At 35.9% G+C, this 72,089-nt stretch overlaps 4 protein-coding genes and 1 pseudogene across 6 annotated transcripts; 3 read left to right on the top strand and 2 right to left on the bottom strand.

The window, feature by feature from the left end:
• Nucleotides 1-26,263: 26,263 nt before the first annotated feature.
• LOC131639149 (D-xylose-proton symporter-like 3, chloroplastic) lies at nucleotides 26,264-30,099 on the top strand. The gene is made up of 14 exons (XM_058909653.1): nucleotides 26,264-26,609; nucleotides 26,688-26,788; nucleotides 27,263-27,341; nucleotides 27,440-27,499; nucleotides 27,603-27,669; nucleotides 27,961-28,085; nucleotides 28,169-28,270; nucleotides 28,353-28,730; nucleotides 28,875-28,922; nucleotides 29,020-29,082; nucleotides 29,176-29,256; nucleotides 29,353-29,451; nucleotides 29,602-29,739; nucleotides 29,852-30,099. The coding sequence occupies exons 1-14, from the start codon at nucleotides 26,427-26,429 to the stop codon at nucleotides 29,984-29,986; spliced, it is 1,659 nt and encodes a 552-aa protein (XP_058765636.1). The 5' UTR covers nucleotides 26,264-26,426; the 3' UTR covers nucleotides 29,987-30,099.
• A 91-nt stretch (nucleotides 30,100-30,190) lies between these two features.
• LOC131639150 (uncharacterized) lies at nucleotides 30,191-32,151 on the bottom strand. Of its 3 annotated transcripts, XM_058909656.1 has the most exons (4): nucleotides 31,958-32,144; nucleotides 31,511-31,831; nucleotides 30,533-31,417; nucleotides 30,194-30,428 (listed from the first exon to the last, which is right to left on the bottom strand). In XM_058909656.1, exons 1-4 carry the CDS (start codon nucleotides 32,040-32,042, stop codon nucleotides 30,385-30,387), a joined length of 1,335 nt encoding a protein of 444 aa, XP_058765639.1. In that variant the 5' UTR covers nucleotides 32,043-32,144; the 3' UTR covers nucleotides 30,194-30,384. The 3 variants fall into 3 exon arrangements, with proteins under 3 accessions (XP_058765637.1, XP_058765638.1, XP_058765639.1); XM_058909654.1 differs by having other exon boundaries at nucleotides 30,191-31,417; nucleotides 31,958-32,151; XM_058909655.1 differs by having other exon boundaries at nucleotides 30,192-31,417; nucleotides 31,511-31,828; nucleotides 31,958-32,151.
• A 3,781-nt stretch (nucleotides 32,152-35,932) lies between these two features.
• LOC131639165 (protein TOC75, chloroplastic-like) lies at nucleotides 35,933-40,356 on the top strand. The gene is made up of 7 exons (XM_058909670.1): nucleotides 35,933-37,191; nucleotides 37,320-37,541; nucleotides 37,637-37,744; nucleotides 37,861-38,052; nucleotides 38,150-38,398; nucleotides 39,460-39,714; nucleotides 39,830-40,356. The coding sequence occupies exons 1-7, from the start codon at nucleotides 36,025-36,027 to the stop codon at nucleotides 40,067-40,069; spliced, it is 2,433 nt and encodes an 810-aa protein (XP_058765653.1). The 5' UTR covers nucleotides 35,933-36,024; the 3' UTR covers nucleotides 40,070-40,356.
• Nucleotides 40,357-41,219: 863 nt separating this feature from the next.
• Nucleotides 41,220-43,539, top strand: LOC131639157 (pentatricopeptide repeat-containing protein At5g59600-like). Its single transcript, XM_058909663.1, has one exon. It carries the CDS (start codon nucleotides 41,527-41,529, stop codon nucleotides 43,180-43,182), a length of 1,656 nt encoding a protein of 551 aa, XP_058765646.1. The 5' UTR covers nucleotides 41,220-41,526; the 3' UTR covers nucleotides 43,183-43,539.
• A 17,213-nt stretch (nucleotides 43,540-60,752) lies between these two features.
• On the bottom strand, nucleotides 60,753-67,448 carry LOC131639154 (uncharacterized; annotated as a pseudogene).
• Nucleotides 67,449-72,089: the final 4,641 nt, after the last annotated feature.

Here is a 72,089-nt window from a genome sequence, read left to right as displayed (position 1 = left end):
TGGCAAGACATCAGAAGATGGTCGAAGCAGAATCAGAACATGGGTCTATGGAAGCATCAGAAGAACATGAGATCAGAAGCACTGAAGATCAGAAGATGGTATCACGCTCAGAAGCACTTCAAGGTCAGAAGATCAGAAGATGCTGTGCACCAAGCTGTTTGACTCTGATGATATTCAAACGTCGTATTCACAAACATCAGATCAGAAGGAAGTACACGTGGCAGACTACGCTGACTGACAAAAGGAACGTTAAAGCTACTAAAGGCTACGTCAGTAGACACAGCGTGAACAAGGCTCGAGGTAGTTGACAAAAGCGTATAACATTAAATGCAAAGCTGTACGGAACACGCAAAGCATTAAATGCATTCAACGGTCATCTTCTCAACGCCTATAAATATGAAGTTCTGATGAGAAGCAAGGTTAACGATTTCGCACCAATTCAATTCAAATTAACTTGCTGAAACTCTGTTCAAATCAAAACTCAGAATCTTCATCTTCATCAAAGCTCACTACATTGCTGTTGTAATATCTTAGTGAGATTAAGCTTAAATTGTAAGAGAAATATCACAGTTGTGATTATCGCTTTTAAGAAGCATTTGTAAACTCTTGAATAGATTACATTAAGTTGTAAGGAACTAGAGTGATCAGTTGATCAGTATACTCTAGGAAGTCTTAGCAGTTAGCTGAGCAGGAAGTCTTGGCAGTTGGCTGAGCAGGAAGTCTTGGCAGTTGGCTGAGCAGAAAGTCTTAGGAGTGAACTAAGCCTAGAGTGATCGTGTTGATCAGTAGACTCTAGAAAAGTCTTAGGAGTGAACTAAGCAGTTGTTCCTGGAGTGATCAGGTTGTGATCAGAAGACTCTGGAAGACTTAGTTGCGGCTAAGTGGAAAACCATTGTAATCCGTGCGATTAGTGGATTAAATCCTCAGTTGAGGTAAATCATCTCTGCGGGGGTGGACTGGAGTAGCTTCGTTAACAGCGAACCAGGATAAAAAATAATTGTGCATTTTATTTTTATCGCTCAAGATTTTAAGTCACACTTATTCAATCCCCCCCCCTTTCTAAGTGTTTTTCTATCCTTCAATTGGCATCAGAGCGCCGGTTCTAAGGTGCAAGCACTTAACCGTGTTTAGAAAAGATTCAGGAAGAGAAAAACGCTTCATTTAAAAGATGGTTGATGAAAGTGAAAGGACTATACCTACACCTGCATCTACATCTGGCTCTGCTGAGCAATACAACGGTAACAATGGTTATACTAGACCGCCGATATTTGATGGTGAAAACTTTGAATACTGGAAAGATAAACTGGAGAGTTACTTTCTGGGTCTAGATGGTGATCTATGGGATCTTCTGATGGATGGTTACAAACATCCAGTAAATGCCAGAGGCGTGAAGCTGTCAAGGCAAGAAATGAATGATGACCAAAAGAAGCTTTTCAGGAATCATCATAAATGTAGAACTGTTTTGCTGAATGCTATCTCTCATGCTGAGTATGAGAAGATATCTAACAGGGAAACGGCCTATGACATATATGAGTCCTTGAAAATGACTCATGAAGGAAATGCTCAAGTCAAGGAGACAAAAGCTCTTGCCTTAATCCAGAAGTATGAAGCCTTCAAGATGGAGGATGATGAAGACATTGAAAAGATGTTTTCGAGATTTCAAACTCTGACTGCTGGATTGAGAGTTCTTGACAAAGGATACACCAAGGCTGATCATGTAAAGAAGATCATTAGAAGCTTACCCAGAAGATGGGGTCCGATGGTGACTGCATTCAAGATTGCGAAGAATCTGAATGAAGTTTCTCTGGAAGAGCTTATCAGTGCCTTGAGAAGCCATGAGATTGAGCTGGACGCAAATGAGCCTCAAAAGAAAGGTAAGTCTATTGCATTAAAATCTAATATCAAGAAATGCACTAACGCTTTTCAGGCTAGAGAAGAAGATCCTGAAGAATCAGAATCTGAAGAAGAAGATGAACTGTCCATGATTTCCAGAAGGCTAAATCAACTCTGGAAGACCAAGCAAAGGAAGTTCAGAGGCTTCAGAAGTTCAAGGAAATTTGAACGTGGAGAATCTTCTGATGAAAGAAGATTTGACAAGAAGAAGGTCATGTGCTATGAATGCAATGAGCCTGGACACTACAAGAATGAATGTCCAAATCTTCAGAAGGAAAGTCCCAAGAAAAAGTTTCATAAGAAGAAAGGTCTTATGGTAACCTGGGATGAGTCAGAAGATGATTCAGAAGATGAGCAGGCCAACTGTGCGCTGATGGCGACAGAAGATGACGGATCAGAATCTACATCAGAATCAGATTCTGAAGAGGTATTTTCTGAACTTACTAGAGATGAGTTAGTTTCCGGTCTAACTGAACTTCTGGAACTCAAGTCTCAGATCAGTCTCAAATACAAAAAGCTGAAAAAGCAATTTGAATTTGAAACAAAGAAGCTTGAGTTGGAGAATTCTGAATTAAAGGAAAAACTTTTAAAATTATCCAATAATGTTGGATCTCCTTCGGATTCAGAAAAATCCACTCCCAGTCTGAACCATATTCTGAAAGAATATGATTTAAGTTTCAGGAAGTTCCTATCTAGAAGTATTGGCAGAAGTCAGCTAGCTTCTATGATATATGCTGTGTCTGGAAACAAAAGAGTTGGCATTGGTTATGAGGGTGAAACCCCATACAAACTTGAACCTGTTGATGAAATGAAAATTACATACAAGCCATTGTATGATCAGTTCAAGTATGGCCACTCACATGATATTAGGCACACTTCACATGCACAAAGTTTTCACAGTACACACACTAAGAAGCATGTGACACAACCTAGGAAATATCATGAAACTCACATTAAGAATTATCATGCTGTTCCTCCTATTGCTTACAATGTTAAACCCAAGTTCAATCAGAACTTGAGAAAATCTAACAAGAAAGGACCCAAGAAGATGTGGGTACCAAAGAAAAAGATTATTTCTTTTGCAGATTCTCTTGATAACAAAGAAGACAACATTCAACATGACTTGACACCTGGATTCAAGCTGGTCTCAACACTTGAAAGGAAGAAAGATTGTCTTTCAAGTTCTGGTTCTTGAATCTGTTGAAGAAACTTTGTTTGTAGGAATTCAGAAAAGAAAGTTTATTAGTCTTGGAACCATTTGTTTTTGTCTGTCTCTGAAGCATTGATGTTTCATTCTTGATACTACAGAATATACAAAACATTGAAACATTAATTGTGGACAAATCAGTAAACATCTGTTTTGATGATAAACTTGTTTCTGATGAAACAAAGAGCTTAAGAATCTCTGCAGATACAGTTGTGTCCTATCAGAAGCTGCAGAACAAAGAAGTAAACCTCCAGAAGCTGTGTATATCAGAAGTAATGGATCAGAAGATCATTCAGTCTTATATCAGCACACTTCAGAAGGAGTATTTCCAGAAGAGAAACTTGATCAACTCAGAAGCAGTGATCAGAATCTGAAGGCGTAAAGTCTGTTCTTAATACAGTTGTCATCTATTATCTAATGATGAACACGTGTCTGTACGGTTTGTACAAAGCGTGCAGTTGAAAAGACGCCGACCTAGGTAACTGTATTAAATCATTTCATTTACTGTGTTCTCTCTCCTAATGTCATTTCTCATTAAATGCATAATGATTTTTTAAATCTTTTATTTAACCCGCTTCATCTTCATTCCCTATTTTTTTTTTCTTTTGTGCATTCATCTCGTTACATCTCTCTTCAAACCCTAGTTCTTGATTTGATCTCAAAGCATTATCACAATGAATTCATCTTCTCGTTCTTCAATCTCTAAAGATAGCATCACTTCCACACAAAACCGTTTAAACAAAAATGATGCTCCGTTGAAAACTTGCTTAATACCCACGAAAGAACTGGAAGTTTTATGTGAATCGGCTGTGGATATCAACAACCTTAAAGCAAATGGCTTTCAGTGTGATGCAAGAATCCTTGAGCAAGGATGGTCTAAATATCTTGATAGATTGGTTGGTCCAATTTATCCAGAACTTGTAAAGGATTTTTGGGTACATGCAACAGTGACCCCAACTGCCATCATTTCTTTCGTGCTAGGGCATGAAGTGACTATCACTGAGAAACTCATCAGAAAGCTGTACAATCTTAATGATGAAGAAGGTTGGTCTGAGTTTCAACCCCATACAGTTGACTGGACTTTAGTTGCAAAACAAATCTCTACGGTTGCTGGAACTGACTCTGCTTTTACGGGCAACTTAAAGCCTTTTTATAAAGTATGGGCTGAGATTATCCTGGGTTCTCTTCACCATAGAAAAAAGATGCGCTGCTCCTCCTACATCAGCCCGACTCACAAGTATACTCTTTTCTGCATTGGCAAAAAGATAGAGATCAACATCTCTCATATTCTATTTGAGAATCTGAAAACCTCTATCTTTGAGTCAAGAGAAGACGAAAGGGCGAAGTACCCTCATATTCCAAGAACAACCATTCCTTTCGGAAGGATGATTTCAGACATTCTGATTGAAAGCAAAGTGGTGAACTCCATCAGAGATCGTAATGCCTCGCATTTTCTTGGAGTAACTCAAGGTCCCATCTTCAATGGTGTTGATCTGTTCGGACTGGAAGTCATTAAGAATGTACCTGTTATGTGCACAAGCTTTCCTGACATTCTGTCCAGAAGAATTGCTGTTAAAGGGTTCATCTCTCTGTTTCATAAAGAACTTGATCAAGTTGTCAAGTTTTACTTGGAAGATTGCGTGAGGAAGCAATCAGATGTTGATCCTGCTTGGATCCGTGGCAGAGTACTTCCGTCTAAAGAGGATATTCTGAAGAAGGATAAGAAGGAACGACAGGCAAGGTTAAAAAGAAAGGCTGAAGAAGATGAGGCTGAAAGAGCCAAGAAGTTGAGGGTCACCTATGATCCTGACAAGGTGGAATCTAAAGAACGAAGAGATAAAAGGATCAGAGATTCCTTTCGCAGAACCAGATCTTCTTCCTCTTCTTCTGTACAAATCTTCAGAAATGTCCTTACTCCTCCTCCTTCTGTCCCTAAACCATCTTCCCAACCACCTCCATCTGAACCAAAAGTAAACTTCACTCTACCAAATCCTTCTCCATCATCCTCCTCCTCTCCCATTCTAAACCCTACACCGTTGAGCATTCTTCCACCAACTCCTTCTGATAATTTCCCCTCACCAATTTCCTTTACAAATACTCCACCCTCTCCTCAAGTCATTCCATCTGACACTCCAACCTCATCAATCATTCTCTCAGATATTCCCTCCTCCTCAACCACCGTACCTCCACCTTCTATATCTCATCCATTACCTACCAGAAAATCCCAACCCTACTGCCTTCTCTATCCAGACTACAAATTTACCTTCAATCCGCCTGAACCTGAACCTTCTACATACCTGGAACTCTTCAGACATGAGGTGATTAGCAGTCTAGACCTTCTGAAGGATGCATTCCTAAATGGTCTGGATGAGGTTTCTACAAGAAATCTCTGGAGAAGATTTCGCAAGGATTTTCAAGTAGAAGCAATGGGTGTTCAGAAAAGACTAGTGGCTGCTGCCCCTGGTTACCCTGGTTACCTTCTGGAGGAAGATAATGGTATCTACTACCATCCTCTCAGAAATTGTGTTGCTGCTGAGGAGAAGTCCTTTGTGGATGAATTGGAAGTATTGAGACTGGCTGCTGCAATGGAAGCAAACCCATGCAGGGACATGGTTATCTGGATTCCTGAGTATCCTGTTCTGCTTGGAGACTTCAAGACCTTATTTGACTTTCTAAGGGAAAACCCTTCTAAGAAAGACCCTAGCTTGGTCATTCCAGAAGTTGTTGACCCACCAGAAGTGGAAGGTCCCTCTGCTCCAAGGAATTTAGCTGCCATTCTTCAGGCTCTAGAGAATGGAGACTCTGAAATTCCTGCTGCAGAGTATGGAGATGCTTCTATGCAAGAAGCAGATGCTGAAGATCATGTTGCTAAATCAGACCCTGTTGAGGATATCCCAGCAAATGATACTTCTATGGAAGCTGCAGATCAACATGTCATTCCTGTGGTTGAAAGCGGTGAAACTTCTCTTGATGAACCTTCTCGTCTTGCAAGGACTCTAGAAGCGATTCAGAGGAGACAGGATGAGCAAAGTTCACTCAATGAGAAGTATGATGCTTTCATTGAGAGGCAAGAAGAACACAACAATGATGTCAAACAGATGCTGGCCAAGATCTTGTCAAGACTAGGGCCATCTTAGATTGAGTCTATGTTGTTTCTTTCTTTTCTTTGCATCTGTTTTGTTTCTGTGCATCTGATTTTTTTTCATCTCGTACTTCTGTACCCATTGGCTGAACCTTAATGAAATCATTTTCTTCCTCCATGTGTTCTGTTTTATGCATCTGAATCTTTTTATATATACTTTTTGATGTTATGACAAAAAGGGGGAGAAAGATAAATGATAAATGATTTGATTAAATCTATCAGTTGCTGGGTAAAGGCTCCCACACATTCACTAACAAGAACTGCAAGTTCTATATGGTTTAAGTGTTTTGCAGGTACAAAGAAGTGAAGTGAATCTTCAAAGCAAACACTAGAAGCAAAACCATTGAAACTGAAGCAAGCTGAGTGCTGTCAAGCTTCAGAGATCAGAAGCAAGAAAGAAGAATGAATCAGAAGCACTGATAATAGAATTTGAATATCATTGTCTATCCTGTTCTGACAAAATTCTATTTGCCCTGATACACATAATGTTATGGCTCTGATACATTATTTGCTTTGATACATGTTTTTAGCCTAAAATGCTCTGATACATTTGGCTCTGATACATATCATGTATTTGAATATACATTTTATGTTCTAACTCGTTCATGCTGACTTTTGTCGTTTAGTTTTTGTTCTGTAACATTTCAGGATGTAGAGATGCTCAGATGATGCTCTGGTACATTCAACAATGTTCTGATACAAATCTAGCATGAAGTGATGTTAGTAGAAATTCAAAGTTCTGAAGCTATCCGAGGGAAGCAGAAATCAGAAGATGTGAATGTTCTAAAAGATCCAGAAATTCAAGTTCTGAAGCTGTCCTGAATGGAAGCAGAAGTCAGAAGCTGTGAATGTTCTGAAGATCAAAGAAATTCAAGTTCTGAAGCTGTCCTGAATGGAAGCAGAAGTCAGAAGCTGTGAATGTTCTGAAGATCAAAGAAATTCAAGTTCTGAAGCTGTCCAATGGAAGCAGAAGTCAGAAGCTATGGATTCTCTGAAGGCAGAAGCTCATATGATCGTCTCTACCGAAATAATTAGGGAAGTCTTTTATTAAAGTTCTTCGAGTATTTATTTCAGGGGGAGATTATTTATCTCAGGGGGAGATTGTTAATCTCAGGGGGAGACATATTCATATGCTTATGTTATAGCTGTGTAATTTGTCTTTTGCCGTCTACTCTTTCTGATCGCAAATTCATATCATTTATATATGTTTTTGTCATCATCAAAAAGGGGGAGATTGTTAGAACAAGATTTGTTCTTATCAATTATCTTAGTTTTGATGATAACAATAATATGAATTTTGCTTAAGATAATATGGTACTCTAATCCAATGCAATTTCCCTTTCAGGAAATATATATATAAAGAGTACGCATAATTCAGCGCTCAGAAGATGTGTCTCAAATGGTTCAGCATGCAACATCAGAACATGGTCTGGCAAGACATCAGAAGATGGTCGAAGCAGAATCAGAACATGGGTCTATGGAAGCATCAGAAGAACATGAGATCAGAAGCACTGAAGATCAGAAGATGGTATCACGCTCAGAAGCACTTCAAGGTCAGAAGATCAGAAGATGCTGTGCACCAAGCTGTTTGACTCTGATGATATTCAAACGTCGTATTCACAAACATCAGATCAGAAGGAAGTACACGTGGCAGACTACGCTGACTGACAAAAGGAACGTTAAAGCTACTAAAGGCTACGTCAGTAGACACAGCGTGAACAAGGCTCGAGGTAGTTGACAAAAGCGTATAACATTAAATGCAAAGCTGTACGGAACACGCAAAGCATTAAATGCATTCAACGGTCATCTTCTCAACGCCTATAAATATGAAGTTCTGATGAGAAGCAAGGTTAACGATTTCGCACCAATTCAATTCAAATTAACTTGCTGAAACTCTGTTCAAATCAAAACTCAGAATCTTCATCTTCATCAAAGCTCACTACATTGCTGTTGTAATATCTTAGTGAGATTAAGCTTAAATTGTAAGAGAAATATCACAGTTGTGATTATCGCTTTTAAGAAGCATTTGTAAACTCTTGAATAGATTACATTAAGTTGTAAGGAACTAGAGTGATCAGTTGATCAGTATACTCTAGGAAGTCTTAGCAGTTAGCTGAGCAGGAAGTCTTGGCAGTTGGCTGAGCAGGAAGTCTTGGCAGTTGGCTGAGCAGAAAGTCTTAGGAGTGAACTAAGCCTAGAGTGATCGTGTTGATCAGTAGACTCTAGAAAAGTCTTAGGAGTGAACTAAGCAGTTGTTCCTGGAGTGATCAGGTTGTGATCAGAAGACTCTGGAAGACTTAGTTGCGGCTAAGTGGAAAACCATTGTAATCCGTGCGATTAGTGGATTAAATCCTCAGTTGAGGTAAATCATCTCTGCGGGGGTGGACTGGAGTAGCTTCGTTAACAGCGAACCAGGATAAAAAATAATTGTGCATTTTATTTTTATCGCTCAAGATTTTAAGTCACACTTATTCAATCCCCCCCCCCTTTCTAAGTGTTTTTCTATCCTTCAAGGGAGTCACGGTGTAATAAGTCCTATATGGCACTACGTTAAGTCCTCATGGAAGGCATGCGGAAAGGGTTAGCAATCAACCCCCGCCCAGTCTCATTGAGTTCGTTCGGTATGCGCACGCTACGCGTCGCTTGCTTCTGAACCTCCACAAGATCTTGTATCGAGTATGTCAGGAAAAGGGTTCATGTAGCCGGACCCCGCATTTCCTATAGCTTGCGTTGCTCGACGTTGATGCTCGGTGTATGCACGCGCCGTTTTCCTTTCAGATCCGTGACGGCTTGGTTGCTGAGAGGGATTCGCTCCTCTTGTCTATGGCCCGATCATTTTCGCGAGGTCTAATGCTTGGTTGACTTGGGTTGAGTTGCTCCCCTTGGCTATGGCGGGACCGCTTTTCTACCATTCGGCCAGTGCCGTTGGTTTGTTTGCTTTACGAGCGGAGCTTGTTTGTGTGATATTATTGTTTGCTTTCGCCTTTTTCTCCATAGGTTGTTAGTTTAGTTTAGACTTGTACCCTTTGTATGATAACATTAGGTAGCAAGCTTTCCCCCTTAGTTTAGGTTTTCCTCATGCATTCTTTAAAACACAAACCACACTCTTTGATTTTCTTTTCTTAAGAGCTTGTTATTTCTGCTCCATTCCCAAGCATAAGTCTCCAAAGGTCGAGCAGCGGAGTGCGAATGTAACTCGTTCACCTAAAAAACACAAAACAAACAGAAATTAGTTAGCCGAGCTACGGTAGCTCTGATTCTGCAAAACAGATACGTAGGCAGCGGGGTAGGGCCTGTGCGAGCACAATCCTTTATTTTCCCTACATTCTGCATTCATTTTAGTCCAGATTAGCGTAGATTTGTTCACACCCATAGATTTAGACACCAGCGTGGATACCATCGAGTACGATGGGCGCGAGGGGTGCTAATACCTTCCCCTCGCGTAACCGACTCCCTTACCCTTTTCTCTGGTCGTGAGACCGTTATTTTGTTTTGTGGTTTGCTGGCATTCCCTTCCTTTTCAGGATAAATATGTTGGTGGCGACTCTGTTAATTTTCGCGGTAGCGACGCATATGGCATTCGATTCTATCATTGTAAGAAGGAGGGTCACACAAGAAAGGTGTACCCTGAACGCCTAAAAGTTCATGGATGTAAGGATAATGGAATGCAACCATTATTCAAGATGATTTTGAATCATCTGATGTCCTTGTGGTTTAGAGCAGTGACTCTAGGAAGGAGTGGATTATGGATTCAGGTTCCACTTGGCACATGACCCGAAACAAAGACTTGTTCGAGGAATTATGTGATCAAGATGGTGGATCAGTACTGCTAGGAAACAACAAAGCTTGCAAGATTGTAGGTGTTGGATCCATGATATTCAAGCTCCATGATGAGTGATTAAGGTTGTTGACTGAAGTTAGGTATGTTCCTGATTTGAAGAGAAATATGCTTTCTCTTGGTGAATTGGACAAGAAAGGATATGTTTTCCAAGGAGAGAAAAGTATCCTAAGAGTCATGAACGGGTCGAAGGAAGTCTTGAGAGGCGTGAAGAAACTAGGCTTGTATACCCTTGAGGCTAAAGTTGTAAGTGGTTCGACAAATGTTGCATCCACGAAACCTTTGTCTAAGATAGAAATCTGGCACATGAGACTGGGCCATGTCAGTGAAGGGGGCCTGGTCGAATTAGGGAAACAAAATCTGCTTGGTGGAGACAAAGTCGAAAAGGTGAAGTTTTGTGAACCCTGTGTACTTGGAAAATCTTGCAGAGTGAAGTTCAACAAAGGCAAACAAAGAACACATGGATCTCTTGATTACATCCATGTTGATCTTTGGGGGCCTGTAAGGTGTCCATCACATTCACGAGCAAGGTATTTTCTATCCATAGTTGATGATTATTCCAGTAAGTTATGAGTATTCATCCAGAAGACTAAGGATGAAACTTTTGAGAATTTCAAAAGTTGGAAGACTCTGGTCAAAGATCAGACTAGCAGGAAGGTCAAGAGGTTGAGAACCGATAATGGCCTTGAATTTTGCAATGAAGCGTTCGACACCTTTTGTGCTGACTCTGGTATTGCAAGGCACAAAACTCTTGGAGGTACTCCACAACAAAATGGTTTGGCTGAAAGGTTTAACCGAACTATTTTGGAAAGAGTTAGATGCATGCTGACTAGTGCGGGGTTAAAAAAGGTGTTCTGGGTTGAGGTTGTTTCAATAGCAACATATCTGATAAACAAATGTCCTTCGACAATGTTAGATATAAAGACACCTGAAGAAGTTTGGTCGGGACATCCACCAGATCTCGACAAACTAAGAGTATTTGGCTGCGTAGCCTATGCTCACATTAGGCAAGACAAGGTCGAACCTAGAGCTCTGAAATGCATGTTCATGGGATACCCTGAAGGAGTCAAAGCTTATAGGCTATGGTGCCTAGAGCCAAGTCATAGGAGGTGTATCACCAGTCGAGATGTAGTTTTCAATGAAGCTGAAATGACTTTTACGAAAACTAATGATGTTGGTCGAAATGCAAGAACATCTGACAAAGAGCTGGAACAAGTAGAGATTCCTTTTGAGGTGGAGCGTGTGGATGTTGAATTGCATATCCCTGATGAAGTCAAAGAAGAAGCAGAAGATGCTGAGGAAATTGAGGAAACTATCGATGACTACCTATTGTCAAGAGATAGGTCGAGAAGAGCCATCAAGCCACCTCAGAGAATTGGGTATGCAGATTTTATAGCTTATGCCTTAATCTCTACAAGTGAGGTTCTAGAAGAAGAACCTAGCGATTACAAGGAAGTTATGAGGAGTCAAAATAAGACTGAATGGCTGAAGGTCATGGATGATGAGATGAAATCTTTTCATGATAATCACACCTGGGAACTGATTAAGAAACCTGCTGGGGCAAGGTTAGTCAGCTGTAAATGGATTTTCAAAGTTAAGGAAGGAATCAAAGGAGTGACGTTGAAAATATACAAGGCAATGTTGGTCGCAAGGGGTTTCACTCAGAATAAAGGTGTCAACTTCAATGATGTGTGTTTCTCCTGTTGTGAAGCATAGGTCCATTCGAGTGTTGCTTGCCATGGTGGCACAATTCGACCTTGAACTGGAACAGATGGATGTAAAGACTGAATTCTTGTATGGTGATCTAGATGAAACGATCCTGAAGAGGCAACCTGAAGGGTATGTCGAAAAGGGGAAGGAAAATTATGTGTGCAAGCTGAAGAGATCCTTATATGGACTAAAACAATCTCCTCGACAATGGAATAGGAGATTCGACAAGTTCATGGCACGCATAAGTTTCATTAGAAGCCAGTTCGACCACTGCGTTTACTTCAGATTTCGACTTAGTAATTCATTTGTTATATTGTTGCTTTATATGGATGATATTCTCATAGCAAGCAACAATGTCGAAGATGTGATGAGGGTGAAGGTTGAACTTAATAAGGAGTTTGATATGAAGGATTTGGGAGCTGCTTCCAGGATTCTTATAATTGACATTCGAAGAGATAGAAAGAAGTCAAAGTTATGCTTATCTCAAGAGGCATATCTACGAAAGATTCTCGAAAAGTTTGGTATGTCAAATTCGAAACCAGCTGTGACTCCAACAAACCCTCGATTCAAACTGAGTATAGATCAGTGTCCTAGTACCGATGTCGAAAAAGCCTATATGAATAGCATTCCATATACTAATATAGTTGGTTCTTTGATGTATGCTATGGTTTGTACTAGACCTGACATAACATATGCAGTAAGTCTTACAAGCAGGAACATGGAAAATCCTGGAAAGACTCACTGACAAGCATTGAAGTGGATTTTAAGGTACATAAATGGGTCTTTGAACATAGTCCTAATTTATGGTGGACCCTTGGGTGAAGATAGTAAAGCAGTAATCGAAGGATATGTCGACTCTGATTATGCAGGTTGTATGGATTCTAGAAAATCTATTTCTAGATATGTTTTCACCATGTTTGGCACTGTAATTAGTTGGAAAGAAACACTTCAGAAGGTTGTTGCTCTATCAACCACTGAAGCGGAGTATATTTCCCTAACTAAAGTTGTGAAAGAAGAATTGTGGCTTGAAGGATTTGCGAAGGAGCTGAAACTTCAAGGTCGAGGTATCATTGTTAAATGTGATAGTCAAAGTGCAATAAACTTGTCGAAGAACTCAGCATATCATGAGCGAACTAAGCACATCGATGTGAGGTTGCATTTCATCAGAGGAGTAATCGAGTGTGGAGAAGTCCAAGTGCTGAAGGTTTCGACAGATCACAATGTTGATGATATGATCACCAAGTCATTGCTGAGTTGCAAGTTTTTCCACTGTATACAGTTGATAAAGTTGCATGAAGAAAGCTAGTTGTTCCCTTGATGTTGTAGAGTTAGATCCAAGGTGGAGATTTGTGAGATATTGGATCGAACTCTAGTATGGTCGAAGGGTAGCTTCTTGGTTCGACAGGGTTAAACATGAAGTCGAAGGTTGGTCACATGTTGGTGTCAAAGTATGCATGTTGTAGTCGAAGATGGGTCTAGCATGCAGGTGTCAAAGATTCTAGGGTTGTTAGCATGTTAAATTAGTTTTAAGTGTTTAAACCCTAATTTGTTAAGTTAACTTGTTTGTTATGTTGGATTGTGTAATGGACCTTGTAGGAAAAGCCTATTAGTTAGTATGTTAGGTTTTATTATAAATAGCATACTAGTCTCCCATCATTGCTACGCTGCAAATCCTAAATTAGGGTGAGAGAGGTTATTTGTTATTCTTGTAAACTTGTAATCTTGTTTTCTAAGAGAAAGTAAAAGAATAGCAGTTATAACCAATTATTGTGTTCTTCTTCTTCCTTGTTCTTTATTCTTCCCTGTATTATACTTTGTTATTGGCATTAAATTCACAACAGACTAATTTATTATAAACAAAGGTATTCAATACATATGACATTTTCATTCACATTTGCAAACAAAATTCACAATAATTTAATGGCACTATTATTTTTTAAAGTATCAAAGTGAATGGTTTCAACATTTTATCACAATTGTTACTCTATAATATAACAAAAAAAATTCAAGTAATTATTCAATATTTAATAACATGTGACACTTATCAGACTAAATTACATATTCTAAAAATTTACTTGGTTCGAGCATTCTAACACATGTCATTTATAAGTTTTGAGAAAAAGGGAAATATGAAGATAAGTTTACATACCTCTGATATCAAGTTATATGAAATAAACATAACCTAATAACAATAAATGAAAGATGGATTTTTTCTTGTGTGTACTCTTTTCTTTAAATTTGAGTTTTGGGCGAGGGACCAAAAAGTGTGGCAATTATTTTGTGTGTGATATGAGCTGAACCGATTATTATAAAAATAGGCCCATGCTCAACTTCTTGACCGAGAAAAATTTCGTTGAGCGGATTGATGGTGTGGGAAAAGAGTTTATTATCATGCAAAAATTCTCTATACGAGTAGTTGTTTATTGAGAAAATGCAAAAACAAATGCCAATTCTTTGGTTCAAATTAACTCTAGTACATCAATGTTTTTAAGTTTAAATTTAAAGTGAAAATGGTTAACAATTGCAAATAAAATTGGGTTGTTTCTCAATAAGCATTTGTTTTACGTTGTTAGCCTGACATGTTTTAGATGAAAATTTATGGGGAATCATAGGACATACCTGGGTCAAGCAGGTCGCTTGACCTTTTTGGCATTTCTACCGTTTCTTTGGTCCATTGTACAAGCAATCCAATATGAAAACAAAATTTTCCTCCAGGGCTTCTATTAGCTTCATATGGAGGTGGCTTTCAAGTATCCTATTTTTTCTTCGTCAACCTTAAGCTTGACGTGTCCATTTGTTGCATTTGTTTGACAATAAGTTTTTACGTATTTTGGATTCTTGGATGCATAATAAAATAAAATATAACTCAGATAGTTGCATTATGACTCTCATTTTCCCACTGTCAATATCAATGATAACTTTTGGAATCTGCAGATAGCGTATTCCAAAGATCATAAGTACCTCATTGTCCTTTTCAATATCCATGACCACATATATATTGATAATAACAATATATACTTTAACTTTCATATTCTCAGCTAACTCAATTGGATGTTTGATTGAATTATTAACCAAGTAAGGCATCATCTTTGTCTATTCTATATACAAATAGCTAATTCTTTCAACCACTAGAAGTGGCGTGAGACTAATACTTGCTTCTAGATCCATTAGTGTTTTACTAGCATTTAAGATTCTACTTGCTTCTAGATTCATTAACATTATCACTTACCTTCCCACTTTTAGTTATGATTGTTAAGGTTTTTCTGGGTGTTGGCAGTGAAGGTGCCTCCTTGTTGGTCGACTAATTGCTTTGGAGTTTATCATATAAGGAATTCTAAGTTTCTCACTGAAGCCTTATTTTGTTTTTGACTTGCTATATATATTTGCATGAATTACTTTAGAGTATTCTCCAAATTTGCATTTTTTCCAGTCTGATGGTGACCCTGATTGTAATTATGGTATTATTGTTGTCTATTTGATCAAACGACATCTTTCCTCCATCCTTGGCCATAGTTAGAATTGTTTCCCATCTGATAATTGTTACTCCGTCCTTGGTATTGGTTTGATATATGGTGATTATTCAAATAATTCACCTTTTCAGTAGGATGATCATTTGTACATAACTCACGATATGCAATTATTTGTTTATAATTTCTAGAATATCTTGCATTTCTTTGATTTTTTATGGAAATTTAGACAATTGCTTTGAAAGTTCGTTCATATTCCGAGTTAGTATATTATTTTGAGCAAGCATTGCATCGTTGATTCCTAACTCTAGCATTTCAAGATTTATTTGAAGGAGAATTATGTTGTATTTTCCCTAATGGTCAATGAGTTAAATTTTCTCTATGATTACAATAACATCTTCTACACTCTTTAACAATAGAGAACCATTTACACTTGGATCAAGTAATGGTTTAGTTGTTGCAGAAGTCCATTTCTGACTATATAAATTTGTGTAAAGTCTTTGAATCGATAATCAAGACACCTTCTCATCATTGATTTATATCTCTCACATGCTTCCCTTAATGTTTTTGTAGTTCCTTGCAAAAAGACATAAATGGTTGTTTTAACTTATATGAACTTATTTTGAGAAAATAATATGTTGATGAAATACTCTTCTAGCATGTTCCAATCTTCCATGGTTTAGGTTGGTTAATCCAAATATCAATGATTTATTTTTCCAATTTGAGAATGAAGAGAGTCTTAAGAACATAACTTCCACTTCTTCTTGTACTCCAAGAGTGTCATATATCTCATTGAACTTGGTCGAATGGTTAAATGGATTCTCATGATCTAAACATGCAAAAGGGTTGTCATCAATTATTTGAAGGAGTCCAATTTTAATTTCCATCTGTCTGACATTTGCTGGAGATTTTCCTAGACAAGCTAATCACCTCGGACTATTTTAACAAAGAACCCTACCACTTGTTGATGACTTCATAGTCATTTTGATCCTGTTGATTAGTCATTTCTTCCAAGATTGTTGCTTTGATTCTATAAGGTTGTGGGGATCAAACATTTCAATCTCATTGTCAAATAGTAATTGACTTTTACATCACATGCACCATTTTCTTTCAAACTAGAAAAAACACTAGTAATAACAAGAAAAATAAGCTAAGAGTATATATACAATATGAAAAAAAATTAAAAAAAATTAAATTGATAAAAACCACTAATAAGCTTGTAATATCTAAACATTAGTCATCGAAAATGATGTCATTTTGATTAACATATTTGTATAATGGTTATTAAAAATAAATGTGAGCATTGTATATCATCTTCACAAGGATTGACACGACATACAACTTATGAACAGTTGCTTTTACTTTTAGTGAATAGGTTTCATATTCAATTTGAGAAATATTTTCATAGCTAATAAAGATAACAAATTAAAAGATACAGTTTAATATGTGATCGAGAGATGTTGGGATTAAATTGAAACTACTATACGCTCATGTATATTATTGACCAATTATACACATTTCAGTCATTAATTCATATTATAACCTATCACTTGGCAACATTATCCATATCCCAAATAATGTCACAGTATCAATCTTATTGTTTATTGGACATTCTCTTAGACTAATAAACAATATGACGTGTCATTACAATTCCATAATATATATGAATATATCTAGGGGACAACTTCTCTATCCATCACAAAAAGTTGGATAGTATACCTTCAACCAATCACAAGGTTCCATTTAATTTTAACTCATTTAATTAATTATAAAATAGTACAATTTTTTATTGTTTCCATGAAATTTTACAAGGTAACTTTACCCAACTTTTTGAGTTGGGTAGATAAGAATTACCTAAATCTATCTCTAAAATTTAGCATTCAATAAATGAACATTCATGGTCTAAACCTAAAGAGTCTTTCTTAGTAACAGTTAAAATTAAAAAAAAGAAAGTTATAAATGATCAATATATTAGACATACATTAATATCCTTGGTTTGAACCTAGGAGTACTTCTCACTGGCAGATTAGGTTAAAAAAATTCATTAAGTTATACCAAGCATTGAACACGAGAGTAAACATCAATGCTATTGAATAACTAAAATTGGCATAACATCTCAAGAGTAATACATATATGTCATAATAGATTACAAATCAAATCTCAACAAAAAAATAACTTAGCTACTCATAATGACAGTAGCTAAGGCTGGAAATGAGTAGAGTCGAACTTGCCTCCACTTGATTCGACTCAATAAGAATTGGTTCAACTCAAAACTCGACTCGAGTTCAACACAAACTTTTTTAAGCTCAAACTCAACTCATTTGAAGTTCATGCGCATCTCGGTTCAACTCGTTTAAAGTTCATGCGCATCTCGGTTCAACTCGTTAGATTCAATTTGTTAAGTTCAGCTTATTTGCTTCATGAACTTAAACATCATTTTTTAAGTCTATTTTTTTATATTTGATATTTTAAATTAATATTTTTAAGCATGGAAAAGTTTTTAATTTTTTAAACACTATTTTAATAAAAGTAAAGTGCACTCACCACTCTAAATATTTGATATAGGAATTTACATCTACTTACATTTTATAAATTAGACTAGTATGTACGAATATAATCTTCAACCATTATATAGAATTTTGATATAATTATTTTATTTAATATAGAAGTTTAAATTTTAATCACTATATATACTTTTTTTATATGATGTTGATTTAATTTGTATAGTTCTTTTCTATAAATATTTTGCTCATTTGAAAATATAAATAGTCAATTAAAACCATTAGATTAAAAGAAAATACATGGCTAAGATTTGAAGTAAGTCTTTAAACCCACTCTTATAATTAATATATATTCCTTAGTGTATAATCGATTTGACTCATGAACCTAAACTCATTTAATTAATGAACTTAGTTTTTAGCTTATGTTTAGCTCATTTGATTCTTGAACCTAGTTCAACGATTTAGGTGTCGAATTGAGTTTCAAACTATGTTCGAGTTTAATTTGTTCATTTCCAGACCTAATAGTAGTAATATACAATGGGTAGTAGTAGAATGACATCAAACAATCTCAATCCTGTGTTAAAATCCACTTTGACCTCCCTTCATCGTTAAAAATCTATCAAGTATCTCTCACACTAGTTTCTCTCCCTGAACAAACTAAAACTAAAAACTATATATCCAATGACATCCCAAGCTCCTTTAAATAAATTTTTGATGGGACTTCAATTCGAAGAGAGAAGGGTGGCTGACGCAATCAGAAACACTAGGGATTAACAAGCGCTAAACTTAGATTAAGAACATAGGTTTGCAAGCGCAAAACCTGTCAGATAAACTCTGAAATCTACCAGATAAAGAAAATACTGAATTTTATTATATAAAAAGATGAAATTTGACTCACGCCAAAATTGTTTAAATACAAAAGCAAAGAAACCTTAATGAACTTTTAATCCAAAACAAAAATAAAATATAAAAAAAACCATAATGGACTTTTAATCCAAAATAGAAATTAAATTGAAAATTATGAAAAATATTAAAATGATATTTTTGGGCCTGAAACAAACTCGAATGGCTTAAAAAGCCTTCCTACATCTGTCTCGTCCACCTCTGAAGAACTCGACCCTAAATTTGCTTTCTTGAATAAGAGTCTCATCTGCTTGATATTCACGAATGTCGGCAACATTAAAAGTAATGGATATATTCATGAAATTCATGAGAGCTACCACATAAGCACTATCATTGATTTTTTAGGTGATTTTGAGCAAGCCATACTTGCGTGGCTGCAACTTGTTGTATGTACCAATTAGGATCCATAACACTTTTTCTAGAATTATTATTTCCTTCTTTACAACACTTATTAGCCATTTACTCACCACTTGACTGAAAAATTTAGTTTCTTTAACAACCTCATCAAGATCCTTTTCATTTTGTGATATTACCAATAAACTAGACTTATTTCCTCCTGGATTCTTATCAAAGTGCAAAACAGAAGCCTTAACAAATTTACGTGCGACCCACGTAAACATAATCATGTTTTCCCTTACTCGATAAGTGATGTCATTATCAAACTTCCAAGGTTTACCAAGTAAAATATGATAAAGAACCATATTGAGAATATCAGAAAGTACCTATTCTCTATAATGCTTTCCAATGAAGATATGAACTCTACAAGCTAGTGTTACTCGAACTTAGGAGCCCTTCTTACCCAACCGAGGGTGCATGGCTTCTCATGGGATTTTATGGAAAATTCAAATAAACTACCAATTTATGTGACACCAAATTCTCTATGCGACCATATTCCACAATCAGATTACACACCTTGTTCTTGATAGAACAATGTGTTTTAAATAAATTCTTGTGCTGCTCTTCATCTTTAGATATTGTAAAATTTTCTATAACATAAAATTTACCCTCTCATCAGATTCTTCTTCTGCAAACTCAACCCCCGCATATTCATCGTTCTCAGCTGCACGTCCTTTTTTTTCCTCTTCCCTTTCTTCTGCAATAACACCGAATTTCCTTATTGGACAAACATTTGATATGTGACCTCTCCCATTATAATGTAAACATGTGTCTCCAGTGAGTTTATCATAAGAACTATTCTTCCTCTCAATCGGTGCTTTACCTTGTTGCACACCGCTAATAATGCTAATGCCTTTCTTCACAAGGTTGAAATCCCTGGTTGTGGCATTATTTTCCTTGTCGCCTGCTGATTCAAAGTTATTTTGGGGGGAATACCTAAAATATGAGAAATTTTGAGGTGATTTCTTCATTAGTTATGCCTTCAAAGCTAGACTGGATGCCTTATCTACAGTCCGTACAATCTGTAAACCCATTTTCTCCTGCAAAGGTCCCTTTAGGCCATCGATGTATCCAACTACCTTTTGGTTTTCTGATTTTCACAAATCATTATGCACAGAAAAACACAAAAACTTAACTGATTATTCTGTTACAGTTCTCTTTCCCTAAATACACTAAATATACATCTTATAAAGATTCTGCTAATGATCCTCTAGTAGAATCACTCCACCATTAATTGTATCATTCTTCGCCAAGAACTAACCAGTCATTTTTTCCCTCTACCTCAAAACTACAAGCTTATTCCACTAGACATCAACAATACTCTTCAGAATGATTACCACCATCTTAACTTTATTGTTCTCAGGGACAGCCATGACATCGAAGAATCTATCAACATCAATTTTTTAATCCAGAAACTCATTCACTCCTATCGTTCCATAGAATAATGGAATATCAGCCTTCAATCGATATTCATGGTTATTTTGTCGATTCTGTAATCAAACTCTTCCTCGTAGGGTTCTTCTTCTCGAGAACTCGAATTTTCAACAATAACAACACTATTATTTCCACCCCATGTTACCCTAACCTGTTTTTCTTCCCTGTCTCTTCGTTTATTCTCGTTGTTGTTGGCGTTGTTCACCTGATTTGCTAAAGTCACCATCTATTCAGTCAAATTAGTTAGAGTCGTGGTAAAATTCGTGGTAATTCCCTTAAGATCTGATACTGTCACCGGTTGATCCTCTATGAATATCAAGTTATAAAAAGAAACAGGAGAAAACCTGCTCTGATATCACCTAACACAGTCATAAACACTTGGGATTAGGAAGCGTTAAACCTAGAATGCGAACACGAGTATACAAGCGTAAAACATGTCAGATAAACTCTGGATTTTACTATATCAAAAGATAATCTTTGAGTCACGCCAAAATTGTTTAAATTCAGAAGAAAAGAAACCCTAGTAAACTTTTAATCCAAAACAAAAAATAAAAGAGGAAAAAAAAGAAACATTAATGGACTTTTAATCCTAAATAGAAATAAAATAGAAAATTGCTAAAAATATTAAAATGTTGTTTTTGGTCCTGAAACAAACTCAGATGGCTTGAAAAGCCTTCCTACATCAGTGGCTCGCTAAAGGAATTGAGCTTTCTTCGCGCAAAAACAACCTTCGAGCGTACTTTAAACCACCTTTCATTTTTCGGTCGAGTTGTGCCCCACTCAACAAATTTACCTATTTTATAAGGGATTACTTATATCTTGGATTCATTGATCGAGTCGCATTCGCCTTTGTGTGATTGACTTGAGTCTTAGCCTCCTTTTTACTTCAAAATTTGGCTCCCTTGATCCATATTGCATGTCATTTTGATCCATTTCATTTTCATTATAAACATCATACATATCATATTCAAATGATGATAAATTAGGATCAATTTACAATTCTATGACAATATTTATTTTATGCATAAATATGGGGGTTTATGTGTTACTTCGTGCGAATGTAAATGAATAAGTGTGTGAAATCAATATTGATCTTTAAGTAAATTACCCGCTTATTAAGGATCTTAAGGCTTCTAATTTCACTAGTAAATAAATAATATAGGACCGCATTTTTTTGCCACCACATTTGGTTGGTTCTAAAGGTCGTTGATGTTTCTACAATGTCCCAGAGAATGGAATCGTTCTAGTGTTGGATTTTTCCTTCAAGGGGATTGAGTATCATAGCGGTGAGAACATAGGGAGTTTAGACTCTGGTCATCCCCTCAAGTCTCTAGTTGGATGAACGCAGGATGATATATTCTAATTGACGATCATTCATGTCTGATCTTGCATTAATGCCACTAGATCCCTAATCAAAGGCTCCTCGTTAATCGCGACAATTGTGATGTTATTCCAAGGCTGATATGTTGGTTTGGGTGATAAAGTAGTTGTCACTCCATCGATTTGATATGTATTAATCGCCGTTGTCTTCTTCCTATGAACCATTAAGCAAAAATGATTGGATTTTTCTAAGGGGAAAATAAAACGTTAGCCCCCTACGAGGATCATCATTAATTCAAGTTGACTTGTTAAGGTAGATCCAAATAAATGACTCTTAAAAATGTTAAACGGACCGACAAACACCTTAAATCAATTGTTGGTAGGAGTGACACTTGCAAACACTCTAATTCTCAATTAATTAAAAAAAACAGAGGTATTGATATAAGAAATTATGCACATTTCACTATGAATTCAAAGCCTTTATATAAATATTTTAAAGAAGTCAAAATTATGAAAAAGATATGACAATATTAAGACACCCAATATTTTTACTGTATTTGAATTTTCACTTTCTTTTCTACAAACTAGTAACAAACCCGTGCATACGCACGGGTTCTGTTCGGTTATGCGAATTTGGATACATCATTTATTTTAAATAAAAATGTTAAAAAAGAAAAAAAAAAGATAAATAATTGATTATTTCATATATAAAAATATTTAGATCAATAATAGATTTTTTCCCGTATACCATTTTTTTTGATTAAAAATATTTAATCATAAATATCATTTCTCGTATATAAAAATATTTAAATCAATAATAATTTTTTTTCCCGTATACAGACTTCATTTTTGTTTATGTATCATTTACAAAAATATTTGGATCAATAGTAAATTTCGTATATAAAAATATTTCGATCAATAATAAATTTTCTTCCGTATATAATTTTTAAATAAAAAATATTTGGGTCATAAATACCATTTTTCGTAAATAATAAAATTTTTTCCATATACAAATATTTTTTTGTTTAGGTATCATTTAAAAAAATATTTGGATAAATATTAAAATTTCGTATATTAAAATATTTAGATCAATAATATATTTTTTCCCGTATACCATTTTTTGATAAAAAATATTTGATCATAAATGAAATTTTTCGTATATAAAAATATTTAGGTCAATAATATATTTTTTTTCCGTATATAGACTTCATTTTTGTTTAAGTATCATTTACCAAAATAAGGTTATTTTGGACTTTTCAACAACCATTAATTTTCTTATATTATATATTGATAGATTTTTTTTGAAGAAAGAAGTGAGAAAGTGATGAAAGAAAAAAAAATAGAGAATAAAGAGAGATTTGATAAGTTTGATAAAATATAAGAGTTGCATTATTTTAATAATAAAAATAATAAATTTATGGTACAAAGACCAAAAAACCACAATTCTAATGTGGTGGCAAAAAATCAAATAAGGGTATTTTGGACTTTTACACAACCATTAATTTTCTTATATTATATATTGATAGATTTTTTTTGAAGAAAGAAGTGAGAAAGTGATGAAAGAAAAAAAATAGAGAATAGAGAGAGATTTGATAAGTTTGATAAAATATAAGAGTTGCATTATTTTAATAATAAAAGTAATAAATTTATGGTAAAAAGACCAAAAAACCACAATTCTAATGTGGTGGCAAAAAATCAAATAAGGGTATTTTGGACTTTTACACAACCATTAATTTTCTTATATTATAGATTGATAGATTTTTTTTTGAAGAAAGAAAAGAGAAAGTGATGAAAGAGAAAAAAAAGAATAGAGAGAGATTTGATAAGTTTGATAAAATATAAGAGTTGTATTATTTTAATAATAAAATTAAAAATTTTATGGTACAAAGACAAAAAAACCACAATTTTAATGTGGTGGCAAAAAATCAAATAAGGGTATTTAGGACTTTTCCACAACCATTAATTTTCTTATATTATAGATTTGAACTCTCTTTATATAAATGTCGGAGAAATTCTTAATGTGCCCTTATGGATTCTTAGAGGTCTTTAACAGAAATCCCTTAATATCTCCTTAGTTCGGATATGCATTTTTGAACTCTCCATATTTCAATTTTTTATTGTATAAGTTCAGAGATGCATATACGGAAGAACCGAATGGTAACTTTCAGACACACATATCTGAATTAAACATTGACTACCAAACTGAAGCAAAAATCTTAAAACCAAAGCAACTTAACATAAATTTAACATAAATAATCAAAATTACATAGATAGTGGTACAAAAATTTAATATTACATTTTACTATAAATGCGTAGCTGAGGACGTTGCAATATTTTGATAACAACTTCTCAAAATCGTTGAAGCTTCACATCGACTTCAGTCGGACTCTTAGTACAGTATCGGTGAAAAGTACTCCACATAATCTTCAAATCGTTATCCGTCTTCAATGCAAATTGGGTGAACTTTATTTTTGCTTTAGTGTCAAGTGAGAGTGAACGATACTCAAGATGGACCACCTTTCACTTTTCTGGATACTGCAGGAGAGAATTCAGTATGGTAATCAGCTCGGCGAGAGGCGTGTCCTCGGAGAACCTAAATTAACGTGAAGACATCTCATCACTGAAGTAGACAAAAGCAATGTGAGGATATGTTTGACTCATCTCTGTTTGTGGTGTGTGATGCTGAAAAAATGGTATGGAGACCCTATTTATAGAATATTTGGAGCAATTTGGATCCAAGAATTTTTATTCTGCCACCAGAGCATGTTTCAGATATTAACCTCTGAATTCATCATTTTTTATGAAAATAGGGGTTTCAGATAGGCATATCCGAAATAACCCCTCTTGTTTTTTTAAATGAAGGTTATTTAGGATGTGTATATTCGAACCAACCACTGTTATTTTTTTAAATGAAGGTTATTTCGGATATGCATATCCGAATTATGCAAAATTAGAGATAGATTTTAATTTAGCAGAATCAGTACCATAGAAACAAAAAATAAAACGATAAAAGTAAACAGCGGTAAAATGTAGAATATATATTATATATGTATTGAATCGTATATAATTTATATTGTGCACGACAATACATTCAAAAAATGGTTCGATTACGTTCTAAAATGCACCGAATGTTTTGTCATTGCTTAAATTTAAAATCAGTTCTTTCTTCGACTTCTCCCTATTTGACTCTCTCTCAAGCTCCGTCAATTTGGTAAACTTTGTCATGCTTTCCAAAAAGTGACCTGGCCAAGTTTCCGCCTCTTTTGCGGAATGTGTCGTCCACTCCACTGATCATGTAGCCGAAATAGGACACCCCGATTTCAAACAAACCTGAACAAAATGGAGCGATCTAAGATACTCAATACAAATGATACGACCTAATCGGTCTTGAGACGGGCAACTCCGAAAAGGGAAAAATGTGTCTAAAAAACCATATCTCGTCAGATCGATACACACCTTGTCATATGCACGTGCTATAAGATTACCCATTTTAGGGAAGCACATTCACTTTGTAACTGGTATGAGACCGCTAACACACGGAACATATTTTTCACTTCTCTCGCATCTCATCGGTACAAATGATTGCCTTCTACTAGTGTCATTGTCGGACCTTCCAATCACAACGCCAAATCCGAGTTTGCTAGCTACCATTCGGACTCATTCAAGCATATGTTGACGAGCACTGAAAATTTGATCATTTGTAAATTATTTTCGAACAACTATCTCGACACCAATCGTTTTAACATCGTCCTTCACCTCATCCATCTTAGCATCGCCATTCACCTTATTTGAAACCTTTACAACAGCTTTGGAAAACATATCGGGGTGCACCATATCTAAAACGGAAAAAAACATAAAATCTGTTAAATTCTGTTTCTGTAACAAGACATGTTTTATATATGCACATCCGAAATATAGTAGACGAGTTTCAGATATGCATATCCGAAGTGATGTTTTTTTTTCATCAAAAACTCAGCACCAATGCAAGGAAATAAAAGATGAATTGAGGAAAGTTTACCTTAAATTGCAGCTTTCTATGCTCTATTTGATATGATAAAACACTTAAAACTTGGTTTGGAGACGAAAAGTTGATTGAAAATGGTTGAAATTTTGCAGTAGGTTTTAGTTATGGGGGAAAATAAAGAGAATGAAATAGTGGTAAGGTGATCATGCAACAAACTGATATAGCAACAATATTTTCAGATATGCATATCCGAAAATACAATTGAATGTTTGAATCCAATGTTCAAATAATAATAACGTGTAAATATGGTGGTTTCAGATATGCATTTTCGAAACACATTGAAAATTAATTTTAAATGCGTTCGAAGTTGCATCTATGAAGAATATTTTTGAGCTTTTAAAGGTTTATTTTATCCGTGTAAAGAGCATATAAAGAAAAGACCATAATGTAGATGCATTTTTGAAGGTTTTAGATACATGTCTCCTATGTAGTGTCCAAAAACACTTGTAAGATAGTGTATGGAATGGACTATCTTGCATCACACACCGTGCCATTTCATTTACTTGCCAAGATTCACTATCAGATAACAAACAAACAACCATGATTCCTCACTCCTAATTCAACCAACTCACCAACATCAACTACCTCAAAATGGCATCATCAACTACTCTCTTCAATTTCAAACCACTTCACCATCAAAGGATAATAACAAAGTCAAAATCTCCGTTTTCTTCTCCACGTTTCATTTCTTCTTCCATTAACAATCCTTTCTCGCCAACACATATCTGTTTTCCACTTCTCACCTCTCACTCTCTTCATAACCGCAAATTCCATGTGAGTATCCAGAAACTTGAAAACTCATCAAAGTTTTAAGCTTTTTAGTCTAATTTGGCCTTTTCATCTTCTGGGCAGGTTCAAGCGCAGAGGAAGTATTCTGCTGGGAACAATTCTGAGTCGGTTGCTTCCGATGAAACTTCCCAAGAGGAATTTTCTTGGTCTTCTGTAATCCTTCCGTACGTTTCTGTCAATGTTCTTTCTTTCTATATAGGTTAAGTAACAAAGCTTGAGACCTGTTTGGATCAACTTAATAAGTGCTTATCATATTCATATAGGTGATTATTATGTATAAGCTATAAGCTGTTTATAAAGCTATTCTCGAGAGTTTATAGAAATAAGCTAAAACAATTTGCAGACATGGCATATTATTTTCATAAGCTCTTCTGAATAGTTTTAGAGAGTCAGAAGTGCTTATGGCACTAAATAAGCTCAAATAAGTCAATCCAAATACGGAAATGAGAATGAAAAACTTCAGTAGGTAAGGGTAACATACTTGACTTAATTTCAATTAAGATTAGGATTGGTTCCATAACATGTGCAGAAGTGCTTATCATATATATGTAAATGTAATTCTGTATAAGCTATTTATAATGAATTTGAAATGTAAGAGTTCCTGGGTGCTTATCGTAGCATGTTGTTTCAAAATTTAGGTTTGTGTTCCCTGCATTGGGTGGCTTGTTATTTGGTTATGATATTGGTGCCACATCCGGTGCTACAATTTCACTGCAGGTAAAACTTTGTCAATCTGTGTCTGTCAGTTACATTTTTTTCGGTTAGTTCAGTAACATATATAAATGGTTTTTTACATTATTGATTTGAATTCACAGTCAGCAGAGCTTAGCGGTATCGCTTGGTCCAATCTTTCCGCCATTCAGCTTGGTCTTGTGGTATGATTTCTGTATCATACCTGGAAAACTTGTTGCTTGCAATTTATGGAAAAGTTATGACCATCTTTACACATTAAGATCTAACTCGTAATGTCAAACATAGGTCAGTGGTTCCCTATATGGGGCTCTTCTTGGCTCACTTCTTGCATTTGCAATTGCTGATTTCATTGGTAAATGCTTTGCTTACATTATCCAAAATATCAGAACCCAAACTTCTTTAGATTATTATTATTATTATTTTTGAGTATTTAATTTGTATACACCATGGTGAAGATATTTTTTACGCTATCAATCAATCATAGTCGTCAGATCATTTAAAATAGTTGACTTTAATCACAATTTCTTATAAAGTCCTACATATGATTGGTTGTGATTTGTTAAAAGTGTACATTTTTTTTACATCAACGGTGTACCAAAATTAAACTCTTATTATAAATATATTAATTTGACTAAAACACTAGGGAGGAAGCGACAACTCATCGGTGCTGCCGTGTTGTATCTACTTGGCAGTGCAATCACTGCCACTGCACCAGAACTTGGTGTTCTCTTAGCAGGAAGACTTATTTATGGACTCGGTATAGGTCTGGTAGGCTACTTTAAACTGTAACATGTTTTTTGTTGGTAATATTGATTATTTCGGCACAATTTTACGGGCGAAATGTATTACAGGCCATGCATGGAGCTCCTTTATACATTGCAGAAACATGTCCATCACAAATCCGTGGCACTCTAGTATCATTAAAAGAACTCTTCATTGTCTTGGGGATTCTGGTACATTACATTATTTCCTTTTTTGCATCTCTTATCAAAACTAAAGAGATTACTAAGCCGGTGACTGAACTATATCACGCAGTTGGGTTATTTTGTGGGAAGCTTTCAGATTACTACAGTTGGTGGATGGCGATTCATGTATGGATTTAGTGCTCCGCTTGCTGTGTTAATGGGGCTCGGGATGTGGACTCTTCCCGCCTCTCCTCGGTGGTTGCTTCTGAAAGCAGTACAAGGAAAAGGTTCTTTTCAAGATTTGAAGGAGAAGGCAATTGTTTCCCTTAGCAAATTAAGGGGCCGACCACCCGGTGACAAAGAATCTGAGAAGCAGATAGAAGAGAGTCTCGTCTCATTGAAGTCAGCGTATGAAGATCAAGAATCCGAGGCGAATTTCTTAGAGGTGTTTCAGGGTCCCAATCTGAAAGCGTTCGTAATCGGTGGGGGGCTAGTACTATTTCAACAGGTTGTTCCATTTCAGTGCAATGAGTTATTTCATCATTATATCATAATTGTGTTTGGATACTTCCACTTTATTCATGTTATACTGAAGGAAATATGGAGAGTTTTCTTTCTGCTGTTTGTCTGATATGTCACCTTATTACAATAGATAACAGGTCAACCTAGTGTTCTGTATTATGCCGGTCCTATTCTTCAGGTACTTAATTGTTAAAACTCATTTTTGCTTTATTTTCAACGAAATTTTCTCATCTCCATCTTGCTCACGGTAGATTATATACATGTCATATATCTAGAGTGCTGGATTTTCTGCTGCCGCCGACGCGGCTAAAGTTTCAGTTGTTATTGGCTTATTCAAGGTATATCTATTTAGGCGTTTCACTTATGGGAAGAGAGACCGAGACCACTTTGGTACACTGACGGTATTATTTTTGTGATTGATCAACTTGTAGTTAGTAATGACATCGGTTGCTGTTCTAAAAGTAGATGATTTGGGGAGAAGACCTCTTCTGATTGGAGGTGTCAGTGGCATTGTAGGAATTCTATCACATTTGAACTAACTAACAGTTTCTTACAGTATTTCAACTTGTCAAATGCAATGGTTATTCACTTTTATTTTATTTTTTTAGGCCCTATCTTTAGTTCTCCTTTCCGCTTATTATAAATTTCTTGGAGGGTTACCAATTGTTGCTGTTGCGGCTTTACTCCTTTACGTTGGTTGCTACCAGGTAACGATTTTCTGGTCATTGGCCCTGCTTCTTTTTTTTGTTGTTGTCATATTCAACCAGAAATGGAAGTCCTCTTCTGTATACTGATAACCATGGCTTAAAATATTATGGACTACTACCGATTAATGTCAAATTGCATTCGAATTGCAGATATCATTTGGGCCGATAAGTTGGCTTATGGTATCAGAAATCTTCCCACTCCGTACTAGAGGACGGGGGATTAGTATGGCTGTTCTTACCAACTTTGCTGCCAATGCTGTTGTTACCTTTGCATTCTCACCACTAAAGGTTTTAGATTCATTACTTTCCATGTTATTTTCGTATGCAGGATAACTTAATCATTTTTTAACGTTGTCTGATCTCTTTCGGAATTTATAATCTATGTTGATTTCCACTGCAGGAGTATCTAGGAGCAGATAACCTTTTTCTCCTTTTTGCGGTCATTGCTTTAGTGTCACTTGTGTTCATTGTTACTTCTGTCCCGGAGACAAAAGGCTTGAGCTTAGAAGACATTGAATCCAAAATCTTGAAGTGACACCAGAAACTAGCTTTTGATGTGAGTGCATTATAGTTTGTCACCTTTTGTATATCTTATGCGTGTAATTTGATGTTCGTGGTAATGATTGCAATAAGAAGATGATATTACCATCTCTAATCAAGTTACTTGAATTACTAAGGGTTCTAACTTATGATTTTAGTATTCATGATTCGCAGCTAAATATTTTGTGGCAAAAAAAATGTAAGTATATGCAATGTTATAAAAATATACAATGTATCGTTCAGGTCATTACACGCAAAAAACACAACTTATTACATACAATTAAATTTTACAAATATAAGGGAGACTATATTTTCAGTCTAATTTTACAAATACAAGGTTGAACAGGAACTGAATGCATACACAAAAATGAAGCAAAAACATCATGTGGACTTTCAATTTGCCTGAAGAACCCTGTCATGGTTTTCTTCCTGAACAGCTGCATATTTAGAATGATCAAATTAAACACTGGCTTATGTTAGAGGCAAAAATAGTTATAGGGAAAAAAATCAGATGTTACGAAATGAACTAGTAGTAAATTACCTTCTTGAGTGTTAAAAGTTACAGGGATTAGAGATGGCGCACGGGTAGGGCTAGTAGGTACTGAGACAGAGATTTTAGATGGTGCATTGGTGGTGCTGGTAGATGCTGAGACTTGGGGTGGCGTACGAGTAGTAGTGCTTGTGTTTGTGTCTGCATGTTTTGTTGGTGCCTCAGTTCGGAGCAAAGATGTTACGGCTTCTCTCACCTTCTCAATCACGCCTACATCACCGGGAGTTCTTCTAGGACTCATTGCTTCAGATATCACTTTCGAGAGAGCTTTCTCATCTTCTCCTGGCTCAAATTTGTTCATCAAATATTCCTTCACCGAAACACCCTTATCCCATATCTGTAACGGGGTACTGTTATTGCTCGCACCCGGTGGAGCAGACGCGGGTGGTGAAGGTGGTGAAGTTCCCACTGGATTTGATGAAGTTCGAGGGGTGCCTGGATCTGTTTGAGAAGGCATCTTAGCTGGAGGAGTACGTGAAGTGCGAAGGGTCAATGATGACGGTTTATTAGCTGTTACAGCTGTTGGTGATGAATTGTGATCCTCTGCTGGCTTGGAAACTGAGAGACCGTGAAATTTGGATGTTATATATTGAGCTGTTTCTGATCCTTCAGCATATGCTGGTGACTGATTCTTCTCGGGTGAAGTTTTGGTGATTATCTTACTTGGACAAGAAAGTGTCGGTGCAGTAGTTGCTGTTGCAGCTGGTTGTGTTAGTTTCTTTGACAGCGAACGACTTAGTGTTTTTTCTCTAGCTTGTTCTAATCCAAGTTTCTCATTGTTTGACAGAACATGCTTCTGCGGGGTTACTGGACTCAATTTTGAATGTTGCCTTGTATTTTCTTTATGTCCTTCATGCGCCATCTCAGATTCATACACTGAAATATTAATCGGAGACAACAATTATTCATATACGAATAAAAAAGAATCAACATAAGCCAGTTATATATGTTTTTTCTTACTACATGTACCTCCATGATGTTCCGCATCTTCTTCTGCTCCATCACCTTCATGTCCAGCACTCGAAGGGGAACTAGTAGCACTCCAGTCCTCGTGTCTTTTCTTGCTGAGGCTGTGGCGTAACTTCTTAGCTTTTTCCTTTACTTTGGTGATTACTGATTTCTTCTGATTCTGATGCTGATTGTGATTGTGATTCTGATTCTGATTCTGGCCATGGTCTTCTTCCGAGTCATGATGCCTCAACCTTTGGAAGAAAGGGGAGGACGGCGAAGAACAGGCCGAAGAAGACGAGGATTTGCTTGGTGACAGCTTTGGCTTTGAGGCTTCTCCTGCTATATGTCAAAAAAGGTTATATTATATATAACATCGAACGTACCTTTTTCATGGTAACTTCGTCTTAACATATAAAAATTCTTATTCGTATGAACTAGTAATGTTTAATGGCGAGGAAGGATTACCTCGGAGGAGTTGTTCCATGGTTTGAATGGAACCAGGACTTTTCGAAGATTCGACATGTCTCTGAGGGCGTTCGAGTTGAGCCATTTTTGTCACCTTTGAATAACACTGCTTTTGTATTTATATTCTTCCTTTGGATAATAACCAGAGGCAGAAATTTAACACAAAATGAACCGTGCTTATGAATTTGCTTCCTGAATTCTTGCACTAAGCATAATCAAGAATACCATAGTTTTTTTTGTGGATTTTTTCTACACGTGTAGATTAATCTTTTTGCTTGCCTCAATTAGAAATTTGACCTGGTCAGGATGATAAAAATGGCCTTAGCATAATAATAAAGAGGAAATCAACGTTTCATTCTTATTATTTTTAGATTCACCTTTAAAATCATCTATATTTAAATATATGAATGTGACAAGAAAAATGATGGACCAGTGATGGGATAAATGCGAGATTTTAATTCCAAAAAATATTTTAAGTAAAGATTAGATTTTTTTTCTAATTACAGTTGCAGAGATTAAACTGTAGTCTTATCAAATTCAGCGTCAAATATTAGTAAATCAACTAACAATTGGTATATATAATAATATTTTTAGTGTTAAGAGTATTATGGAAAAAAAATCTAAATGGATATAAAACCCCAATGAAGGAAAAAGAAGTGCTTAGTAAGGAAATATAATCTAAATGATAAAGGAAATAAATCATCATTTAATTTTAATTTTTAATGTAATTGGCAGTTTTCATTTCTAAATATAAAATTATGATATTATCATCATTACTAAATTCCTTAAACAACTCATTTCGATTGAGCATTGTCCAAAGATAATTCCCTACAACACAAAATATGTTTCCTTATATGGTAAAAGAACAAGAATTAAGGTGCATGTTCATCCTAAACTCTTAGAGCATCTTGTTGAGAATATAATCTAAGTTACATAGTTCAAGTCAAAGTTAGTTAGCCTTAGCGTTTGTTATATTAGTTATTTAGTATACAAGTTACATAGTTGTATATAAATACATATTACATTCGGTTTTCTAATATCAGTTTTAATAATAACAATTCTCTCTCTCATTTCTTCTCTCATCCCAAGTGCATACACTAACAAATTGGTATCTAAAACTCCAATTAGGTTCTTGATCGTATTTTCAAGAATCACACGTCGGTGATCGTGGGTTGTTAATCAATTGCTACAAAGATGAACGGTAAAAATGAGAATATTCTAAATTCTCTTCCGATTCTTGATAATAAAAATTGGTTTCGATGGAGTAAATAAATACAATTGTTGTTTGGATTTCATGAAATCCTAGAAGTGGTTACTAATGGCGTTCTTGCGCTTGCTCATAATGCAACTGAAGCCCATAGAACCGTCCATAAGAATGCCAAGAAGAAGGATGGCAAGACATCATTTTGTATTCAATCGGCGGTAGACGCGATGAACTTTGATCGGATTTCTCATGCTGAATCGACGAAGAAGTCATGTGATATTCTTACCAAGTATTATAAAGGAGGTGAGAAGGTGAAAGTTGTCAAATTATAGGCGCTACGAAGGCAATATGAATTGCTGCAGATAGGCGAAGATGAAAAAATCGCAGGCTATGTCGCACAGTTGCTAAATCTTGTTCATCTCATATAAAGCTTTGTGAAACACTTACTGACAATATGATAGTTGGGAAGATAATGCGTACGTTGACTTCTCAATTTGATCATGTTATCGTAGCTATTCAAGAATCCAACAATCTTGAAACTCTAAAACTGGAAATTTGGTTGGTTCATTTTAGGCACACGGGTTATAGATTATCGAGAGGAAATGGGTTCAAGATTCGATACAAGTTTTGTAGGCCTTTACATGGAAGAAGTATGGTGGTTCAAACAAGTTCAAAGACAAAAGAGACAAGACTCAAATCTAGAATAAGATTGGTGATAAAGCCTTTGAATCCTCAAAAGGAGGAGAAGAAAACTCCTATCAAAAAGACAAATAGAAAAAAAGTGTGCAGTGCCATAATTTTGAAAAGGGGGTCACTTGGCTAAGAATTGTTGGTACAAGAAAGATAAGAGAGCGATAAAATACAAGGATGAAGGAGCAAACCTTGCACCAAAAGATTCATATGATTATGAAGATTTGGTGTTCATGGCTGCAATTGCAGACGAGCATGTGGACTAAAAGACCTGGTTCTTCAACACATGCTGCTCGAATCACATGACTGGTCAAAGAATGCGAATAGTATATTTTTGACGAGTCGAAGAAGAGTAAGGTCAAACTTGCTAATAATAGTCTATTACAAGCAGAAGGCACTGGAGACATAGTTATTCAATGAAGCAGTGTAGTAAAAGCAATGATCAAAGATGTACTTTATGTACCTGCAATAAAGTGCAATCTACTAAGTGTTGGACGACTGGTCGAAAAAGGTTTCTCAGTGGTTATGAAAAAAGAAGCATTGGAACTATTCAACACACATAATAACTTGGTGTTGAAATCATCTATGTCGAAGAATAGGACATTTAAGACTATGATAAGTTCAACTGAGGTACAATGCCTAAAAGCAGTTGTCGACCGCAAGCATAGTTGCTTGTAGCATTTGAGGTTTGGCCTTCTGAATTTTAGGTCACTCAATCAACTGATCACTCAAGATATGGTAATAGGTATACCAAGTCTTGTGATGCCCGAAAAACTCTATAAAGGTTACTTAGTAAGGAAGCAATCCAGAAAGTATTTCATTTTGACTATGCCAATAAGATCCTTTTGCATACTAGAAGTAGTACATTCAGATGTATGTGGCCTCTTTGAGGATCATACCATTGGTAGAAACATGTATTTTATCTCATTTTTCGATGAGTATAGTCGAAAGATTTGGATCTATGTGATCAAGTGAAATGACGAAGTATTTGAAATCTTTAAGCGATTCAAGATGCTTGTTTAAAAATATAGTGAAAAGAAGATCAAGGTTATGTGAACAGACGGAGATGGCAAATATACATCAAAGATGTTTGAAGAATTCTATGCAGAACATGGTATTGATCATGAGGTAACTTCTCCTTACACGCCTCAACATAACAAAATAGTAGAAAGAAGAAACATGACCATATTGAATATGGCGAGATGCATGCTGAAGCAGAAGAATCTGCCAAAATCTTTATGGGGTGAAGCAGTCACCACGACTGTTTAAATTTTGAACAATTGCCTTACCAAAAAGTTGAAGAACAAGGTTCCAGAAGAAACTTTCAAAAAAGAAAGAAAAAATTAATACAATTCAGCCCTTGTTTTTCTCACATTCACTTACTCCCATATGTCACAAATTTTAATTCCGTTTTAGCACTTCGCTCCAAAAACAATTTAAATTAAGTTTTTTAGTAGTACAATTAGGTTCGATATAGATTCCGTTTATAGTACAATTAGGTAGGATACAGATTCTGTTACACAATTCCGTTTACAATACAATTTTTTTTTGTGAGACAAACCAAATCTACTCGAAACTATTAGGTTTGGATACATATCCAGATTTCTTGCAGTAAAAAACACACTTTCACGCATCTTCTTATAAATTGAATGGTTCTGATATAAAATTGATAATTTTGAGAAAATCAAATCGAGTTGTTCTAAACCGTACCATTATGATCAAAGTGTTAATAATATCTTGACAAAGTGAATGCAACAAAATTCCTCCTGTGGAAGATTCAATTTCGTTGGATATTATTATTGATTCAGATCTTTGCGATGTAAGGCGATATTGAATATTATTTTGAAAAAATCAAATATATTTTCTCTAAACCGTCTTATTAAGATCAAACGGTTAGTAATATTTTAAAAACGTGAATGCGACAAAATTTCTATTGTGATCGGAATCAATTCCGTTGAATATTATTATTGATTTAGATCTTTCCGGTGTAAGACGACATTGGAATTGACAAATAATGCATGTGATTGTAGTATAATAGTACATTATATGGTAAAATTGAAAAGCCAAAAGCGTAGAACAAAATAGGAGAAAAATAAAATAAAAACAAATCAAAACCCCAGTGTGGTTTATCCTTCTCTTTTTTTCTTCACTCTACAGCGACCTCATCGCTACAATGTCTTCTTCCTTTATTACTTCAAACCGCTTAACTCCAACCCTAACAACCCCTCCCCCTCGCCGCCGCAACAACCATTTCACCACCGCTCGTTCTTCTTCCTTCAAATGTCAACTCTCTTCTTCCGATGATAACAATGATTCCTTCAATTCTTCCGTTCTCAAAACCCTATCCACCACCGTCGCTGTTTCCTCCGCCGCCGCTTCCGCTTTCTTCCTCACCGGCTCCCTCCATTTCCCCATCCCTAATTTGCCCGGACTCAATGCCGCCGCTGGAGGCGGCGCAGGTGGAGGAGGTGGAGGATTCTCCTCCGGAGGTGGTGGTGGAGGTGGTTGGTTTAACGGTGACGAAGGATCGTTCTGGTCGAGAATTCTATCTCCCGCCAGAGCCATCGCCGACGAACCAAAATCACAAGATTGGGATTCACATGAACTACCGGCGAACATCACGGTTTTACTTGGCAGGCTGAGCGGGTTTAAGAAATACAAAATCTCAGATATCGTTTTCCTTGACCGGAACACAAAAAGGAAAATCGGAACTGAGGATTCTTTCTTAGATATGGTATCTCTTAAACCTGGAGGGGTTTACACCAAAGCTCAGCTTCAGAAGGAGCTGGAAAGCTTAGCTACTTGTGGAATGTTCGAGAAGGTTGACATGGAAGGGAAAACCAAAGCAGACGGGTCGTTAGGGTTGACGATTACGTTTGCTGAGAGTATGTGGGAGAAAGCAGACCGGTTTAGATGCATCAATGTTGGTTTGATGGGTCAATCCAAACCTATTGAGATGGACCCTGATATGAGTGACAAGGAGAAACTTGAGTTTTTTAGGAGACAGGAGAGGGAATATAGGAGGAGAATTGATGCTGCCAGGCCTTGTCTTTTGCCTTCTTCGGTTCATAAGGAGATTAGGGATATGTTGGGTAAACAAGGGAGGGTTAGTGCTAGGTTGTTGCAGAGGATAAGGGACCGTGTTCAGAGGTGGTATCATGAGGAAGGTTATGCTTGTGCTCAGGTTGTTAATTTTGGTAACCTTAATACACGTGAGGTTGTGTGTGAGGTTGTTGAAGGGGATATTACTAAGTTGTCTGTTCAGTATTTGGATAAACTTGGTAATGTTGTTGAAGGTAACACGGAAGGTCCTGTTGTTCAACGAGAACTTCCAAAACAGGTGTGTATGTTTGTAAATGTGTTTGTTGGTAATGTTTGTTTGGAGTTAAATGTGATTCATTTTGTGTGGCTATGGTTATTGTTTTATGACTTGTTGGTGAATGTTTGTTTGTGTTGGATTGATTACAGCTTCTACCAGGTCATACTTTTAACATTGAAGCAGGGAAACAAGCTTTGAGGAACATAAATTCCCTTGCTTTGTTTTCCAATATTGAGGTGAATCCGCGGCCTGATGAGAAGAACGAGGGAAGCATAATAGTTGAAATTAAGCTCAAAGAGTTGGAGCAGAAATCAGCTGAAGTTAGCACCGAGTGGAGTATTGTTCCTGGGCGAGGAGGGCGTCCGACTTTGGTATTTGCGGCGAATTGATAGTCTGTTTTGTTTGTTGAACGTTGATCTTTGTTTGCCCAATTTATGTGTTTGTTTGCTGTTCAATGTTCGTACAGGCTTCGCTGCAGCCGGGAGGGACTATTACTTTTGAACATAGGAATCTGCAAGGATTGAATAGGTCACTTACTGGTTCTGTGACAACTAGCAACTTCTTGAATCCTCAGGTACCCTTATACTAGTCCATTGAGCTCTTTTCCTCAATTTATTATACTAGTTCTTTAATTTATCACCTATGTACTAGACACAAGCATTGATATTTTTGTTAAATGTACTGCTGTAGGATGATCTTGCTTTTAAAATGGAGTATGCACATCCGTATTTGGATGGTGTAAAAAATCCACGGAACCGAACTCTCCGTGTAAGCTGCTTCAATAGCCGAAAGCTGAGTCCAGTGTTCACTGGAGGGCCAGGGGTGGATGAAGTGCCTTCAATATGGGTTGACCGTGCTGGTGCAAAAGCTAATATCACTGAGGTAATTTCACTGGTTATTTTACACTAGTCTTCTTGACTTGGCTTTTTGGGCTGTATGTAGCTTTCTTTTTAACTTTCAATTCTTGTTTTCCAAGCAGAATTTTTCTCGTCAAAGTAAATTCACTTATGGATTGGTAATGGAAGAGATAATAACACGTGATGAAAGCAATCATATCTGTTCCAATGGTCAAAGAGTATTACCTAATGGAGGAATTAGTGCAGATGGACCTCCAACCACCCTTAGCGATACTGGTATCGATAGGATGGCGTTTTTGCAGGCTAATATTACGCGGGATAACACAAGGTTTGTGAATGGAACTATAGTTGGAAGCAGGAACATGTTCCAGGTGACTATCATCCTCCTATAATCGTTGCTGTTGATTTTGTTTCAAATAAGATAACCATTTTTAGTGGATGCTTCCACCACTTCCATTTTTTGGTTAGAATTTAAATCTAGGCTTTAGTGGGGGAAGAAAAAAAAGAATGCATCTAACTTTTATGGAGATATTCTCCCTGGTATTCTCATAATCCTTTAGATCATATCTAACTATTTTATATTGTTAAAATAAATCAGTTGGCTTTTGTTATTCCACCCACATTAGTCGACACTTCAAATGTGTAGTACTAAGGCTATGTTTGTATTGATGGAACATAATTGAGCGGAGCGGAATGAAACATAACAGAATGGAATGGAGTGGAGCGGAATGGTATATAGATCCCACTTTATTGTTTGGCTATTTTATTAAAAATATCTCATTCCATTGCATACATCCCAAATCGGATGGAAAAAAAATGGAGGATTTGATGGAATGAGACGGAATGGATTCCATTATGTTCCATTCCATCCATTATTTGCAAATCCAAACAATTGAATCTCATTATTCACCATTCCATTCCGCTCAATTCCGTCACATTCCATCAATCAAAATATACCCTAAATGTGTATGCGCGGGCGTGTCTCGCATCAACTAAATATATGGTACTAGGTAGTGCTTCTTATAGACTTGATCAGTCCTGAGCTTATAAGATGTTTTGCTCGGATGAGTTAAGCCTTGCCCACTCAAATTCCAAGGCTTTTAATTTCAATCTTTTAACCTACAAGCAGTCCTCTGATAAATGTCTCGTCCCTCTATTTTTTTGTGCGCCTTTGAAGCAACTGAGCAGAATTGCACCTGATTGTGAATTTTTTTTAGTGGATGTTTGCAGCTAAAGTTGAGGAGGATGGGTTTTGCTCCCTTCCATTCATTCCCCTTCCCTCCCCTCACCTTCACACCCTCTAATCAAACACTATATTACTCTAACTTTGAGGATACAAGAGATTGGTGTTTAATAAAGTTATAATTATGATCCTGAAGTTTTCTATGCTATGCTCTGTGCTGACATTGTTATGTCATTATACAAACTGCAGGTAGATCAAGGGCTTGGCATTGGCACCAATTTCCCATTCTTTAACCGTCACCAATTAACTGTGACTCAGTTTCTCCAATTGAAATCTGTGGAGGAAGGTGCCGGTAAATCACCACCGCCAGTGCTTGTCCTCCATGGTCACTATGGAGGCTGTGTAGGTGACCTTCCAAGTTATGATGCTTTTACTCTTGGGGGTCCCTATTCTGTTAGGGGTTACAACATGGGTGAGCTTGGAGCAGCCAGAAACATCCTCGAGGTAGGATGGCTGTCTACATCTATGACTGTCAATGGAGATACAATAGTAGTTTTGATTCTCCAAATCTATACATTATCCAGCAAACAACTATCTTATTTTCTGTTTTTTCTTACAGCTGGCAGCTGAGGTACGTATACCTATTAAAGGTACGCACGTGTATGCCTTTGCAGAACATGGTACTGATCTAGGAAGTTCAAAAGATGTCAAAGGAAATCCGACTGTAGTCTATAGGCGAATGGGTCAGGGGTCCTCTTATGGTGCTGGTATGAAGCTTGGTTTAGTAAGAGCAGAATATGCTGTTGACCATAATTCAGGAACAGGTGCAGTATTTTTCCGCTTTGGAGAAAGATTTTGAGGTGCACGAGTCATAGTGTATGTTTGGTTCTTTTCGACTGCAGAAGGAATTTTTCAGCCGTAGGTGCTTGAATCTTATAGAGTTTGGATTATTAAGTGAACACCATGCTGGTACTGGGCTTGGTTTTCTCTAGGTTACTTAAATTGGTGTAGGTTTCAATGAAAATATTAATAGTATAGATTATCCTGCTGGCTACCATTTATAATTTCTGCGGCTTATGATCAATGTCCAATTCATGAGAATGGAATGTAGTGATTTCTAATGTATTTCAATTTTTTTCCCCTTGTGATGATGATTGTTGGAGAGTATTGGCAATTATTGATTTGATATTAACCTATTAAATCTGTTAGTTAATAAACACTTCTGACAATTTCTGTGTCTCATCTTTTCTTCTCTTCTGGTACCATTTGTAACTGAGGTTTCCTCTCAATTATTGAAAGGTCTTGGTAATAAAGTTTGGTCCAGAGATAAGCAAAATTTGGTTAAAAATTATTTTAACTAGAGATGGAATTTGAGTATTTCTGATTGATTTGGCTTTAATTAAAGTTCATTATCGATTTAGGCTCAATCACTTATTGTTTTCACTCGATTTTGAAACTCCTTTGCAGCCAAAATATGTAATCCTTTCATCTATATAAAATAAATAAATAAAAAACCTTTATATTCAGCACTGTAAAATTCTTATTTTGAAAACTCTTATACACGTTATATAAGCTTTACTTATTTACACTTGAGCTCTTTTGATTTGAAAAATATAGTGTTAATTTTTACTTATCAATCGCATTTGTAACTGCTTTTAATTTGAAACCAAGTTGTAAAACATAGTCTCCTAATTCTTTGTTGGTTAAGAATGGTTAAGAAAGATCGGTAGCTAGAAAACTCTTCAAATCATCAGGTGTAGACTAACAAATTTTCAGCTTGACGTTATTGCAGGAACTCAATCAAGAAAGAAAATTAGTGCTAAAATATCCTTCCCTTAGACTGGATATTTTAAAAGAACATGATGGTAGAATGGAACACATAAAAAATAGTGATAAGTGGCAAAATGAGATGAAATTTATGAAATTTCCATGTTCTACTCTGCTATGTTTTATTTTTATCAATTCAAGCGATAGAACATAAACTTATATCATTTCATTTATAGATTCATTCTCCAATCCAACAGTCAGTCATGAATGCAGGTTATTACAAAAGCATAACAACGAGGGTCTCTTGAACCTTAGAAATAAGATAAAAAAACATTCTAAGAATCTGAGTAACGGCTAAATATTTATAATTAGCATGATTTTTCCAAAGTTTTCCCACAAATTTTCCAAAGTTTGATATAAACAATTATATTTGAGGTTAAAAACAACCCAGAAAATGCTTTAAAAAATAGACATAAATTAGTAAGCGCCCCTTTTATTTTGAACAGATAATTGAGCGCTGGTAGTGCTGTCAGTAGCTTTGTGCTTGCTATGCATATTCTGGTAAGAAGTAGAACAGTCATAAGCATTCCCGCCAAAAATGTCATCCCCAACCTTCGATTTCTCCGATCAGAACCAGAATCCTACGCTAAACTCATCGAAATATACACTCATGATCGAGCATTGCAGAAAGGAAAGAAGCTTCACGCGCATCTGACCACCAACGGCTACGCGCGTTTCAATCTTGTAGCATCTAATCTCGTAGCGTTATACGCATGCTGTGGCCAACTCTCCCATGCACGAAAACTGTTTGACAAAATTCCTTCAACAAATGTTCGCGGTTGGATCGCCCTCATCGGCACATGTGCTCGCTGCGGCTTTTATGATCACGCTCTCTCCGTGTTCTCTGAGATGCAAACCATCCATGACTCGAAACCCAACAGCGTCTTCGTGATTCCGAGTGTTCTCAAAGCTTGCGGCCACATTGGTTACCGAATCTACGGAGAGCAAATACATGGCTTGATCTTGAAGTGTTCGTTTGAAATTGATGCTTTTGTTTCGAGTGCGTTGATTGTTATGTATTCTAAGTGCGCTAAAGTTGAAGATGCACGTAAGGTGTTTGATGGAATGAATATGAAGGATTTGGTGTCTCTGAATGCTGTTGTTTCTGGGTATGCTCAACAAGGGCTTCCAAATGAGGCTATGGGTTTGGTTGAAAATATGAAGGTGATGGGTGTGAACCCGAATGTGGTGACTTGGAATGCGTTGATATCTGGGTTTGCTCAGAAATGTGACAGAGCAATGGTATCTCGGATTTTCAGGTTGATGATTGAAGATGGTGTTGAGCCTGATGTGGTGTCATGGACTTCTGTTATATCCGGTTTTGTACAGAACTTTCAAAATGAGGAAGCTTTTGATATGTTTAAGCAAATGTTGCATCATGGGTTCTGCCCAACTTCGGCTACTATCAGTGCGCTTTTTCCAGCTTGTGCTACTGCGGCAAGAGTGAGGTTTGGGAAGGAGATTCATTGCTATGCTTTGGTGACTGGTGTGGAGGAAGATGTGTATGTAAGGAGTGCTTTGGTTGACATGTATGCAAAATGTGGGTTCATTTCTGAAGCTAGGATACTGTTTTGTAAGATGCCGGAGAAGAACACGGTGACTATGAACTCTATGATTTTCGGTTATGCGAATCATGGGTATTGCGAAGAAGCTATTGAGCTCTTCAATCGGATGGAGATGGAAGGGGTAACAAAACTCGATCATTTAACTTTTACTGCCGCTCTTACAGCATGTAGTCATGTTGGAGATATTGAACTTGGGCAGAGGCTGTTCAAGATTATGCAAGAGAAATACTGCATTGAGCCACGATTGGAGCATTATGCAAGCATGGTGGATCTATTTGGTCGAGCAGGGAAACTCGAGGAAGCGCATGGAATAATCAAGACAATGCCAGTTGAACCTGATTTGTTTGTTTGGGGTGCATTATTGTCTGCTTGTAGAAATCATGGGCATGTAGAGCTTGCTGAAGTGGCTGCCAAGCATTTGTTGGATTTAGAACCTGACAGTGCTGGGAACAGTCTCCTGTTGTCCAGCTTGTATGCCGATGCTGGAAAATGGGGAAGGGTTGAGCGGATCAAGAAAAGGATAAAGAAGGGAAAACTAAGAAAACTTCAAGGATTGAGTTGGATAGATAATAATGTATAATAACTGTTATTGGTAGGTGAATGATTGTTTATGTTGGAGGTTCCTTTGCAAATTTGTTTAATAGAAAAAGCCAAAAAGATTGTAGTAGTATAGTATCATTCACTTAAGAAAAACTCCAAGAATTAAAGCCTAAACAAAACACGAGTATAATACTCTACCATAGAGTGACTATGAGCAAAATTGACATGAATAAACTAGCATTTAAAACCTAAACTGTCAAGTTATTACTAGTATTTTCTTTTTGTCCATAGTCAGTGGCTACAAAGAGGAGAGACGCCGCGATAGAGGTTGTAGAATTTGATATTAGAATCGAGTGGTTCTACCATGTTTTGTTATTCAAAATAACTCATCTTTGTTGGCACATTCCAACAAACATACAGTGTAGAATATTTTCCTTGAAAAACTGCAAGCTTCCAACTACTAAGGTTTTCATATCTTCAAATTTAAACGGATTTAAGCCGATATCGCAAGTTGTTAAAAAAAATAAAAACTACACAAATTTGAATATTATCAAATGCATTTAAATGTTATTTTGTTAAATTATAAATTAAATTTCGAATCCATTTTTTCCAGAATTAAGTGAGTTGCATGTTGGAATACTGATGCGGTACTACAAGCCTCTTATACAGTTGAACACGGGGTGTACTTGTAAGTTTAGCACTCAAACACTTAGGTCAGTGAAAGAGTTTAACAATAGACAAAATGAAGTATGGAAAATGTGTGTAACTTAAGCCTTAATGAAGTATGGAAAATGTGTGTAACTTAAGCCTTAAGCATGTAGAAGCATATATACATATAAGTCAAATAGTCATTGGGCCTTGTTTCAGAGCAGATGAACTTTATTCATTTGGATCTTTGGTCAGTCCAGAACAATTGCCCACAAGGTCTTCCGTGAGATGTCAAACGGAAAGTCTTCCAGAATCTGTGTTGACCTTACAATGCCGAGTTGAGTATGGACGGAAATTGATGGGTCTGATCACTAGGTAGTGGGGGACATGCTCATTATATGTACGTCTCACATGTACTTTAAACATGTGACCCTAGGCTAGCAAGTTAGAGTGTACTTCTTCCCACTAAGGTGCTTGAGTGAACTTGAATATCATGGTATTCCTGAGGTGCGATATGACCATTGCTTTTTCGTATTCCCATTTTCTTTTCACTTGGATCGTTGCTTGTTTCACCAATTCTTATATAAGGGTCATTTGACTTTTTAGATGGACTCTCACTCTCATTACTAATTGAAGTGAATTTAGTCTTTGAGAAACCATCCTTTCTTCTTCAAACTTTTGAAAATCCATGATTACAGTTGTAACACCCTAAACCCCGAAACTTTATTTAAACGACAATTTAGGATGTCACTTGATAAAACATGTGCATTATAATCATTTAAAATTCAACATCTTGCAGCGGAATTTAATCATAACATTATACTTTGAATAGTCACTTTAAAAGAAAAGTAAATCAACAACTTAATTCATAAACGAATTCAAAAACAACTCAAACACCCCGTTCCCGATGTTATAGATCAGAGCATTTCAAACCAACTAAATTAACGATAGCAAACTAAATGAAGATAAGCTCCAAGGCTCTCTTCCCACTCACAACAACTAGATCACTCCTCTCGAGTATCTATATAATAAGGTACAAGCAACACAAAAAACAACAAGAAAAAGGGGTGAGAAAAACTTTGATATATTAATTGTGTAAAGAATGTGAGGGTAGATATAAAGCACACAACAACAACAATCATTCAGTTATACAACCAACTTTGAGACTGAGACTTTCTCTCCGTCATTGTGCTAACGTTCGTCAGCTCCATAAGGAGCAAGTTGGTGTTCCCGTCACCCACGTGACGACCTTCATGCTGTAACAGAACACAGAATATACATTTTCTATATCAGAGTCCGTTCGAAACTCGATTTCGACACCCAACGACCCAAAACGATTAGAATAGTTATGCATTCAAGTTATACGTAATTAAACAACACCCAATCATCAATTAACACATCAAAATGAGCACTTTTCAATATTTTATGTTATGATTTCAAAGATTCAAACATACATCAATGGCAATCAAAAATTCAGAATTCAATTACCCAACTCATGTATAAAAATCATTATATAAGAGAGTACAAAAATCATACATTAACATGGTATTCATCACGCAATCTTCATAAACACACCAAAAATCAAGAACCACATATCAATTGCAAAATTACCTAGAGGATGGTGAGGCCCCCTCTCTACCCTTCATAAATCACACCTATATGCAAAATAATTCCCCCTTACCTGAATTTTCTAGCAAATCAACCCTATTCTTGAGTTTCTTCTTTCTAAGTCTTTGCCTCTCTAGCCTCTTTTCTTCCAAAAGCTCCCACTTTATCGTAATGACACAATTAGACCATCTTAACATCCTTTTTATCTTAACCTAATTCTCATGTTTCTAATTACCTGAACGAAACAACTTTGGATAAGATTCCCTCATCCGAATCTCCAGATCCTACATCATGCTTCCACTAGCAGATCCTTCCCAAAAAAACGTCACCAAGACGATCTCCATGTCTCTCAAGTGTTTCACCTCTCGATCCTCCACTTTTAAGGAAGATGCTTCAATGGTCAATTTCTCTCTAACTTGCACATCGTCAACTTGAATCTCATTAGACGGATCAAAAATGTATTTTCGCAACTGACACATATGAAAGACATCATGAAGATTCGAAAGAAACGACAATAAGGCTACTCTGTAGGCCACTTCTCCTACTCTCCTCGAGATTTGATAAGGACCAATGAAACACGGCGTGAGCTTTCAAGATTTCAATGCAGGACCAATACCAATAACTGGAGTAACCCTTATAAAATCATGACCTCCAACTTGGAATTCAATTGTTTTCCTCCTCTTATCATGCTAACTCTTCTGGAGACTCTGCGACGCTTTCATCTTCTCCTGAAATTATACCAACACATAGGTGTTCTACACCTCCTACTGTATAAAGCCTCAAATGGTTCCATTCTAATACTAGAATGGAAATTTTTATTTTTAATGAACTCAATCAATGGTAAGTAATTGTCTTAGTTACCTCCCTGTTCCAAAACAATGGCTCTTAGTAAATCCTCCAAAGACTGGATAGTCCTCTCTGTCTGACCGCTCGTATGCGGATGATAAGCAGAACTCACTTCACTTTAGTAACCATGGCTTCCTGCAAACTTTTCCACAACCTCGATATGAATCTCAGATCTCTATCAGAACCAATACTCGAAGGAATACCATGCAAACTAACTATCTTCTTAATTTACACTTCAACTTAGGGGTGTGCATGGTTGGTTATTTTCAAAAACCAAACCATAATCATTTTAAAATCATTTAAATGGTTTGGATTTATAACCATAACCACATTTTAATCAAAACTGGTTATAAAATCGGTTATAAATTTGGTTATGATTATATAACCGGTTTTTTAAAAAAATCCAATTTTGAAAATTATTTTTTCCGAATTTTTTTTTTTCAAAAAAAAAATTAATATTTTGAGAATTAAAATATTTGGATTTGGATAATAACCGAATCCAAAATAATTTAACCGGTTAATAACCATTTAATTATATCCGAATTATATGAATGGATAACCAAACCAATAATAACTAAATCGATTAATAACCATTCAATTATATCCGGATATTTAAAAGTGGTTTAGGTTTGGTTATGGATTTGGACATTATAACCGGATATTTTGCACACCCCTACTTCAACTAGCTTCTACAATGAATAAATTACCTTTATCAGAATAAATAAGCTGATTTAGTCAATCTATCCACTACCATCCAAACCAAATCATTCTCTTTAGAAGTCTTAGGCAAACTTGTCACAAAATCCATGGAAATGCTATCCAACCTCCATTTAGAAATACAATGGATGCATCAAACCCAACGGTTTCTAATGTTCAATCTCCGACTTTTGAAAAGTCAAACACACATAACGATCTTGGATATATCCTTCTTCATTCCTTGCCACCAAAACATTTACTTTAAGTCTTGATACATTTTAGTAGCAGTGAGATGAATAGAATAAGGAGGTGCTATCCCAAGCACCTCCTTGTTCTAGCACACAAGCTCTCAACAAGTCTTCTAAGGATTGAATAGTCCTCTTTGTGTGACTATCTGTCTGCGGATGATATGTAGAACTCAAACACAACTTCGTACCCAAAGCTTTCTACAAACTCTCCCATAACCTCGACATAAACCTCAAATCTCTATCAGATAGAATATTGGATAGAATCACATGCAAACATATAATCCTCTCAATATACATCTCTGCTAGCCTCTCCAACGGATAGTTAAGTAGAATCAGAATGAAATGAAATGATTTAGTCAAACTATCCACAATAACCTAAATAGTATCACAAATTTTCACTGTTCTCGTTAATCCCGACACAAAGTACATCGAAATGATGTCCTATTTCCACTCAGAAATAGACAATGACTGCATCAAACCCAACGACTTATGATGTTCAACTTTTAACTTCTGACAATCCAAACACGCATTCATGTACTCGACGACTTTCCTTTTCATATAGGCCATAAAAACATCTTCCTCAAGTCTTCTTACATCTTTGTAGCACCAAGATGAATAGTCATACCACTTTGGTGTCCTTCCTCAAGAATACTCTTAAGTTCTAGCATATCCGAAATACACACTTGATCACAAAATCTCATAACATTATTCTCGTCGATTTTGAAGTCACCACCTTGACCTTGATTGATTAAAGCTAGTCGATTAACTAGTCTCAAATATGTCCTTTGACCTTCCTTAGTCTCCTCAAGAACACCACTGGTAAGCTTCACACTCTACGACGTGACTTCATAAATCAAACTCAAATTTCTAAATTCTTCTATCAGTTCCAACTCTCTAGCCATCAATGTCGAGCCATATCCCTTGTCTAATATTCAACTCATTCTGATCGAACATGTACTCCAAGCTCTTATGATTAGTTAATACTTCAAATCTAGAGCCAAACAAATAATGCCTTCAAATCTTAAGCATGAACACAACGACAACCGACTTTAAGTCATGCGTAGGATAATTCTTCTCATGAACTTTAAGTTGCCTCCATGCATAAGCCACAACTTGTCCATTCTGCATCAACATACCTCTTAACCCATCTTAGAAGCATCGCTATACACAATCAAAAGATTCAGTTGGACTCGGTAAAATTAACACTGGAGCTGTAACGCCCGTTTTTAGTTGCGTATTTTATTTGATTAAGTCATGTTATGCTATGTGTTTTATTTTACTAATTAGGTGTTTACGTGATTTTGGTGTTATATATTGGGTTTTTATAGTAAATAATATAAGTTTATTTAATTAAGAGAGTTATTGGGCTTGAGATAGCATTAGTAAGTGTAGGGTGTGATTTAAGGCCCATTAGCATTATGAGAAAGATAGTAAGTTAAACAAAACAAGGGTTTTAGAGGTTTAGAGAATAGAAACTCATTTTTCATAAAATTGGGAAATAGAAGAGGAGAGTGAAGAGAAGAGAAAGGGAGAATTCCAAGATTCAAGTTCATAGAGTTGGCTTCAATCCAAACCTAAGGTAAGGGTGGGATTCTTTCATGCTAAAGGGATGTATGATGATGTTTTGGGTGGGATTTGATTGTATGTTTATATCCATGGAAAGTTGTGTGTAGAGATGTTAGGGTTTATGAACAAAATGCATGAATTTATGATTTGAAATGTGTTTTAATTGATATATAGTGATGAATGATGGTAGATTTCGTGCTTATACCTGGTTAATTGATGTTTAGGATGAGTTATGGGTGAGGGGAGGGGGATTATGCAGGTCTGATATTGTTACTGAGTTTCTGCACAATCACGCCTCCGCTAAGCGGAGCTAGTCCGCTAAGCGGACCTTGTTTTGCTCTTTGCTTCTGTCGCGAGTCGCTAGTGCTTCACTAAGCAGACCTTGTGTGTATTTCGCTTCTGGACCCCTTCGCTAAGAAGACCCTGTTTTACAAAAATGGTTCCAACTTTGAAATGATGTAACTTTTGAACCATAACTCCTTTTCAAGTGCCGTTTGGACCTACGTGAAGCTCTAATTGATGTTTTACTATTGAATATGCTTAGTATAAATTTGAAAACTCGTGGATTCTTTTCTTGAATTGAATTTTATTGACATTGGAGATCCGAAATTGATTATGTCGTTTAAGTTGATCATGTCGTTTACGTAGAATATGTTGTTCGAGTCGATTATGTCGTTAAGTGTGATTGTGAATGTGCATCATTGAGTCACATTCATTGCATTGTTTGAGACGGCCCTTGTGGCAAATGTTTGAGACGGCCGTTGTGGCGGATGTTTGAGACGACCCAATGGCAATTGTTTGAGACGGGAGTTTTACTCTAATGGTACCACATGCATTTGCATTGTTCGAGTTGCATAAGTAAAGTCGTATGATGAGTCATAATTGAATATTTGTGTGTGCATAACATGAATGTTATCTTGTGTCGAGTTGATGGTTGTTTCGTTGATCATGTGTGATAATTGACTATGTATGCCTTAATTGAGATTGATATTATTGTTGTTGGTAAGATGTTGAATGATGTGAATAGTAGTAAGTGATATACGTTGAGAAGTGGTGACCAATGTATGATTATTCTCCGCTTTGAATATTATCATACATTTCTTTATAATAAATGATATCTCACCCCTTCTGTTTGAATGTTACCCTCCGTTGGTAACGTGCAGGTAATGACGAGGAGTAGTTGTGTGCCTTATAGCTCGAGTCGGTGTGTCGATGCTCTGATACGTAGCACTCGGGGGGATGTTGGATTACTTGCTTATGTCTTGTTTATTGTTGCTTATTCCTTGTTGGATTGTCATTATGTTATGTTGAGATTGGTTGGATATATTGTGCCATGTTGGCCTTGATGTTTATGACTTAGACTGTGGTTGAAATTTTATTTCCGCTGCGATGTGATTACCTTTTGGAAGTGATGATTAATGCATTGGATATTGCCCTTCTTTATATGTGTTATGTATTCATGTTGACGAGCATGATATGTGTATGTGATATTAGTGGTTTAAATGTGACCCTCAAATCATTTTGTTCGTATTACTTTATGATTTTTGCACTATGATTTTCTTGTTAATTGCGGGATAGATTTGGGGTGTTACAGGAGCCGATGTTTACCTCCTCTAAAGCTCTAGGAAACTCTCTTCAAACTTCACACCCCACACATAAGCCTTACCCTTCCTAATTAGCTAGGTTAATGACAAGGCCAACTTGGAAAATCCCTCAATGAATCTACGTTAATAACTAGCTAACCCAAGAAAACTTCGAATCATAGTGACAAACTTCTGATTCTCCTACTGCAACACACCTTCGACCTTCGACGGATCAACAACAATACCTCCACTAGAAATCACATGGCAGAGACAACTCACTTCCCTTAACCAAAACTCTCACATTGACAACTTAGAATACAATTGCTTCTTTTGCAATAAATTCAACACGATCCTTAAATGCTTAACATTCTCTTCATCAGTCTTTGAATAAATAAGAATATCATCGATTAAAACCACCACAAACTTATACGAATACAAATGAAAAATCTTGTTCATATACTCCATGAATACCAAGAGCGTTAGACACACCAATCGACACCACTTAATGAAATCTTGTTCATATACTCCATGAACACACTAGGAGCGTTAGACACACCAATCGACATCACTGAATGGAGTCTTTGGAATATCTCTAGCCTTCACACGAATCTGATGATATCCCGACCTCAAATCAATCTTGCTCAAGACACAAGCACCCACTAACTGATCCATAAAAAATCATCAATTCCCGGAAGCGGATACTTGTTCTTGATAGTAACTTCATTCAATTGTCGATAGTCAACACATAAACGCATATAACAATCTTTCTTCTTTAATAACAACACTGGTGCACCCCACGACGAAACACTACGCCTAATGAACTTCTTCTCGAGAAAATCCTCTAGTTTCTTTTTAAATTCGTTCAACTCTGCAGCTGACATTCAATACGAAGCCATTGAAACAGGACTAGTACCAGGTACTAAGGCTATCGTAAACTCTACCTCGTGTTCTGGAGGAAAATCACTGATGTCTTCTGGAAACACTTCTGGGAATTCACAAACTTCAGATAAATCACTAATCACTCTTTTGCCCTCGGTATCCAACAAAGTTAACATCATAAACACCATTGAACCATCTTTGACAGACTAATCTACTTGCCTAGCATATACAAACAGACCCTTCTCCTCCTTGGACTATGGAAATGACACTACTTTGTCGAAACAGTTAATAGGGACATGATTAAACTCCAACCAGTTCATACCAAGGATAACATCGAGTTTTATCAACGGTAGACAGACTAGATCCATCCCAAAATTCTTACCAAAGATAGTCAACGGAAAATTCAAGCAAACCCACGATGTCATTACCGAACCTAAAGGCGGAGTACCAACAATATACTCCCATTCATAGAAGTTAATTCGAGGTTTAACCTCTTAGCACAATCCTAAGAAATAAACGAATGTGTCACACCCATGTCAATAATATCAATCTTTCTTCATTGGTAGTCTTTGAACCCGACAAAGAAAAGACCTTTCCTCCAGACAGGACCTTCTATGGCTTCTGAAAATTAGTACTGATGTGCCCATGCTCTTCATAGTTATAGCAAGTTATCCCATTACTCTTATAATCAGCAACCTTATAACCCATCTTTCCACACTTGAAGCACTTTGTCTCAGAGCTCTGGCACTCATTAGCATGATGTTCTATAACACCACACTTATAGCACTTGATAGGAGCATGAGTCTCTACCCCACTTGGCTTCTTCCCATCTGTAGTCTTTTGCTTCCCTTTGTCAACATGAGTCATATACGGCTCACCTCAAAGGTGTCCCTTTCCTTTCTTCTCACTAAGACTCTTGTAGTAAGCAAATCGGGCTCTACTATCCTCATGAAAAATTCCACATTTATTCGCCAGTATAAGGAATTCGTGAATCTCCCTGTATCCAATACCCTGCTTAATCTTTGGATGCAATTTATTCTCGAACCTGATGCACTTAGACTCCCCATCTGTCACACTATTATAGTGTGGACAAAATTTCACCAGTTCATCAAACCTAACATCATACTCAACAACAGCCATATTTTCCTACTTAAGCTCGAGGAACTCGATCTCTTTCTTGCCGAACACATCTTCTAGAAAGTACTTCTCTAAAAATGCAGCTCTGAACACAACCCAACTGATCTCTGCACCCATGATTTCCATCCTATAACGTGCATTATCCCACCAGTCTTCAACCTCTTCTTCCATCATGTTAGTACCAAACTGAACCTTCTGAACCTACGTGCAAGCCATCACTTGGAAAATCTTCTCAATTCCCCTGAGCCATGACTGTGCATCATCAGGGTCGTACAGTCCCTCGAAAGTTTGCAAGATGTTTCTATGAAACTTCCCCAAAGTATGGAACTCATCATTCTCTCCAACATTCTGATTGTTCTGCTGATTTTGAGTCATTGCTTGAGCTAGTGATTTCAAAGATTCAACAATCATATCATCGTTTCTTCCTCTAGCCATATCTCTACATATAGGCAAGTAACATTAGAAGAAATAAAACATCGACAATTTCCACACAATAGTCGACCACTATGGGACGAAAAACCTTACAAAAACCTGACCGGACGGGCCGACCTGCTCTGATACCACTATGTAACACCCTACAAACCTTGCACTTATTATTATTAAAATAAAGCATATAGAAAACACATGTTCACACTTAGGATGTTACTTGATATCAAACACATTTGTTCTGTAACACATAATTAAAGTAAGACATTCAACACCTGTCATCACATGCTCACCTTTACTTATGGTATCATTACAGCAGAATAAAAAAATAAGCATGCTTGCAAATCATATAAGTCTTATGAGAATACTTTATTACAAATCAAACAAATATGGTAAACATTTCTCAAATCGACACAGTCATCAGAACAATGAAAGTATAACATCTAACTCTCTAAATTACATAAATGGAACTAAAAACATTGTTTTCCCCACCCATACCCAGTGTTATAGATCAGAGTAACATAATTCTCAGAATGGAAAATAAAAGGAAAGAAGAAAAACCTTGTGCCATCCTCCCGCTCTATGAAGCTACCGAGTTACATGCTTATTTGTACTCCCAAGAAGAGCACAAACCACAACAACGACAACAAAAAAGAGGTGAGAATCACATCAATAAAATACATGGTATATACTGCAAGGTAGGATACAATTTACAAACATCTACACGTCCAATAGATAAGAAAACAACATCACTTCACAACAACATTCTCACACCCAAATCAATACCATTCACAATTACAATTATGAATATAACACATTCTTTCAATGCGACTCTACTATGCAACTCGATGCATATGCATGTGGTACCAAATCTGTACCCACGAGCCCCCTCTCTTAGAGCTTGGGATAAGCCACTAGTCCCCTCTAAGAACTATCGAACATGCCTCTTGACACAACTAAAAAGATGCAAGAATCACACATATCAATATCAATCACTACTACAAAACGCGTAAACAACAACGCCAAAGTTACCACAGTTTGCCCAAAACCGTGGTGACACTTCTAAAATCATGCGCTAACAATTGTGTTTTATTTTTTATTAAAACTTTTAAGGTTATAATTACGGTAATTTACCTAACCGTGGTGATATAACCTAGCCTTCATGGGTTCGATGCTCAGGATCCTCAAATAGTTAATCCATCTTATGTTAATGCGCGCTTATTCAATTTTATTTATATTTAATTAAATGCGCACTTATTCAATTTTATTTATATTTAATTAAAAAAATAATAGGTATATCACTACAGCTCATTTATAAAACCATTGTTACACATTGGCGCTTCTTTATATATGTTAAACACTAAGTATCTATTTTCAATGAAAAAAGAAACAAACCCTAACACCAACGTCGTCGACATCATCGGGAAGAAGACAAGAGCAACCATACTCATTATTATTGTTCAATTTTGTTTCAAAAGTCGCATTTGAAGACAAACTCATCCAAGAGTTTTACTATGTCTGCTTCCACTATAAAATCTAGATCTAGAAACTTTTGTGGTTGTGATAGTCGTATAGTTTCATACCAAGGGACAAAATAAAGGAAGACTTTTTTGGAGATGTCCATTTTAGAGGAGTGATGAAACATGTAATTTGTTCATATGGGATGAAGACATTAGAGAAAAATTGGGAAATGAAGATGAGAGTAATATGAAGTCAGAGTTGGAAGTTGTGGCCTATTTGAAGGTTATGTATGAAGATTCAAAAAAGAAAAAAAATTGAAGAACAAACTGAAGTTAGAGAGATTTTCTGGAAATTTGAAGTTGTTGTGTTTTCTTATCTCCTTCATGTTTAATATTTACTTTTTTTATGAAATACAATAGTTGAAGTAGGGTTTGAAATTTGAAAATTTTACACTGATTCTTATCTACTTTATGTTTAATATTTACTTTGTTATGAAATGTAATAGTTGAAGATGCAATGAACTTGACAGGAATGCAACTAAAAAGACGGTTTTTTACGAGTAAGTTCATCGCAAACTGTTGAATTTTCAATTACAATTATCTGTTTGTTAGTTTATCCAATTTATAGTTTAAGCTGACAGGTTAAGTTGATAGTTTAAGTTGTTAAGTTGATAACCTTAAGACAGTTAAACAGAAAGATTAAAACTTCATTAAATAAACTTTGAATATTACAAAATCAAAAACCATTATCATATCTAAACCCTCTCGCTGAGATAAAATTGGACCAATCATAGGCCTCATCATTATCATCAGAATCTAAAAAATTAATTATTTGCACCACAACATACTCTAAAGAAACATTTGGATTCTCATCATTATTGGTAGCTTGAGCAGGATAACACATGTTGATTCCTTTGGATGAAGTTGTTTTTGTGTTTTAGTTCTTCCACTTTTATATTGTTCCTTCTGATTCTTCATCTTCTTCTGTTTAAAAACCAAAGATGCCATTAATTATTGTTTCTTTAATTTTATACCCTTTCTATTCTCTTTGGAGGTTGGAAGGATTGCATACCTCGAGCTGTTCAAATTTATTGTGTACTCATAATACAAGTTTTGATAACAATTCAAAAATGGTGTAGTGCTGATTCTCGTATGAAACGTTTGGAATTTATTCACAAATAATATCATGATTTATTCACAAATAATATCATTATTAGAAATAGTCGTTGTTAAAGAGCGCGCACTTTCCTATTTTCTACGATAGTCACTGGATCGTGATTAAAAGTGCCGCATATACTACCACACGCTACATAATAACGCATGGTCCTGCGTGATTATATATCTCTCCCAACCGTTGTTAAATGCCTTTTCCGTAATAGTGAATGTGTTAATACCCCTCTCTGATCCTAACATAATGCACTGAAAAATCATGTAATCAACTCTCCAGATTACCACACAATCACAATCGCAAATGCACAACACAACTGAAATCAGCGCAACACGTTTATTAGATAATTCACCTCAATCAATTTATTTTCTCATACACACGACAACACATCAATCATAACTTAACATACTTGATATATCATCAACCCTTTCATCAATCATCATTTACTCGATTAAAAAAATTTAATTTGATTAAGTTCTCTCATCTCAGCTCCAACATTAGTCATGCAATCATTTAAAAATAAAATAACCCAATTTGGCATTTTTATACTCTCAAACAGACTTACTGCACAAACTGCAGAACCATGACGCCCTGGTTGTCACCCCAGTGACAACCATCATTGACCTTGTTACTCCTAACCTGTCACACTGTGATGACCGGCTTGGAAACCCAAGTCTAGAAACCATGATGGGCTCCCCATCAGGTCGACGATGATCATCATAGCGCATGACAGTATACCCGTCATGTTGGTGAAGCCCATCACCTTTAACTAGAAAGCAGAATCGGCGTTTTCTGCCATGGACCACATTTAAGCTCCGATATTTGGATAACAATCCCTTAAATTTTGATTACAAACATGATGTACCGATCAAAATAGATAACCACACATACATATACATCTATAACAATAATTTAGTCAAATATTCATGGATTAAATCATACAATTTTATGTTCATCATTCCAATTCAACCACGCATATACACAACATAGTTTCATGGTAAATGGTACATGAATTTCATCATTAAAATAGAATATAACGCCAAGGGATCACCAATTTTCAAATTCATATAACAACACAACAAAACATACACATTCATACCAAACCTCTTGGAGGTTAAGGACTCCTCTACCCTACCCTTCATGCATATACCCTTTATTAAATTTATTCTCCCCCTTACTTTAATTCGTAGCACAAAAATTAATTTCCTAACTTGGTTGATGTTCTTCTCCTTCAAGCTCCAACCTTCTACTCCAAGTCTTTGCCTCTTTTCTCTCTAAACCAAGTTTTTCATGTTCTGATGAAAAATTCTTCCAATCCTAGGTTTATCTCATAATTTTATACTAAGATTAAATCTTCTCAAAATTATACACGTAGCCTAAACTTACATACTTTTTACTCCTTTCTCCCCATAACCTTTCCCTAATCCTCACATTTGGCCCAGTTGTTTTATTTCTCTTATTTTATTTAAAGAATAAAACTAAAACATTATTTTAATTAAACAAATAATTCTAATTTATTCTATCCTCCTTTATTTATCTCTCCATGCATCTAACTCAAGGACACTTACCCCACAAACATCCAATAATTAAATAAACTCTCAAAAGGCATAAATAAATACAACAAAATAATTTATATGAGAAACGGGGTGTTACACTTATATTGTTCCAATGATTCTCCTCATTATAAGAATACTTTAAAGTTCCAATTAATTCAACTACTGTCACCAATCCAACCACATGCCAAATACTACACACATATTCATCAAAAATCAACTAAAAACACATAATTCACTCAATAATTAAATAAAATGCAACTAAATTCAATTGAATAAATTAATTGAATTCGGGTGTTACAACAATGCCTTTTTTCCTATCAGAGCAGGGTATCCTTTGGGTTGTCCTCAATCTTTCATTTCTCTTACTTGCCTTTAGCTCTTTGACTCAGCTTCGCTTTAGGTACCATTTTCGACTCTGGACTCCTATTTCATGGTTTCCTTTCCTTTATCTTTCTAATGACATATATGAATGAGCGACTTGCTAATTTGGGAAGTAGTTCTGTCGATAATGATCTTTTATCTTCTATTGGGGGAAAAATCCCAAATTATTCGAATACTAGTTCTTGGGAGCATATTATCCCTGATTCAGTTCATGTGTTGTTTGTGATAGCTCTAAATTTTATGGTGCTTCCAATAAATCTATTTTCGGGGATGTAGCGGTAAAAATGTGACTCGGGCGCAATCGCGCGCTCGGAGTATCAACAGAGTCGCCACCGAACTTTATTTATTCCAAAAGGAAAGGGAAAATATCGATAAAACCCACTAATGAAAAGAAATGGATAAGATGGTCGTCGCAACCAAATTAGGGTTCGGGAGTCGGTTAAGCAAGGGGAAGGTATTAGCACCCCTCACCTCCATCGTACTCGATGGGACCCATTTAGTTAGTTTTGTGTTTGAGTGTTAGTGTGATGTTTGCGTTCTTTAGCTTATTGATCGAGAAAAGATAAAGAAAGGATTTTTTAGGTTTTTTTATTATTGTGAAGAAAAAGAAAAGATTTTTTATTATTATGCTCGCCAAGACGTTTGTATCTTGTGCCTACGTATTCCCTCGTGCAATGGGAAAGTCAGAGCAATCGTAGTTCGGGCAAGAACCACGAAAAGTTTTGTTGGTTGATTTTAGCGAGAGGTACTCGATCGCTTTCAAATGGAAATACTACGCGCACATGGATATGAGATCACTACAAGAATGGATAACTAAATCAAGAGTGAGACAAGATTTTAGCCATTATCGCATTCGAGTGGAAGATATTCGATCTTCACATGTGGAAGTATGTTCGTATTGAAAATTGATTAAGTATCTCGTTTATGAAAAGAGTTTTAAAATGGTAAGGAGATATCTGCGGACGTTTAGTAAAGGATTGAGCATAGGTGTGCACCTAGCGCGTCTTTACCCAAGGTATTCAACAGGAGCGAGCCTCATTGTCACTTGTTGTCCTTGTTAATTAATTGTTTTTTTTATTCAAAAGATCAAGGTATTCAAGAGGTGTTCATCCCTTGTCACTCAACCTTTTGGTTTGATTAAAGTATTTTGATTCAAAAGATCAAGGTATTCAAGAGGTGTTCACCCCTTGTCACTCAACCTTTTGGTTTGATTAAAGTATTTTGATTCAAAAGATCAAGGTATTCAAGAGGTGTCCACCCCTTGTCACTCAACCTTTTGGTTTGATTAAAGTATTTTGATTCAAAAGATCAAGGTTTTCAAGAGGTGTCCACCCCTTGTCACTCAACCTTTTGGTTTGATTAATGTATTTTAGTTCAAAAGATCAAGGTATTCAAGAGGTGTTCACCCCTTGTCACTTGATCACTTTGATTTGATTAAGAAAGCTTTTTATTTAATGTTTTAATTCAAAAGAATCGAGGTATTCAAGAGGTGTACACTTCTTGTCACCCGATCTTTCGATTTAAAAAAGGTTTTCGAAAGGATGAAACTCGACGTTGGATCGAGAAATTATTTGAATCGCCTTGGCGTTGGACCAAGATTTATTAGTTTTTGAATGAAATTAATATAATATTTTTTTTTGTATTTTTATAATAAAAATAGAATCTAAATATATAAAAACATTTTTGAAATTAAAACAAAGATTAAAAATAAATTGAAATCAGGGCCGTCTTTGAGGGTGTGCAAAGCGGTCTACCGCACAGGGCCTCAAATTTTCCAGGGTTAAACTATAACTAAATAGGGCCTCATAAAATATCAGGTAGGTTAAATCATGAGTACATAGGGCCTCTAATAATTTTTTATGCTTAAATTGCGGCTAATCTACACAGGGCCTCCAAAAACTTGTGACGGCCTTGATTGAAATGAAGGCACTTAAAATAATAAAAAGTTGGGTTCAAAAGAAAGAAATGGAGGGTTCAGGCGAAGTAGATAGGGGGTTTAATTAGAAAAACAATTGGGCTAAGCCCAAACCACAACCTGAAAGACAAAAGCTCCAACCCTAACTGGAATGAAGAGAACACGTCACACTCTATTCCTCTCTATCTTTCCGCCCCTGTTTCTCAGTAAACGAACAAACACGACAAAAAGAACTGAGTTCTCTCCCTCAAATCGCTCGCTATCTCTCTACTCTCGCCATTCTCTCGTTTTCTCTCTCTCTCTCTCGTCTCGCAATTTTCTCTCGCACAAACAAACAACAACAACAAATACGACACTCTCTTGATCGAACCTCATTCTCTCGGTTTCAAACAAAACAACCTTCCCGATCAAGACAACAACAGTAATTACATAGCAACAGTCGAGAAAGAATATAAATCAAACATGGTTCAAGATCTGCACAAACAGAAATTACAACAAACATTTATCGAGCATGGAGCATTAGCACAAAAAGATTTAGAAGATTCAAACCGAGTTGAAGCTTTTTCCAAGTGTATTGTTCTTCTTGCTCCGATTGAGTTTCTCGTTGCTGTGATTTGATGAAGATGACTTTGAGTGCGTTGAGTTTTGTTATGAGAGGATAAGAAACAAATTTATGCAGAGTTTTTTTTTGGTGCTGGTTCGTGGCTCTGAGATGTGTTGTATGTGTGGGGAAGTTGATGATTTGGATGTGAAAAGGTGTTGTTGAAGATGTGTGTCGGTTGTTCTGTTTGTGAGGTTTATGAAGGATAAGATTGAGTGAAGTTAACTGTTGAATGGTTTTGAAGGGAAGTTGGCAGTGTTGGTCTCATGGAGGATGGTTGGTGTAATGGTGATATGAGGGAATGCCTCTGTTTCTTGTGTATGATGTTTGAAGGTTTGTGAGGGTGAGGTGTATTTGATTTGAGGTATGAGGTTATGGTGATGATGAAACAAGTTGGAGGAAGTCGTGAAGACTGTTTTTTTTTTTTTTGCAGAGTTTTTTCGTTCCTCCTCCTTGTGGTTTTTTCGTGTGGCCTCCCCCCTTTCTTGTAGATGCTGAGTTCTTTTTATAGAGGAATAAAGGTGGGTTTTGGGGGGAAAATGGGGAATTTTGCAATGTTGTCAGAATCGGGATCTTACATAAGATCGAGAGAGGACATTAAGATCGTAAAATATAAAATCGTAATTAAGATCGGAAGATCTTACTCAATTAATTTTATAAGATCGAGAGATGATAACAAGATCGTAAAATATAAGATCGTCACCAAAATCGTAAGATTTTACCAAAAAATAATACTTGAAATATTTTATATTATATATTTAATAGTGCATGACTTTGAATATTAAATATAAATCCATAAAGTCTAAATCGAAAACATAAAATAATTAAAAGTCTCAAATCTTAAACCTAAAATAACAAAGTCCATAAAATAAAATACTCAAAATTATAAAGGCTAGTACAAATCACAAAGACGGCGATAATTTGGATTATCCCCCATAATGTCATCTCCTTCATCTTCACTAATCTCATCATCTCCTCCACCACTACCATCATCATCATCATCATCATCATCATCTCCATCACCTTCGTCTGCATTTTCTTCTTCATTGTCACTTTCTATAGTTTCAAGGACATCAAATTCATCTACATGTGTAGTTGATTTAACACCAGTACTTTGCATCAAATCTTCATCTAAATCAGCCACATTTACATGATTACCACCTGCATTTTCTTCCTCAGCAACACACCACCAATCACCATCATCTTGGAAATCATCGATTGTTAGATCTCGCTTTTTCCTTTCAGCCTTATTCTTGGTCAATCTTGTATTTACCATCACATACACAAGATCGTTCATAGTCTTTTGTTTCAACCGGTTTCTTTTCTTCGTATGAACCTTAAAAGAGGAAATATTAAACTAAAATGCATAACATATAGTAACTATAAAAAATATATATGATAATTTGAAAACATACCATCTCAAAAGCACTCCAGTTTCTCTCACATCCAGAAGAACTGCAGGTCAAACTTAACACACGAATAGCAAAGTTTTGCAACTCTGGGTGTTCATCACCGTAAGATTCCCACCATTGAGTTGGTGTCTTGTTTTCTAGTCCACGTTAAGCTATTTCACTCCCAAAGAACCCTTTTTTACTCTTAAAATCTTCAAGCTGACCATCAATTTTATTCACCATATTCATGTCTCCTCCCATCATCCTTTTTAAACATGCATACATCCCTTGTTTAACTTCATTATCTGCTTTGAAATTAGGTTTGTAATGCAACATTGGATTAAGATAGTAACCCGCAGCATGCAAAGGCCTATGCAATTGTTTGTCCCATCTGTGATCTATAATCTTCCATAAAGGTTGGTAGCTTAAGAAAGAAAAGATTAAATTAGTTCATAAAGAAATACTTATATACTGTTTATATGAAATAAATCAATCTAAGATATTTTGTAAAATTATACCTTTTTTTCTTATTATTGTAGCTAGTTTGAATTTGCTCTTTTGCCTGATCCATTGCTTCATAGATATATCCCATGGCTGGCTTCTCATCAGAATCCACCATACGTAAGACTTTAAGTAATGGAAAAGCACCCTTAAGGCAAATAACCAAATTCTTCCAAAAGTCTCTATTTGTGACTATATTTTCAACCAATTTCCCATCTTTTGTCTTGGCAAATTTACTATCCTTCCATTCCTTAGAAGTGAACATCCTATACAATTCTCCCTTCTTATCATTCAAGCAACCCAAACATAAATATGATGTTGCAAAGCGAGTGGCACCAGGTCTTATCAATTCACCTCCTGCCGTATAATGATGCAATAAAGTTATAAGACCTGTCCTAGCATAAATGTAAGTTGTGATCTTTTTACCCGAAGCAATAATCTCCTTATGCATAGGTATCTTGCTCTCAAAATCCTCTAACATTAGATCAATACAATGAGCTGCACAAGGTGTCCAATAAAGCATATTCCTCTTGTCCATCAACATTTGTCCAGCCAACTTGTAGTTTGCAGCATTGTCTGTTACAATTTGAACAACATTTTCTACCCCCACTTCCTCAACGATGTCATCCAGCATTTTGAAAACTTTATCAGATGTCTTTGAAATGCCAGATGCATCAATTGATTTTAAAAAGAAAGTTCCCATAGGACTATTGACTAAAAAGTTTATTATAGTTCTCCTCTTTTGATCCGTCCATCCATCACTCATTATTGTACATCCAAATTTTTTCCAAGCAGCTTTATGCTCCACCAATATGCTATTTATTGACTCAACTTTTGTCTTTAAATGTTTACCTCGAATGTCATGATAAGATGGTGGCTTATATCCTTTACCATATCGGGCAATCATTTCACACATCTTTATAAATTCTTCATCTTTTACAACATTAAAGGAGATAGCATTGTTGTAAAAATAAGTTGCAACTTGTAGGTCAGTATCCTCTTTTTCTTTTTTCTTAAAAGCATCGTTGATAGTTGATTGAGAAGTTATCCCCCTCTTGAAGATATTTGCAAGACTTGAAGAATCAGCTTTTTTTCTTTTACCATCTTCCACATCAACCTCTACTACATCTTCACTTAGAGTTCTCTTCTTGATGAGTTTGGTTTGCAATTTATGAACAATGGTCCACATTTCTTTGCGAACTTCATCAGGAACAGATATGCAGGATTCAACATTACTATTTGTCCCTGCTAAATGATGCTTAAATCGAAAAACACCGCCGGTATATTCAGTATGACAATAGTTGCACTTGATCTTTCTTGATCCATCGTTTACGGGAGTGCCATGTTGCCATCCCACATCTTGTCTTTGACCAGCAGCATTTTTTGCAACTTTCTTATTTCTCACAGGAACAGACATACTACTATTACTACCACCAGCCATCTGTCCCATTAACAAAATAAAGTTAAAACAAAAAAATTTTATATAAAAAAATTTAATAATACAAATTTTTTTGAAAATTAAAACATGTAGTAATAAAAAACAAATAAATAAGTAAAATTAAAAACATTATATTTGAGTGTAAAATAATATCCTACAAACATATATAAATAAATAAGTAAAATTAAAAACATAATTTTTATAAAAAGAACAATTGAAAAAAAGTATTTATATTATATATATATATATATATATATATATATATATATATATATATATATATATATATATATATATTATATTTGAGAAATAAAAACAATTAAAAAACCTATATATATATTTCTATTGTCACTGTTAGTCACGTGAAGAAGAAAAAGTTAAAGAATTTAAAATCATTTTTGCTACTTCAATTTTTCCATGTTAACATTTTATATTATAAAGTTTTTTTTTAAAGATTTATCATATAATCATATTATAAAGTATAAACATCTAAACTAATATCATCTTGGAAGTTGGAATAAAGTCTGACGGTGGTGACGGTGATGCAATATATATTTCCAAGAATCATTATTAATATTATATTATATTATATTGAAAAGTAATAGTAATACATTGAATACAAATAACAATAGAGATAGTCACGTGAATTTCAAGAGTCAAAATCAATTTTCCAAGGACCATAATTTATATTATTATTATATTATTTTGGTAGAAGAAGAAAATGCATAAGGTAAAACAACATAGCATAAAAACGATAGACACAAAACAGAGCATAAAAACAGAACAGAGCGCTTACTTCTTCTTCTCCGGCAGCGAAATTTCTGAACCTTGAAGTCATTGCCGACTTTGTAGAAGCCTTCGGTTCGAATTCAGAGCAATTGAAAAAAATTAGGTATTTATGTATTTATATCAAGCGGGTTGTAAACCGGGTCACACTTTACCGGGTAAATAAAACCTATATTTTTTCAGATTTTGTGGGATTCTTCTATCAGCCTTTTAAATCTATCATTTTGCCGTGATTTTCGCTTAAAAACGATCTTGCTTACGATCCAGATCGGTGGAGGTGATTAAGATCGCAAAATCGTGCGATTCCACGATCTGGATCGCGATCTTGACAACATTGGAATTTTGACCTACATGCCACCCATATGAAATTAAATTTCCAATATGCCACCCTGCCAAAATTTAGTCCCAAAATGCCACCATTTTGTACCTTTTTTCACTTTTTGGCAGGTCTGCAGATTTTTTTTTTGCATGTCAGTGGGTGACCGCCGTTTCAATTGGAGGCCATGTGAAGGCCTTCATGAGGCCGCCATTTCAATTGGAGGGCACCCATTAATTTATTTTGTTTTTCTCGTTTTTTGTATTATAATTATTTTTAAATGTTTTTTTAATATATAGTTAATATTAAAAATTATAAGTTAATTATTTAAAGTATTAAAAAATTAAAAATTTAAATTTGTGAATAAAAATTAATTTATTTTGATACATTTTATTGAATTTATAGTTAATAATAATATAATTATAATATATAAATTTATATTTTTAATTAATAGTTAATAACAAAAACAATAGAATTGTAATTTAAAAGTACATATAAATTTTATTATTTTTTATTCAACAATATTACACCATGATAATGCGATGAAAAAAAACTAATTTTGTCCGCCTTGATTATGATCTCCTGGTTGATACAGGTGAGTTCCAGTATAACACCTTGCAGGTATAATTGTACGCGTGCTTCGGCGGCGTTGTTGATCTTCTTCGGGTTGTTGATTTTCTGTCGGCGGCATGGGAGGGGGGCAGATGTTTGCTGGAATGAAGATGTACCACAAATAGGGACCTCGTTTGGGAAAATTTCAAAAGGGTTGAAATTTCGAAGTCCATATTTATTGGAAAGGTGGTGGTTGATTGATGTGTTGTTGAGGTGGGATAAGTGGAGTCTACGGTCGCAACATAACAATCAGAGTAATTTGAGCTAGATGGATGTTGTGTTGAGTACGTTTGGGTGAAGTTGGGGTTAGAGATTGGAGTGTATTGGAGGGGTGGACGGAGGTATTGTTCTTGTGTATGTTGGTACATGAATTGTATTGGTTGTTGTGGTGTTTGGAAAGGGTTATCTGTTTGTTGCGATGGGGTGTACTGAGTTTGGTGTTGGGTCGGATTGTATGAGAATTGTTGTTGTTGTGTTTGGTAATTTTGGGATGGTTGGTCGTATATGTTTGACGAGGAGGGTTGTGAGAATGGTGGGTTGTTGTATGTTTGTGGTTGGGTAGGTGGCATCTGGGAAGAGGAAGGTTGAGTACGTGGATCAACGAGCCATTGATCTGCAGAAGCGTGCGTAAACGGCAAAGATCTATACCAATTCATATATTCGTGAGTTGGCACAGACTGTGGGTCAACCGTAGGTCCAGTCAGGCAATATCTCACCACATTTCTCCATTTTTGGTGCTCACTGCGGTACAATCGAGTAAACGGAGTATTCCATGATTCTTTCATTGTCATTTCATGGTGTTCTTTTAAGCAACGTGGTTTGGGAGGTGGTTCTTGGTGGAACCCAAACTGCAACTTTACCCTATCAGATTGCTGCCATTCGACAATCCAGAAGCATATGATCGGCACGGTTGCATTCCACATTGTGTGGTCGTTATTATCTAGGGGCGGATAGTTGATATATGGTCTCCATATAAACTGTTGCAGATTAAAAATAAAAGTTAATTAATAATAAAATAAAATTGAAGTGATTGACGTTATAAAAAAATATAGATAGATAGATATTTTACGTTTCCATGGACCATGTGATCGATGCGAGTACGGTATCCAAGTAGACAATGTTTAGGGCTATCCTTCATTTTTTTCTTCTTTGCACCCCACCTATGTAAGAATAAATTAAATATAAGAATGTATAATGATAAAAATTTATAATATAAATTGAAATAAAAAAATCGTAAAAAAATATAAACCTTGCAGCATACGGATATGATGGTAGCTTCGGAGAGATGGGTGCCAAAAAAGGCAATCGAGGATATCCCCAAGCTTGGAGAAGTTCAATACACCCTCCCATTCCCTCGACTTCTACGTCTACCGACTTACACATTTCTCTATAAAGATAGGCTAACACGGCTGACCCCCAGCTATATGTATTGCATCTCTCCAAATCTTGTAGCAATGGCACCCACATGATATGCACATATTTACTACTTTTATCGGGCATTAAGGATAAGCCAATTAAAAGCAGATTAAAAATTCTAGTGTATGTAGTTAAGTGTCCCACAATTGAATTTTCATTTACCAGATTATTAGCTAACAATGATTTAAGCCAAGATATTAGAACCATCCGACCTTTTAAAGCAGTACGTGGTGGATGAGCACCCAAAAATTCTTCCCACATGTCCAAGTCTAATTCGGTAGGACCGGCTACAGCATTACCGTTGACACGTAGACCCAGTAACATACTCACATCTTCCAACGTTATGGTACACTCACTAGTTGGAAAATGAAATGTATGTGATTCGGGTCTCCATCTTTCGAGCAAGGCCATTACGAAACTTGTGTCTATGTGGATATGTGGTATCCTTGCTACGTTTGCAAAACCCGATCTCGCCAAGTAAGGCATAATGACACCAGGAGGATCTAATTTTTTATGGGATCTTGTTCTAAATTGTTCAGGATCAGCAAGCTGTAAAAAAAGTTATATAGATAAGTATAAATATATAAATATAAACATAAAAACATATAAAATTAAATAGATAAAATTAAATAAATAAAATTAAAAATATAAATATAAATATAAGCAAATAAAATTAAATATAAACATAATAACATAAACATAAATATATAAATATAAATAAATAAAATTAAATATAAACATAAACATATAATATAAATATATAAATATATAAATATAAATTTAAATATAAACATAATAACATAAACATAAATATATAAATATAAATAAATTAAATTAAATATAAACATAAACATATAATATAAATATATAAATATATAAATATAAATATAAATATAAACATAATAATATAAACATAAACATATAAATAAATAAATAAAATTAAATATAAACATAAACATATAATATAAATATATAAATATATAAATATATAAATATATAAATATAATTATAAATATAAACATAAACATATAAACATAAATATATAAATATAAATAAATAAAATTAAATCAGTACCGCAGCATGTTCGGGTGTTCCTCTATGTTTATCACCAAACCAGAAGAAAGTCATTTTATATGAAGAGAAAGAATTACAAGCAAATAGATAAGTGAGATTGTGATGTTATATGATGAGAGTGTTGAGATTGTGATGATGAAAATGAAATCTCAACTACCTATTTATAGAAAAAATTGGTAGGTGGTTGGGGAGTTATAATATTTAATAATATGGTTACATAGTTATTGCACTTGGTTAGATCCATTAATTAGGATTTTTACACATTGATAAAATTTCTTCAACTGTTATACGAAATTTTACATACAATTCCATAGGACCTATGTTGATAAAAAATAAAAAATTCGCAAACATTTCACGTACGTCTTCATCAGTTCTGATCTTCATCTCTGCATATAACAACAACCCATTTGAATTCAAATAGGGTTTTCTGTAGCAAATTTCAACAATTTCTCAGTTAATTGCAGTGACTTGATGTATCTGAGACTTAATGTCAGAAAAATTGAACGACTCCATCAACCGCACTGATATAGGATTAGATATAATATTACCAGAAAAAATATCATTTGAACAGTTCGGAGCAATAATGTGCACTACTCCAATATAGAGAGCCATGGGGAGAACTATTGTGTAATAGAATTGGATTTGACGCATGCATAGGTGCCCTCCATTTAAAATGGCGGTCACATGCTATGGGTGCCCTCCATTCAAAATGGCGGCCTCACCCTTCACATGGCCTCCAATTGAAATGGCGGCCTCAAGCTAAGGGAGGGCATGCAGAATTCCCACGTGTCTTGCATGCTTGGCACACTCTTCAAATTTTTCATTGTGTATATTAAGTTCAAACCAGCCTCATTTTGTGACACCGGAACAAAGATGTCTCCAAATAATTTTAATATTCAAGTCCACTACAACGGTTTAATTTTTCCCGACATCAATGTTGGGGTCGTATTTCAAAACACAGACTCACAAACACTCAAAATCAACCCTGTTAGAACAAGATTTGTTCTTATCAATTATCTTAGTTTTGATGATAACAATAATATGAATTTTGCTTAAGATAATATGGTACTCTAATCCAATGCAATTTCCCTTTCAGGAAATATATAAAGAGTACGCATAATTCAGCGCTCAGAAGATGTGTCTCAAATGGTTCAGCATGCAACATCAGAACATGGTCTGGCAAGACATCAGAAGATGGTCGAAGCAGAATCAGAACATGGGTCTATGGAAGCATCAGAAGAACATGAGATCAGAAGCACTGAAGATCAGAAGATGGTATCACGCAACAGAAGCACTTCAAGATCAGAAGATCAGAAGATGCTATGCACCAAGCTGTTTGACTCTGATGATATTCAAACGTCGTATTCACAAACATCAGATCAGAAGGAAGTACACGTGGCAGACTACGCTGACTGACAAAAGGAACGTTAAAGCTACTAAAGGCAACGTCAGTAGACACAGCGTGAACAAGGCTCGAGGTAGTTGACAAAAGCGTATAACATTAAATGCAATGCTGTACGGAACACGCAAAGCATTAAATGCACTCAACGGTCATCTTCTCAACGCCTATAAATATGAAGTTCTGATGAGAAGCAAGGTTAACGATTCTGCACCAAAACAACTTATATCAAACTTGCTGAAACTCTGTTCAAATCTAAACTCAGAATCTTCATCAAAGCTCACTACATTGCTGTTGTAATATCTTAGTGAGATTAAGCTTAAACTGTAAGAGAAATATCACAGTTTGTGATTATAGCTTTTAAGAAGCATTTGTAAACTCTTGAATAGATTACATTAAGTTGTAAGGAACTAGAGTGATCGTGTGATCAGTATACTCTAGGAAGTCTTGGCAGTTGGCTGAGCAGTTTGTAACTAGAGTGATCAGGTTGATCAGTAGACTCTAGAAAAGTCTTAGAGGGTATCTAAGCAGTTGTTCCTGGAGTGATCAAGTTGTGATCTGTAGACTCTGGAAGACTTAGTCGTGGACTAAGTGGAAAACCATTGTAATCCGTGCGATTAGTGGATTAAATCCTCAGGTTGAGGTAAATCATCTCTGCGGGGGTGGACTGGAGTAGCTTCGTTAACAGCGAACCAGGATAAAAATAATTGTGCACTTTATTTTTATCGTCCAAAATTTAAAGTCACACTTATTCAATCCCCCCCTTTCTAAGTGTTTTTCTATCCTTCAATTGGCATCAGAGCGCCGGTTCTAAGGTGCAAGCACTTAACCGTGTTTAGAAAAGATTCAGGAAGAGAAAAACGCTTCATTTAAAAGATGGCTGGTGAAACTCCGACAAATCCACCTGCATCTACATCTGGCTCTGCTGAGCAATACAACGGTAACAATGGTTATACAAGACCGCCGGTATTTGAGGGTGAAAACTTTGAATACTGGAAAGATAAACTGGAAAGTTACTTTCTTGGTCTAGATGGTGATCTATGGGATCTTCTGATGGATGGTTACAAACATCCTGTAAATGCCAGAGGCGTAAAGCTAACAAGGCAAGAAATGAATGATGATCAAAAGAAGCATTTCAGGAATCATCATAAATGCAGAACTGTTTTGCTGAATGCTATTTCTCATGTTGAGTATGAGAAAATATCAAACAGGGAAACAGCCTATGATATATATGAGTCCCTGAAAATGACTCATGAAGGAAATGCTCAAGTCAAGGAGACCAAAGCTCTAGCTTTAATCCAGAAGTATGAAGCCTTCAAGATGGAGGATGATGAAGACATTGAAAAGATGTTTTCGAGATTTCAAACTCTGACTGCTGGATTGAGAGTTCTTGACAAAGGATACACCAAGGCTGATCATGTAAAGAAGATCATCAGAAGCTTACCCAGAAGATGGGGTCCGATGGTGACTGCATTCAAGATTGCGAAGAATCTGAATGAAGTTTCTCTGGAAGAGCTTATCAGTGCCTTGAGAAGTCATGAAATAGAGCTGGACGCAAATGAGCCTCAAAAGAAAGGTAAGTCTATTGCATTAAAATCAAATATCAAGAAATGCACTAACGCTTTTCAGGCTAGAGAAGAAGATCCTGAAGAATCAGAATCTGAAGAAGAAGATGAACTGTCCTTAATCTCCAGAAGGCTAAATCAACTCTGGAAGACCAAGCAAAGGAAGTTCAGAGGCTTCAGAAGTTCAAAGAAATTTGAACGTGGAGAATCTTCTGATGACAGAAGATTTGACAAGAAGAAAGTCATGTGCTATGAATGCAATGAGCCTGGACACTACAAGAATGAATGTCCAAATCTTCAGAAGGAAAGTCCCAAGAAAAAGTTTCATAAGAAGAAAGGTCTTATGGCAACCTGGGATGAGTCAGAAGATGATTCAGAAGATGAGCAGGCTAACTGTGCGCTGATGGCGACAGAAGATGACGGATCAGAATCTACATCAGAATCAGATTCTGAAGAGGTATTTTCTGAACTTACTAGAGATGAGTTAGTTTCCAGTCTAACTGAACTTCTGGAACTCAAGTCTCAAATTAGTCTCAAATACAAAAAGCTGAAAAAGCAATTTGAATTTGAAACAAAGAAGCTTGAGTTGGAAAATTCTGAATTAAGAGAAAAACTTTTAAAATTATCCAATAATGTTGGATCTCCTTCTGATTCAGAAAAATCCACTCCTAGTCTAAACCATATTCTGAAAGAATATGATTTAAGTTTCAGGAAGTTCTTATCTAGAAGTATTGGCAGAAGTCAGCTAGCTTCTATGATATATGCTGTGTCTGGAAACAAAAGAGTAGGCATTGGTTTTGAGGGTGAAACCCCATACAAACTTGAACCTGTTGATGAAATGAAAATCACATACAAGCCATTGTATGATCAGTTCAAGTATGGCCACTCTCATGATATTAGGCACACTTCACATGCACAAAGTTTTCACTTAACACACACCAAAAAGCATGTGACACAACCTAGGAAATATCATGGAACTCACATTAAAAATTATCATGCTGTTCCTCCTATTGCTTACAATGTTAAAACCAAGTTCAATCAGAACTTGAGAAAATCTAACAAGAAAGGACCCAAGAAAATGTGGGTACCTAAGGATAAGATTATTCCTATTGCAGATATCCTTGGCTGCAAGAAGGACAAAGCACAACATGTCATGGTACCTGGACTCTGGATGCTCGCGACACATGACAGGAAGAAGGTCTATGTTCCAAGACCTGGTGCTTAAGTCTGGAGGAGTAGTCAAGTTTGGAGGAGATCAGAAGGGCAAGATAATTGGCTCTGGAACTATAAAGTCTGGTAACTCTCCTTCCATTTCTAATGTACTTCTTGTAGAAGGATTAACTCATAACCTCTTATCTATCAGTCAATTAAGTGACAATGGTTATGATATAATCTTCAATCAAAAGTCTTGCAAGGCTGTAAATCAGAAGGATGGCTCAATCCTATTTACAGGCAAGAGGAAGAACAACATTTATAAGACAGATCTGCAAGATCTTATGAGTCAGAAGGTGACTTGTCTTATGTCTGTTTCTGAAGAGCAGTGGGTCTGGCACAGGAGATTAGGTCATGCTAGTTTGAGAAAGATCTCTCAGATTAACAAACTGAATCTTGTCAGAGGACTCCCTAATCTGAAATTCAAATCAGATGCTCTTTGTGAAGCATGTCAGAAGGGCAAGTTCTCCAAACCTGCATTCAAGTCTAAGAATGTTGTTTCTACCTCAAGGCCATTAG

Source organism: Vicia villosa, unplaced genomic scaffold (genome assembly GCF_029867415.1).
Source record: "Vicia villosa cultivar HV-30 ecotype Madison, WI unplaced genomic scaffold, Vvil1.0 ctg.002546F_1_1, whole genome shotgun sequence".
Lineage (NCBI taxonomy): Eukaryota > Viridiplantae > Streptophyta > Magnoliopsida > Fabales > Fabaceae > Vicia > Vicia villosa.
Note: the sequence above shows the minus strand (reverse complement) of the source record. Positions and strands in the feature narration are given on the sequence as shown.

What these genes read in the sequence shown, in the direction of transcription:
- LOC131639149 (XM_058909653.1), top strand. Translation starts at nt 26,427, where the DNA reads ATGGCATCATCAACTACTCTCTTCAATTTCAAACCACTTCACCATCAA. An exon ending in TGGTCTTCTGTAATCCTTCC is followed by an intron (nt 26,789 to 27,262) that starts GTACGTTTCTGT and finishes TTCAAAATTTAG; the next exon opens with GTTTGTGTTCCCTGCATTGG. An exon ending in TTTACGTTGGTTGCTACCAG is followed by an intron (nt 29,452 to 29,601) that starts GTAACGATTTTC and finishes TTCGAATTGCAG; the next exon opens with ATATCATTTGGGCCGATAAG.
- LOC131639150 (XM_058909654.1), bottom strand. Translation starts at nt 32,042, where the DNA reads ATGGCTCAACTCGAACGCCCTCAGAGACATGTCGAATCTTCGAAAAGT. An exon ending in CATGGAACAACTCCTCCGAG is followed by an intron (nt 31,832 to 31,957) that starts GTAATCCTTCCT and finishes TTTGACATATAG; the next exon opens with CAGGAGAAGCCTCAAAGCCA. An exon ending in AGATGCGGAACATCATGGAG is followed by an intron (nt 31,418 to 31,510) that starts GTACATGTAGTA and finishes TTAATATTTCAG; the next exon opens with TGTATGAATCTGAGATGGCG.
- LOC131639165 (XM_058909670.1), top strand. Translation starts at nt 36,025, where the DNA reads ATGTCTTCTTCCTTTATTACTTCAAACCGCTTAACTCCAACCCTAACA. An exon ending in GAGGAGGGCGTCCGACTTTG is followed by an intron (nt 37,542 to 37,636) that starts GTATTTGCGGCG and finishes ATGTTCGTACAG; the next exon opens with GCTTCGCTGCAGCCGGGAGG. An exon ending in CAAAAGCTAATATCACTGAG is followed by an intron (nt 38,053 to 38,149) that starts GTAATTTCACTG and finishes TTTTCCAAGCAG; the next exon opens with AATTTTTCTCGTCAAAGTAA.
- LOC131639157 (XM_058909663.1), top strand. Translation starts at nt 41,527, where the DNA reads ATGCATATTCTGGTAAGAAGTAGAACAGTCATAAGCATTCCCGCCAAA.